Source organism: Wyeomyia smithii, chromosome 3 (genome assembly GCF_029784165.1).
Source record: "Wyeomyia smithii strain HCP4-BCI-WySm-NY-G18 chromosome 3, ASM2978416v1, whole genome shotgun sequence".
In the NCBI taxonomy this organism is placed as follows: domain Eukaryota; kingdom Metazoa; phylum Arthropoda; class Insecta; order Diptera; family Culicidae; genus Wyeomyia; species Wyeomyia smithii.
This window is the reverse complement of record NC_073696.1, coordinates 46,673,863-46,745,951: the sequence shown is the minus strand read 5'-3', so window position 1 is coordinate 46,745,951 and position 72,089 is coordinate 46,673,863. Positions and strand designations below refer to the sequence as shown.

At 37.2% G+C, this 72,089-nt stretch overlaps 1 protein-coding gene across 1 annotated transcript; it reads right to left on the bottom strand.

The window, feature by feature from the left end:
- Positions 1-12,448: 12,448 nt before the first annotated feature.
- LOC129728265 (uncharacterized) lies at positions 12,449-70,843 on the bottom strand. The gene is made up of 13 exons (XM_055686693.1): positions 70,671-70,843; positions 70,202-70,546; positions 62,285-62,691; positions 36,129-36,237; positions 34,978-35,152; positions 21,760-21,768; positions 21,598-21,683; positions 21,413-21,533; positions 21,082-21,218; positions 13,550-13,784; positions 13,447-13,494; positions 13,139-13,391; positions 12,449-13,079 (listed from the first exon to the last, which is right to left on the bottom strand). Exons 1-13 carry the CDS (start codon positions 70,677-70,679, stop codon positions 12,620-12,622), a joined length of 2,394 nt encoding a protein of 797 aa, XP_055542668.1. The 5' UTR covers positions 70,680-70,843; the 3' UTR covers positions 12,449-12,619.
- Positions 70,844-72,089: the final 1,246 nt, after the last annotated feature.

Sequence of the window (72,089 nt, the reverse complement as noted above, 5' to 3'; positions counted from 1 at the left end):
GCCCCCAGACATTGCATTTCCTTTTTTTCATGCGTTGACATACTATATGCCTAATCAATTGTTTTTTGACATGTAGGTGGTGCTGCATTGTTTTGCTTTGATTACCGACGTATAGAGGTAGATTTATACAGATCTGTTTTGTTTTTGCGGTTGAGGATAGAGGGAAAACGAACTAATTATTTACTAAAATGTTTTGTAAATATACAGAGGATTATTTGTTCATGCGAATGAGTCACTTAACACATATTTTTAGAGGTTCGGGTTTATGTTTCGGAGAACATTGGACTTTGTTCGCGAAGGTTCTATTTGACAATGCTCAGCTTTCAGTTTAGGTGTAATGGAAATATATCGTGTGGTAAAACCTCTTAAGGGTAGCTGTCTGAAGATTAATTTGCTGACAATTTTGTCAAACTGATGGATAAATAAAAGCGTATAGCTAAATTATTGAGAGCCTAAACTCCATGTATTCATTCACCTATAACCACAAAAAATAAAATAGTAAAATTGCTATATGAATAATCTAAAACTTTAACTGATAAAATTCAATTTTATCTAAAAAGTCGGTAAATCACAACAGCTTCAGCTCTTCGTAGCTCTCAAAACTCCTATAATATAATCAATTGTCGACCCACAACATCTAACAGGTGTATCCAAGGGTCTTACTTTCCTACATAAATTTCCCATCTCACGTAACATTCAATTAAATCCCAAATTTCATGTTGCTGCTCACTAAGACGTCGTAGACAAATTACGTAACGCTAAAAACCTAGATTTCAGACCCCCTCCCCCTCTTATGTAACGATAAGTAACATTCGATATGACTCCCCCCCTAACATTACGTAACCCTGGACAACCTGTTCCCCCCTCCAAATTTGCAATTTTGAGGAAACATCACAGTTACGTAACGATCTCAACTACCCCCCCCCTCTCCCCTATGTAACAATAAGTAACACAGACTTAAACCCCCTTCCCCCTCCCCTTCATGCGTTACGTAATTTTGGGTACGACGCCTAAGAGGGTAATATGTTTTCATGAACAGAGTATTGTTGCTGGTAACAACTACGAAATTGTGTAGCTGTTTCTGCTATGCCATGATATTTATATAAGCCTTTATGGTCTTTATGGACTGTGGTTCGTCTCACTCTCACCCTTTTGGAATGTTCAATACTATGAATGTTTCAATTCATTTCACTAACTTTCATGAACTTTCACTTAAAAATGACTACAAACTCTTTTGGTAGCGCTAGTAGTTATGCAAAATAACATTGAAATTTAATATTTTATATGCTTCGTCTCAAACATACATTATATAGATCCTACAATCCACATACACGTTCAATGTAGCCTTAAATGATTAGATGCGCTGTAAATTGCGTAAATGTCTAACTGGTGCGTTTTGTACAGTTCTCCTTTACTACTACTGAACGGATTTTGAACGTTAATGTTTCGATTAAAAGAGTAAGGTTGCCCAAACTTGTGATATAATAATTGACATATTTTTTCAAGAGTAAATAAATAAAAAGTTGAGTTGAAAATCAATCATTATACAACTAATCACGAGCTAGCTTTCTGTTCGCGATGTTTATTTTAGACGCATGTTGTAAGTGGCCCCCTTTTTTCAAGTTACGTCATTTCTCCAGTTTCGTAAGACGTATAGATTTTATTCCAAAGTCCAATTATCATCTAAAATTGTCGTTAACATGCATAAAGGTGAGAACAGAAAATATCATTCACAGACGGTTGACGTTGTAATTAGAAAATTTTTAGGTTCGAATCCATTCCGAATTAAAAGTAATTTTCGTCATATTCTATTCGAAATTCGACTTGAAAATTTCCATTTTTTTAACCTTCTTTATATGGTTTTAAATTTCTAGGTCTCTTTTTTCGTTTAACATGAATGCCTTTCTATGAATGAGATTTCTTTCATTTAGAAAATTATAGAAATCTGCGTCCGATAACAATGGTAGAAAAGTTGTTGAAAATAAAATATATATATGGGTCATTCCATACCAAGTGACCACGAAAAAGCACAAACTTGGACACGACCATCACAGATTTTGCTCAAAGTTGGGAGAATTATTCATCTACTGTCACTTTGGAAAAATCCCAAATTCGGTGTCGATTGAAATACCCCCCGCTCTGTGGGACCCCTCTGTTTATTGCCAAGTCATTTTGCAAAGATTACAACTTTTTTCGAAGTTTACAACTTTTTTCGTAAAAATGTTATATCTCGAGATTGGCTCATATTACTTCAAGATGATAGTTGTTTCTTATGTGAAATTTTCCAAGGAACACGATGAAATTATCAAATATAAAACCAAAATGGCTGCATTGACCGAAAAATGTAAATTTAATTTTCAAATACAAAAATAGTTTATCTGGCAACACTTCCGGTCAAAGCTTATATTTTTTCTGGATTCCTTGGTTTATTTTCTTCAAAAATCATCCATCAGTATTTTTCGGATATCTTACGTCTATGAATTGTAAGAAAAAGAAAAAAGAGATTTTGAACAAAAATGCGTGACTTTGCAATAAACAGGGGGGTCCCACAGAGCGGGGGGTATTCCAATCGATACCAAAATTGGGATTTTTCCAAAGAGACAGTAGATGAATAATCCCCCCAACTTTGAGCAAAATCTGTGATATATATATATATATATATATATATATATATATATATATATATATATATATATTTATATATATATATATATAAATATATATATATATATATATATATATATATATATATATATATTTATATATATATATATATATATATATATATATATATATATATATATATATATATATATTTATATATATATATATATATATATATATATATATATATATATATATATATATATATATATATATATATATATTTATATATATATATATATATATATATATATATATATATATATATATATATATATATATATATATATATATATATATATATATATATATATATATATATATATATATATATATATATATATATATATATAGGTATACATTCAAAATAAAGAACCGTTGGGATATTTTTGTATCTAAATGATTGAAAGCGGTGAAAAAAAGAGAAAATCACTTTGGTTAGTTTATATTGTTAGAATCCTCGAGCACCAAGGGGTCAAACGGTTTCTAGAAAAGTTGTATTTTGATCAATTCTTATTTTTTTTATTGATCTATTTCTTTTGAATTTGTCATACTTCTTCAAAACCAGCACGTCATTTTAAAGAAAATAGAGCTGTAATTTTAGGGTTTGCAATCCCGGGAACGATTTCCCGGGAATTGCCTTTCCCGGGTTTCCCGGATCCCGGGAAAAGGAATATTGATTCCCGGGATCCCGGGATTCCCGAGCTCCTCGTAACAATTTCCATACAATATTGCAATAAAACTAAATATCGTATCAAAACACGAAACTTACGTCGTAGAAGTGTAGAGCAGCTTCATAGTGTGCATTATACGAAGCAAATATTTGCTTGAAACGACGATCAAAATTTGTTTGCCGTGTAATATCAAATTATTTGCTCAATTTATTTGTCAAAAATATATGCTGTCTTATTCAGTAAACGATAAATTAAGAAATATTTTCTTCGTCGAAAAAAGACATATTTCGCTAGTGAGTTTACTACTAAGCGGATAGTTGCGTGATTTTTTCTTTGTTTATTGACAAAAAATTTTGAAACCTGTAAATTGATATAAAAAAAAGAAACCCGTAAAACAATGCGACCAGAAATAAAAAAATTAATAAAACTCAGTCAGTTTACACTGACTTGGGTCGTGGTCGCGATTTCACATTATTTACGAAGGCATTCAAATGCTATAAAATCTGACTGCCAAACACTCAGCTTTATCTTCAACAAGCTAAAAGTATTGGACTCTTCAGTTTCTAATGAAATGTAGCAAGAGCTGGAATCGGTGATTTAGAAGTATTTTTAAAATCAGACACCAGCGGTGATTCAGCGATCTTAAGCAAAGTTTTACAGAAGGGAACTACATTATTTGGGCCTAACGAAAAATTGTCAGCGGATCTGAGGCGATTGATAGACGATTGTTAATGAATTTCTGGAGTGAACTTGAATAAATATTGTTCTTCAATTGATAATTAAATTGTAAACGATAGTTTGAAACTTATATTGTTAAACTTTATTTGAAATCTCATTTTCGCTAAAGATTTTTTTCCTTTCCCCCGGAATTCCCGGGAAATGCAATTTTTCATTCCCGTTTCCCGGGAAATCTATTCTCGGGAATATTTCAAACCCTATTTAATTTATTAAAAAAATTAAAAATGACAGGAGGGTTGTGTGCAAAGCCACGACCGCAAGGTTGAAGTAGAATACTTTCACAAGAAAGCTAACCCGGCTGCTTGCGTGTCAGTCATTTTTCTAGTAAATAAACGTTGACAAATCAGACCAATCGAATTTTTCGCTTCAACAAGGATTGACCATTTTCAATAATATAGTAAGTTGCTTGTCATGGTTGGGGCTTGACAATTTTTAAATTTTGAGATGAAATTTTTTCGGATGTCGTGCTCATGACTGAAGGAAAAGATAATTCAGTACGTTCTGAGACACGGAAATAATGTAAAATTTATAACTTTTACAAAGTTAAAAATGTAAATCAACTCAAGAGAAAACATTAACGCTTTATTCATCAAGTTTTTATTTCATCCTGAAAAGGACAATTTGTTGTTCATTTTAGTATCGGATAAGATGCCGATCACCTACGTATAAAGTATTCGTTGTGATAAAATAAACAGTGAAAAGCTGATTTAACACTCAAAACTAAACGGCTCACGTGTTGTCAAAATGAGTCAACTTTTCATTGAATGCATTTACTAGTGCCCACTATCGCACAGAGACTGCATTTCACTAAAGTTCCTCACTGCATCAGCCGATATCGTTCGCTATCCATAGCCATGCCACAGTTGTGGCCGCTATACGCTACCATTGGTATTTACTAACCCTGCATCAGCTGGCCCAGCTGCTATCGTTGCTGGAATCCGCTGCAACTAGTGCGCTATCCATTGCTACGCCACAGCTGTGGCCGCTTTCCGCCATCGCTGGTATCCACTGCACTGCTAGTGCTGCTGCTAAGGGGGGACGACTGCTGTTGTCGCTGTCTAGAACTATTATGAGCGGCTTCGGCTGAAACAGGCTCTTATATAGGCCAAATAGCATGTTTACAATTGCAAGGTATATAATTCTGTCGAGCGTGCTTGGGAAGCAATCATATAACGACCAATCAGAGGTCGAATTTTTCGTTTTGACAAGACTTGACTATTTTCAATAGTACAATAGTGTGAATAAAAAAATTACAATTATATTCTTTTGGGAAGAATCTTAGAAGATTTTCCAATCTATTGCTGCAAGAACGAAAGAAATCCATCGAAAACTAACCGATTTATTAGCATTTGAAATTGGACATATTTTTCACTTTTTTCGGTTTTAGATTTTCATTTCACATCCCTATGTAGCCGAACTTCCTGAGAGAAGTATTCTACTTCAAAAAATTGTGGTCATCTTGGATCTCGCCGCCATCTTGGATTTTATCAGAAAAATGTGTTTTTCAGTATGCAACCATTGGTTTTAAAATTGACAGCATCATTGAAATGCTGAGAAAACATGCTTAAGGATACATTCAAAAATTTAGGTAAGCATCGAGTTTAGTTTGTTATTTAGATCACTTTTGGAAATCGAGCTTCGAACAGTTCAACCCATGATCAATAAAAGGATTCTGAAATGCTCAAAATACAACTTTTCCAAAAATCGTTTGACCCCTTGATGCTCAATTATTTAGACACAAAAACGTCCTTTTTTAAAAAAATCTCGTGTCACCATTGGGACGGTTTCAGTGGAAATTCCTAATATACGAACACTTAAATCCATTACGGTAATATATTAAATAGCAATCAAATTTATTCTAAAGCTTTCAAAACCAAATTACGTTGCTAATTCTCAATATTTTGTTCCATTTTACTAAGACGCAAATTATGAAATTTACTATATTTGATAAAAATCGGTGGATAGTTTAAAAGTAAGGAATTCAAATAACGTAATACGATTTACCTCTCAGCCACCAATATCATATCATTGTTTGTATGTAATAACTGATTGCTCAGTTCGTGGGACACATTAAGTATACTTCTTCCATGAGAATCTCAACATATGCCTTCACATCGCGATACAACCCGAACGCTTGTCAATCTTCTCAAGTATCGCCGCCAGTAAATTATGATGGATTCATAGAAAGAAAGAGTTGGTAGTGGTAGTGTCGATCGCGGTTCGTAGATTTCCTGACCACCGACATGACCCTAGGTCAGTGACAAGCAACCATTTCGATACTTTTGATGGATGGTTCGAAGAGGTTGGTTAGTTTTTATAACAGGGTAGTATAACCTCACACGTGCACTTAGGCATAGGTAAATCGAGATTAATCACCATTTCTGATGAATATTGAACAACTGTATCGTAACACCGAAAGGTTACCTCCAAATATTTGTTGCCTCGACCGATTTGCAGTAGGTCATCATTCAGGCAGAGCGAGCCGAGGGGTGGTATTGTTTTGACTGCAAATTGATGCGCATCATGGCTTTTGCTTTTCTCGTGAACTTTGACGATTGAGATTCACTGCTGACACTCACTCATCAGCAAGGCAATTTAATTAATTGACTTCTTTTGCTCGCAATGGTAGTCGATTTTACCCAGTTATCCGAAACTAAGAAAGGTAACGAGATTGATTTTTCTACTGATTCTAGTTGATTTCAAAATAGTAAATTTTTTGATCTCGGATTCACGACAGTTTTTTTAAAGACGCCAAAATTGAGCGCTTTTGGGAAACAATTACTACCAAAACACAACTTGTTGTATCGCTAGGAACAGGCTTCTGCATGTCGAATGTGATCAATGATCACTACTCGCTAATATGAACAATTTGACCTTTACGATAGACAAAGCGACTATCAATTAGCATCACTTACATCCGTAGAGGTATGCATTGCCAATTGCCGAAGTCAGTTTTGCATATGAAGCCCGATAGCAGCATCCAAACAACAAACAATCGCAATTCGATATAGGTAGCAGGGCAACGAACGGCAATAAAATGTAAGCACCGATTGACTTGTACAAATTATACTGAACACTCCTAGAAATATCCGTACATGAAAAACGCGCTCATGAATAACTGTATTCCATAAACATAAACCAATTTGCTTTTCGGATTATTCCGTTACAAGAACCTTTGACGGTGAACGAAACGTTTCCGCCAGTACATAATCCGAAAGGGTTTTGTCCCATGAATTAGCGATTGCCGGTTACCTTCCTCTGTCGATGTCTTCCGTTCGTGACCCATCGACTGTAGGCTGTGAAATCATTAACTTTAAGCGCGTCCTGCATTTGAGCATCGCTACAGAATGGCTTTCGGGCATTGTGTTTGAAATTTTCGTGAAAGGAACTCTCCGCTAATAATCCAATCACTTTGGAAACCTTCGAGGCGAAGCCAATGCCACGATTGACGATTTTAATTGAATGCATTTGCAAAATTTGGAGCAGGCTTTGTTCAGAAAATTGACAAGGTATGCTCTAATGTATTGGATCAATTTAGACCATTTCTATGGTGCATAGGTTTTCATGTCACATTTTCACCATTAATATCACTTGACTTTCAAGGAAAAAAAAATTTTAACTAAAACTTCTCTATGAACTGTACCTACGTGAAATCCATTATTATACAACAGGCAAAATTAGGTGGTGAAGTCTCAGAAGAAAGCTGTCCCGATCATAATTCAATGCTGTTTTAGCTGATACAAAAACTGGCATTTCGCATTCCACCAATAATTACACGCTAAAAGCAAATATTTGGCACAAAAAATATTCCTGCATAAAATTTAAAGGTTATAGAAGTATTTTACTAAAAAATGTACTGTATTTTTTTGAATATTTGATTTGATTTTTCAAAGCTTTTTCAATAATAGTAATAATAAATAAATCTCAATACGACTTTCTGAGCATCATCAGGTGAAGTTGTTGGATGTAACCGGTAAATATTGGAAATACCTTTTCGTTAAATAGTGGAGCAATCTCCCGTATGAAAAATTGTTCCGATCATGATAAAACACCCTAGTAGAAATCAGTTGATCCTTGAAATCATAACTTCTAAGAGCCCTTTAACTGCTTTTCAATGTTTGTGAATATGTGAAAAATTTACAGCTAGGTACAAGCAAACTATAAGAAATTTCAGCATAATTTAGTGGTACAATTGTTGTTTTTTTTAAATTCTGTATTTAAATCGATAGAAAGATCGAAAATGGAATTTGGAAAATCAAAAAACAAGCCAAAAATCAATTTGAGTTTGAATTGTTATTCTTTTTATCAATCAATCAACTGCTTCTAGAGTTATGAAAACTAATATAAATTGGTCTAATGTCTAGTCTAGAAGAGTGTGTAGCCGCAAAGTTAAAGAGCCCGTTTTGCCAAGCGAGTGGTAATAGGTACGAACCTCAGTAGAACCAAGCTCTCCAAGGCTCTCCACACAAAACTTCCCTCAGGCTCCCTCCAATCTACCTGCTTTGACCGTTCCTTCACGCGAAACTACAGAAAAAATGAGAATCACTACGCCTCAGGCATTGTCGATTTTTGGCAGGAGAGTCTATATGCATGGAAGGGTAACAGTATAAATATTTGTCACTTATCACGGTGATCATCATCTTCTTTTCCGTAACTGTCGTTAGATATGCAGAGGTAAACTCGGTCTCTGGCAACAACAACTGTAAGATATTCCTTTTTCCTTCCTTAACCGACCGTAAGGACGTAGCCGGCGCTGTTAACGATATATACAAAGCGGAAGCTGAGACTGAATTCTTGTACCTTGAAGACAGTAAACTAATCCCAAATTAGAAATCTTACACTGGTTTTCTGTATGCTTTCTCAGCCTCGGCACACAAGATATTAAAAACTGAAATAATTTTGAAATAAATTAAAATCAAAATATTGGAATATTATATGTCAAAACCGATAATTAAAAAGAAAGAGGAGACCAGAAATGAAAATAAAATAAGAAAAATAGTTGAATATTGTTATGTACCGTGCTGGATCGAAATCCGTACACTTAAGCACATGATAATCTTCAACGGTCAATATAAAATCAAGAAATTACATATTGCTTTTAACTGACATGTTAACTTATAGGTCTACTTATATTTTATCACTATTTTCAAGCGAAATGATTTAAACTACTCTGAAACTCGAAAAAATCATGTTTGAATAGAACATGTTTTGAATCGAAATCCGTACGCAGTTTTTCGTCTGAATCGAAATCCGTACACTTTTGATTCGAAATCCGCACGCACGCGATATAGACTGGATTAAAGACCGTACAGCAGTGAATCAAAATCCGTACAGATATAGAGTACGTAAATGAATTTTATTTTTCAATTTATCTTTAAATTTACGAATAAATATATTATATTTATTTATTATTTGTTTATTTGAGCATGTAGAGTAAGAATTACTTCTTATAAAATTCTACACTAAGCAAAAAAAAATTGTGGCGGTCGATTGGTTCCTAAAGTTTTACACGATTTTCTAATTTTTATATCAGCTGAAATAGTGCAGCTTTCTGTGCAAAACATGTTTTTAAAAAATGTTTATCGTTGTCCTTCAAATTTTGAATGAAGAATAAAAAACTGCTCGAAATGCCCTAAATTTCGAGCAATTTTTTATTTTTCGTCTAAAAATCGAAGGAAAACGATAAACTTTTTTTGAAAATCAAGTTTTGCTCAGAAAATGCGGCTTTCTTTTAATGATATTTAGGAACTGGAATAGCTTTAGGTCCCAATTGAATGATTCGACATAAAAAACATAAATTTTTTCTTAACTACCAGCTGCAAGACGCCTTCTTCCAGGCCCAGATTTAAGAAGGGGGCAAATGCCCCGGGCCCCCCGATTGCTATACCCCACTTCATGATCCAAATCTTCCTCTCCAGCAGTGAAGGTTGGTGGAACTCCTTTTGATTGAGATTCGTAGCCATAAGTTACGGCTCTTTAATCGTAGTCACTAGAACGCCGGAACCTCTCGAAGCTTCCCGGTGCGACTTTCCCTCGCGCACTTCTGTCACAGCTCTTTCGGGATTGTTTGCCGTATATTTATGCTTGTTTTCTTCCATAAAATGCTGAAAACAAGGATGAAAGTTCAACAAAATATGCATGATACACTCGCTGTACGGATTTAGATTCAAGCGATTAACAAGGATCAAGATCCGTACGGCACAGTTTTTGATGAATAAATACAATTTGCACTATTCACCAGACAATACACAGCTCGAATATGACAAAGACTTACCTTTTCAATCGATTTCAAAAAGATTCACAGAGTAATACACTTATATCCCACTTGAAAAACGTTTTTATCTGAAGAACGTTTCCTTAGTGAAATCTCTAACGATGCGACGAAATGACAACTGAAACCGATACACGATTGATTTTTTATTTTTAATGTTTTTATTTCATGGCCTACTGGCGCATAGTTCAATTTAACAGAAAGCCAATAGTTCAACGGACATGTACATGTAACTTTTATATGAGTTTTCATTTTTGTAATGCTTAAAACTGAAGAAAAACATCAAGGTGTACGGATTTCGATACTGTACGGGTTTCGATCCAGCACGGTATGAGACACGACAGCAAACGTAGAGTTTTGACAGCTTGTCTTATGGTAATGTATTCAACCTCGAAATACATTACCATACGACAAGCAGTCGTAATTCTCCCTTAAACTCAATTTGATGATATGAAGCGGTAAATTTAGTAACAATTCTTTGTCTTTTTTTTCTCTTTTTTTAAATGTAAAATATTTATGAGTCACTTTAATTATGCGTCAATCCATTCCAAGTGGAAATTGTTCATATGAGGTCATTATGCAAAAATCCCCGCTTTGGTGCCGATTGGGTCGTTACGTGAAATCTTCACGTTCTATTAATTATAGTATCTTTGCCGACAGAAATCTTTAATTTTATTTAATTATGGCTACAAACGTTCAGAAAAAAACTGGAACATTTTGAACGAAAAAAGTTATTCAAGGACTCCAGAAAAAATATCAGTTGGAAACGGCAGAGTTTGCGAGATACAACTTATAGCATTTGAAAAACTAAATTGCATTTTTTGAAAAATGAGTATATTTTGATTTCCAATTTTTTAAACAAAATATTCTTTTTTTTTGTTCACACAACATTTATTTGAAACGTAAACAAAATAATGTACCAGTTTATTTTTGGATGTTATATATTTGTGGCCATAATTAAAAAAAAAAAATAAGATTTTTGACGAAAAATGGTCTCACGGAGCGAGGCACACTGTTTTCACACTGTTTCGGCAAAGTTGTAACACATTCTATAAGAATCAACTTTGTCGAATACACTATACTTCTACTATACTTTATAAACTTATTTAAATGGACTTTTGTGGAGTTTTATATGAATTAATTTTTTTCAATATAACATTTAATAGTAATTTTCCACAATTTTTCAATGTTCTAACAACATTAGTTTGAAGGAAGTTTATTTTAGCTCACATATCTTTTTGGTTATTGGCGATTTTATAAAACAATGCACTAATTTATTAACCAAATGGTTGAATAGCTATAATTTTTCTTTTTTGCCGGTTTGAGCTTTTTAATGCTCTTTTTTCAGTGTAATCAGTGTATCGAACTTTGATAAAGACACTACGACTCCAAAATCAATTTTTTGAGTAAATAGTAATCAGTGTTAAATAGTGCATCATTTTAGTAAAATTGTCAATGGCCAAAGAAATATATGAGATAACAATGAGCTTCCTTCGAAGAAATTGTTTGTTTTGTTGAAGCAAACAAAATTATAGAAAATTGAAAATTTGTAGAAAATTAATATAAAAAGTTAAATTGAAAACAAGTGGTTTTTAGGAGTAACCTATGAAAAATTCTACAAAAGCCCATTTAAATAGGCAAATAGAAGTTTGATGTCTTCAGCAAAGATGTTTCTTTCAAAATGTGCTAAAACTTTGCCGAACAAAGTGGATTTTTATCTTCCGAAATGAGAGAAGTAAAATGCGTTTCTAACTGTTAAATGGATTAATCACAAAATTGGAACTTCTATAATCAATGCTCTTCAATTTAGCTGCGTTTTGCGAGCACACTTTTGCTTTAGCGATTCGGAATCTAAACGGCATCTAAGGCGCATCTGAAAGCTTTTCGTCTTCAAAAACAAAAGCTCACTCATGCAATACACCACCCGCAGCCAAGCAAAGTGTTAGGTCGTTAAATGTTAACTCACCACAGTTCTCGTTCATTCATAATCGCTCGCTCAGATCAATGGACCCGTGAATCTCACCTCAACTCAACCGAGGTGTCAATTAGTTTCTCAGTCAAGTTCGGTGTGATTGAAGCAGGAAAAAGCCGTTTGTTTTTTTATTTCGTTTCTTCACACTGTTTAATTTATTAGGTGCTCCGCCAGTTTACTCCACCTCAGATTTATTTACACTTTAAGCGGGTTTAGTCAACGATTTGCTGTTTTGCTATTAATTACATCGTTAAGCAGGTTTTTTCTGTTTTGATAATAATTGTAAAACTGCTAAATTGCCTAATATTTATAACCCGATTGTGGACTGAACGAGCCGCTCCCTGATGGGCGGCCTGATGCTGGTCGTGCTCCAGCGAGCGGCCCTCCTGAAGGGTAGCCAGCACTCGGTCCCGCACCAGCATGTCCCGATCCTGGATATCCTCCGGCTGGTCCAGCACCACCTCCGGCACCGCCCCCGTGGCCACCAGCGCTACCGCCGCCTGCTGCAGCTGCGCTTGCATGGGCTGCAGCATGAGCTTCTTGTGCTTTCAGAATCTCCTCCGGAATTGGTGGTGGAGTTGGCAGATGATCACCCTGTGGCTGGAAACCATTCTCATCGGCAACGTAGGTTAGCGTAATAACCTGTCCTTCAGGAGATGTGTATGAGTAGGATCCTTGCACGGATTGAATTTCGTTTTCCGATCCCTTGTTTTTGACCTCGCCTTGCTCTTGAGCCTTGATTCCGTTGGCAGATTCATAGCTGATAGAGAAAACAAGAGATGATCATAAGCTGAATGATGAACGGTTAAGATGACGTACCTAAATTTGTAACTTCCATCTCCATTGTTTTCGTTTTCATACGAAATGATAGCTATAGGTGGGCCAGCTGGAGCTGCAGGTGCAGCTGGGGCTCCACCACCAAATCCACCAGAAGAAGCTCCACCACCGAAGGATGATGGTGCGCCCCCTCCGAAACCTCCAGCAGGAGGACCGTAGCTGGTAGCCGGACGTGCTGGTGCTGGTGCTCCAGCACCAGGTCGGCCTCCGAATCCTCCTGATCCACCCGCCGGCGCTGCAATTCAAAATTTTGTTTAATTTTGGCTTACTTTATAATTAAACATACTTACCACCAGCTCCAGGCCGTCCACCAAATCCTCCTGGTCCACCCGCAGGTGCTGTAATTCAAAGTTTCGTTAAATGTTAGTGTACTTTATAACCGAGTTAATTTACCACCAGCTCCAGGCCGTCCACCGAATCCGCCGGCACCTGCACCACCGCCATGTCCACCAAATCCGCCAGCACCTGCACCGCCGCCAGGTCCACCGGAAGGTCTGGCTCCGAAGCCTCCAGGAGCTGGTGCGGTCAGTCCTGGGCCTCCGCCTGCCGAGGCAGCGCTTGGTGGCGGCAGGTAGTTATTGTCTAACCTGGCACAAGAGCAAGCCGCGACTAGAGTTGCAAATACGATCTGCGCGAAAGAACGGTGAATAAAAATTTGCTCTTGAATAGCTCTTTGTGATGTCTGCGATGGCACAAAAGAACACAGATATTGGTCATGATGACATCTTTTTTAACGGTTGCAAATTTAACGGTAGCGAGCTTCAGAGAATGCTTTTATTTATTTCACAGAATCTGTTTTGATAGGAAGAATTTTCAAACAACGAAACAGTTCTACAAGCTAAGGTAAATTTGAATAGTCACAACGAAGGTGCAACAAATTTGCAAATTAAAATATAACGAGGCCTTTAATTCAATGTTTGCTCAATAACAACACAAAACAGTACCAGCATGAGTACGCTTTGGTTTGACATTGAACTACGTTGCTGGTCACTTGAAAGAAGACATTCTTCACGCTTTTCCTTTATTCGCACGTTCGCTTCTTCTATCAATCAAGTGCCGTCGCGCCGTGCCGGCGTAGCGCCACGGGTCGGAATTTACGGTACCAACCAAATTGAATCACGATCTCCCATTAGGATGGATGCACCCAGCCGAACCGACTCCACGCCTTGCGAGTTAACTCAGAACGGAACGTGCTCTAGGCAGATCAAACTCGAAAACTTTGCTCAACATCGGTTCGGTTTTCCCGTACACAAGCAGCTGACGGGTGAACGACAAAAAGGCATATGTGTGCTGGCCTGTATCATACCTGCAGCCCTCGAGCGACGACTTCAGGTGACTTCGGGTCCAAGATGCATTCGATGCGCCTGTTTTCGAAAGATTCCGAACATAATTATTCGTATGTTTTGACATTTATCCGACCTGCAAGTGCAGCTCGACATCTAAAAGCGTTTTCGTGCAGCAGCGATTGGCCTTTCCTACCCGTCCGCGTGGCGGCGTCGCTTGGGCGGAAAATTGGAACAAAACCAACAGGTGCGATCGACATGACCGGGGCCGAACTTTGGCATGATTTTCCCACACTGTCTGGGCGCGGGCATTATGTCATTATCATGTGTTACAAAATTCTGAGCCACTTTGCGTTGACGTTAAATTTTGTGGAACGATCGGTAATTGCTTACACATTCCTGATTGCTGTATGATTCTGCAAAATACACTCACGGTGCTCCTACAGACCGTTATTATAAAAAATGCACCAAAGAATCTGAGTACACCATTCGATTCTTTATGACGTCCAGAATCTCTGGTCAAAATTTCAAAATCATCGTACGGTCCAATTTTTAGTAATGCCCTTTTGAAGGTTGCAAAGTACAAAAAAGTGATATAAAATCGACGGAATACTTAATGTAAAGCATGTTTTTCAACCTCCATTTTATGAAATAACATCCAAAATAGTTTCTACATATTTCAAGGGTTATATTTCGAGACATTAACACTTGGGTTGTTTAGCTATTTACGGATTTCCGATTTTTATATATCATCTGAAAGAGTGTGATTTTATGAGCAAAACGTGATTTTTAAAAACTTTATATCATTATCCCTCGATTTTTAAGTGAAGAATAAAAATTCGCTCTAAATCGCTACAATGACAGTTGGTATTTGGACGAACTGTCGTTGTAGCGATTTCGAGCAGATCTCGAGCAGTTTTAATTCGTGATTTAAAAAGCGAAGGACAACGATAGAAAAGTTTTTTAAATCACGTTTTACTTAAAAAATGCAGCTCTTTCAGATGATTCAAAAAACTGATATAGCCAAACAGCCCAATTGGTGAAAAGATTTATTTGAAAAGCCCACAGTGCACAGTGGTCTAAACTCGAAAAATCGTGATCGTTCGAGATTTGACTGTGAAAAACTGATTTCATGTACTCAATGTCTTCAGCAAAATTGTTTCATAGAAGCCCTTACTTCTGGCGTTTTTAGTTTTTCGATCAATCCACCTTACAGTTAGATAAAAGAAATATTTTTTCTAATTTTCAATATACCAGATTACTTCCTTCAGCAAAGTTGTGGAAAATTTTAAAAGAAAAACAATTGCTGAATACTGCGATGTCCTCGCTGTACGTTGGAGATGACAAAATAGAGTTTTTTGAGGAACACCTCTCCTTAAAATCAGTTTTTTGTCTATAATTTTGTCTGTAATGGTCGAAACAATCCAATATGTTCCAAGATTTTATTCATTCAACTAAGATTTTCTCAAGCATCTTAAGAATTTATTGTTTTGACGATCATAGAAAAAATTATAGACAAAAAAATTGTTTTCAAAGAGGGTTGTTCTACATAAAACTCTATTTCGTCGTCTCCAACGTACAGATAGCACATCGCAGTATTCAGCTGTATGTCTAACTGCATTTTTCACATTTCAAAACATTGCCAATTTTCATATTCATCATGCAGTTTTTGGGTCGACATGTGAGAACTGCGAAAAGGTTGGAAAAATTTAAATACTTCAACATATCAACGAGTTCGAGACGTTCAAAATCAATTTACATTTGTTCGAAAAAAATAATTGACATGCCAAGAAACAACAAACCAATCGGATAGGGGCTATTATTAAACCACGGGGTCATGCTTTGATCAGTTACTATACCCCACATACCACCGGATTACCGTGGTTGTTCGTGATTTTTTGGTCAACTCCCTCACCCCTCAGCGTCTTTCGCGTGGTCTTCCCGTTAAATCAACAGCATGTTTGTAATTGAATCTATAAGAGTAATTTCTGATAAAATATAATAGAAAAAGGTTTGGTTGAAATTCTAGAAACGCATTTCCAATCAGATTGATCTTTTTCATAATATCGAATAGAGTTGATTAAGTGATTTACTGCCTATAATCGCATACCAGTCCCATATGGATTTTAATTGTTTTTGAGTTAATCAAAATCAAAATTTTGTCAGGTGTGCCACAGGGATCATTTATTGGACCAATGCTTTTCTAAATGTTCATCGATGATTTTCCTAGTAACTATCTTGAAAAACTCGATGGCAGACTCATTAACGATGATTCGTCACGAATTCTCGCCTGATCTGATAGTACTCTTTTACCAATTAATTTTTAACAAAACCAGGTGTTGCTATTCTCCCGAACTCGTAATATTACCCATCTCTCTGCAATCAATTAAGATAACGATGTTCTAACGTATCTATTCTTGGCTTCATGGGTCTTGATAACCGGTTTACACTTCATCGGATAACATGCGATATCGCCTATTTTGATATCAAGTGCCATACACCAAACATCCCGTGAAAATTAGATGTGTAGATTCTGATGTCGAGATCAGATGATATCCGTTATTGCGTGAACAAGGCATGATTGAGAGAGTCACATAAGTAGTCAGTGTGCATTAATTTTCAATGGATTTAGGGGTTCTAAGGGACCGTCCACATTCTACGCGGACACAAAAATCCCCATCCGTTCCCTCGTGAACAAGCATGGAAATTATTTAAACCGTTTTCCCCTTTTTTGTCCACGTTTATATTTTTTTACAAAGAAAAATTAAAAAATGGTTATTTCTGTGGTTTAGTAGTTTAGTGATAAAACAAAAACGAAATTATAAATATAGAAATAATACGATAATGAAGAGAATTCTATCAAAATTCAGCCTAAGGGCATCTTCAGCGGTGGTCTATTTTTGAAACAACTTTATACTAGATTTACACCAGCGAAACCTGAATAGAACTAGCTAATATAGACCAATTTTTCGATCTCCGCACCGGTGTTGTATATCTTGTTATTTTAAACCGCTGACACCTGTCACACTGTCAACAATTTAATACCCTATGCTATCAGTTTATGAGACTTGTTAAAATAAGAAGCACTCAATATTTAACAAACGGAAATTTAATATACTACTGATTAAAAAAACAAACGGAAATTCGATAATTTTTACGCACATTAAACGAATACTTTGGCAAGACACTTTATATCCACGAGACTTTATGTATTTGACCCGAGCGTCAGTGACATTTCTCAGGATGGATTGGTATGATCGAAAAATTTCTGCAACAAGTAGGGCTTCGGAAGATAGCGAAAAATATTTGATCGCGTAGATGTTCATCTTCCGTTTTCGTCTCATCAATCTTTCAGAATCAAACTTGCTTTTTTTTTGTTTTGAGGATATTGAAACAAGCCTGCATTTTGAACGTTTTCAGTTCAGTGTCTTCGAGGAACATATTTCTGGCCTCTCAAGGTCTTCTCTAGTCCCACTACAATTAAGGCGATTAACAAATAGCCAACATATTTGTTATCCTGGTGGTTGATGGTTGCAAACCAAGTGGTTGAACCTACGGTTATGGTCTTCCAGAATTCCCTCTTTTGCTGGCCGGTTTCCTTGAAGCAAAAATCGACAAACCTGTTCATTTTATTCTTCAGAAAAGCCACAAAAATGAATTGTGAATTGTCATAAATATCTTTGTTTTATTTATTCCTCAACACTCGCAAAACGCTCATATGAAAAAAAGAGCTAAAAATGAGGTATTCAATTAAAATATGACATTTCATCCACCTATTGGTAGCGTCTAAAAGATTTTAGAACGATCTATTTCTTGTTCCAAAAAGTGACAAAAATAGACCAAAATGTATACCAGTTTCAAATTTTTTCAATTTAGATCTGGTATAAAACAAAATTTACACCACCGGTGCAGCAGTGAATTTGAGTTTGTTCCAAAAAAATAGATCAAAACAACGAACTGGACCACCGCTGAAGATGCCCTAAGAGGACAGAGAAACGCACCAGAAGAACGAATAAGGGCAAAGTAAACGCCTTAATAATTCTATTATACTTCGAATGATTGAATTGAGCTTGAGCTTGATTGATCACCACCGGTTGCCACTTCGTTACTGACCAGGATCGACCATAATTGCACATGGAATTTTATCAATTATTGCTTGGGAGTTTTAGCTATTCGATGTGCATCTCCAATGATCCCTGCATGCTGATCAGTACCGACGCCTGCCGGTCCAGAACGTAGATCAAAAAAGGAAGAAAAGGAAAGTTAGTTCGATACTTGTTGCTACTAGAGAGCCGGATATACTCCTGCATAATCCACAAGCATCACGGGTAGGGAGGAGATTTGTGTTGGTGTTGTTAGTCGTATTCCTTTTTCGAAATTTCACCGTATGTAGTATCACGATTCTAATTCTATCGACTGCGAGAGAGCGACAACGCGCGAGTTTGTCTACCCGAAAAACCCAATCTCAGAGACGTACAAATGTTATTTCATTACGAGAACGGAGTGAAGGGTATGTGTGTATCGCGGTTCTATCGATGCAAGAGAAAAGTTATTTCAGAAGCATATAAATGTTCTCTATCTCTAGGTGATTCTAGGGAGTGGTGATGGTGGTGATGAGGAGTCTGAGAATTAACCCATGCTTAAGTCCTTTGATAATTAAAAATGGCCTGCTTCTAACAAGATTCGAACTCACGACCATCTGCTTATTATGGCAGACTCTGTAACCTTGTGGCTACCAGCTTCCTTCTCCGAATGATTGAAATGAAAAGCCAGAAAAACAACAATAGATTTCAATATCCACTCGAAAAGGAATTTTATTAAAAAATATTGTAAACCGCTTGGAGAAACCAAATAAGACGCCAACAACAAAAACGGGTCAAATATGCCAGGAAGTTTTTATTAGAAGTTGGAAATTTCTTTTTAGAAGGTAGAAGGGAATAAACAAAACAAATACGCCAAGATTTACCTAAAATGCACGAAAATGCTCCGAATAATTGATTGAAATCTTGAAAAAAAAATTAGTTTCAATTTCAGGAAGATCTAAAAAACAAGGAAGGTATTTCTTACTTCTTATTTAACCTTAAACTCTTGAAAGGTTCTCAACGTCTGCTCGACATGTCTAAAGAACCTTTACAAAAAAAAAAAAAAAAAAACAAAAACAAAGAGGACAAATTTATCATGAATATAGCTGACAACGACTCTGAAACCAGAATATCTGTAGAAATTTTATTACTGACCAGAATATTTTTTTGGCAGATTTCCATTTTGGCATCAAGGATTAGCGCGAGTTGAAACGCATAGTATTTTGTGATATGAATAACTAGCAATAATGAGCTAACCGAAACTATTTAGCGATTTCGTTATTCTTGCTTAGGAATTTCAACATGTGACTAATACACAATTACACGCAGCATCAAAATAGGAGATCCGTATATTCGAGGAACAACATTTCTAAATTTTTGTTTGTTCATTGATTTATATCAAAATATTTTGAAATTATTTGTAGATATTAACTGTTCCAATAGAAGATGTTCTTGTGAAAATTATAGTGGAAATAATTAACATCGAAGATTTCATTTTAAATCTCCAAGAAAACTATCAATTTTAAGATCCCTCATTCCCATTGAACATGTTTGGGTTCATTGTGTACATTATAAAAGCAAAGCACGTTGTACAAGTTGAAACCTTATTTTCAATATTTTGATAAAGAAATCTCGATATAACTTTGGATTTCGTGTGAATTTTTAAACGGGGTTTCGTGGGACGAAACTTGACAGTGATTGGCATTGTTTGCCGTCAAAAACTAAAAAAAATTTAAAATAAAATTTAACAGAACTTCCAATCTGATAAGACCAAAACTAAAATTTGAAAGTGTAGCATCGAATCGTTTATTCATGAGGTTTGAATTAATTACATGTTAGAATGTGTAAATATTTAGCAACACACAAATCACTGAGCAAGTTCGAATCGATGCAATAACGTGCCGCAAGCATACTTTTGAACTAATAACTGTAAAACAAGACTTTCTCCCGTATCAAAAACACCTTATTAGATGTGAAAAAAGGGGTTTTGTACAAAATTAAACTAAGCTCTATAATCTAAACATTAGTTACAGCCAGAAAAAAAATCAGGTGAATTCCTCATTAATCGAAAATGTGGGTTGTTTTGTGAGCAAATGTTTAGGTCAATTTTTCATTCTTCTCATAGAATCGAAAACAGATTTCAACACAGAACATCACAGATTATGCAGACAAAAACGGTTGCAGAGCTTCTACTATCTAGTACGTAGGTAGTATCAAGCAAAACAAAGAAACACTGTTTTAATCGGAATCAATGAAGCACGACTGCGCACTGCAACAAACGACAGGATGCTGCTGCTGCACGTGCAACATTTCCATTCAACGGCGCTCCACACTTTACATTCTCAACGATTTCGTGCATCTTTTCCATCGACGCTAACCATTGTAGAGTAGAAATTTCACAATTGGATTCATCTTTTCACCAGCGAAAACAATGTTGCACATGAAGAATTTTGATCGATCACGATTTCATAGTTCAGTGGGGGTGACAATGATATTGCACACCGTTTTTGACAGTCTTTAACTGATATTTACAAACTTGTTCATTTCGAACATCACTTACAATCTTCATCCTGGACGAATGAAACGCTATCACTGTATCGCTTATCACAAACAACAGTCCTACGATCACTAAAAAACTAGTGTTGCTCCCTCGACAGGATCTGTCCACTATAGTCCGCTTGAAACAGGACGATGACACTTAGTTGCACAAAAGAAGGCACTATTCGAAATGTACTTCTTCGTGTATAAAGGTTTGCTTTATATAGCATCTTCTGAGGTTCTGGCACTCGCCGCTCATTTATTGAATTGTTGCTGTGTTTTTTCGTGTACCTCGTGGTCCTGTGCCTTCTACTGTGTGCCAGCAGGTCGATCCTCGTGCTGCCCCTTCCCACCTCGGGATCGCTGTTGCTCGCTGCCATCACTGCCAAGTTTGGCTGTAATCGAATTGATATCACTTTGCCCCCAGGTAGGTACAGCCAGCGATCCGTTGCATAGCATAGCGCAAGCCGAAACCTGCAGGTTGAATCTTCTCACGTAGCGGCGAGCGAGCGTGCGCATGGTTGATCCTCCCAGTCACCCCTGCTAGCTGTCGGTTGTTGTTGATGTGATGAGCAGCAGCAAGTGAATAGTGAGTGAATGCCGGACTTCGGTTCGTAGCCTGATCTAGGGACAGGGTTGTTTGAAATTAAATTTAATAAGATGCGAGTGTTGATTTTACCAAAATTTTCATTGTACTCACCAATTGACCCTGAAAAGATAATTATGTTTTGATGTGCGTAAAAGGATAATCATGTGTAAAATTGACTCCCAACTTTTAAATAATTGAAAATGCAAGTTTTTCTTCATAAATTATCGATTAATAATCATTATGATGTTAACATATCGATGAATAACAAAAACCAGAATTAAGGCTTTAATATTTCTTTATTGAAAAAGAAAAAAAGAGTAAGAACCGGCGCACTGTTTGAAAAAAAAAGCCGAAATTTTGCTGTCAAATAATTTTGTGTCAAATTGACGCAGACTATCTTATTAGGGTTAAAATATAATTTTAAAATGTGAATTTTTATTTACTTTTGACTATTCCTATACTTTTATCTCAAATAATTGTATGTATCGTTGAAAATTGCGAAAAGAAATCCAGATTCAAGTTTTTCATATTTATTACAGGTTACTGAAGCGAATGACCACCGGTTAAAACCTCAATGAAAATAAATAAATTAAATAAATAAATACTAACAGCTTATTATCGCCCGAAATAAAGGTTTGGAATGTTAGTTTTTGGTTATTACTGTATACATTCACCTATTAAATATATTAAAGCTACATCTGCCACGTTACATCCCTGCCCGAATCAACGCGCAGTCAGTTTCGCGCTCATTTCTCACCATAGCAAATCATTTTCGGATCCCCATTCACGCTCAGGTACTGTCACTTTTGGAACAAACTGCACTGAAATTGAAACTTATTAACTAACATTACCTACTATTACGAGAGAAGAAGAGAAACCATCTGTAGCATAACGACGATACACCGGGAGAACTTTGCGTTTACTATTTTGTCGATCGCAATAAGGCCTAGTGCATCAATTCTGTAAGTTTCGGTAGATACACACAAGCGACTGCTGTTTTTTTTTCTCCGAGTCATAACGAGCTCACGGATGTTTCGTGCTGGGTCTGGGATATTCGAAGTTTATGACGGCCAAGTTCTCGACGATCACGATACTCGGAAGGGGATGCGATCTAACTTTTGTTTGGGCTTTGCGAGACAGTTCATTATAATATTTGACGTTATCTGCGATCAATCTCGATTTCGCTGCAAACTGCGACTGCGGGCGGTGATTGCAAGGAAGAAACAATCGACTCCTTTCATTAGATGAAATAGAGTTAATAGGTATACCTACAATAGAGATAAACATTTGGATAATAGCTTTGTCAAGCATGCCTAGCTAGTTTATTGCCAACGCAAGGAATGTGTGCTGATTTCGTTTGAAGACTAAAAGGAATTTAACCTTAGCTTTGAAGCAATGTAGTGGAAGAAGGGCCCAATTGCAGTGCATTTCCATTTTCTGATTTCATTGGCTTGCTTGGCCTAGTGATCCACATATTTGAAATGATTGGCTCAATTATATTGAAGGTGAATTCTCAGTGGATTGCATTTTTTAACTTGCATTACCTTGATTTATCTAAAATACAGTAAAAATAACAAATGTTTTGTGCAGTTCCGTGTACATTTTTTCCTGACCACTTTCTCTCTCTTTTTAAACTACATTCGACAATATCCCTTTTATTAAGCTTGTTTGATTCTCACAATAATCAGCCATATACTTTATTCTAGTTCATCTTATAATGTCATACTATTTTATCCTTTGCCAAACCATTATATTACATCGTAGGGTAGAGAACATATTCTAAGCAGCTTAACTTGGTTTCAGATTGTAAAACCGAGTTAGCCAACTTTAAAAATAATCATATAAAGTCCTAGTCAGTGCGTCTTGAACTGTCCTACAGGTCAGACTTGTTTTCGGTTGCTTGTGGACTGGTCTTTGACTGCATATAGCTTCAAAGTTTGTATTTTGTCAGTGTGTCTTTTAAAGACTACCTGAGTTATTTCCCATCAGTCTTTCTCAAGACTACCTACTTTTGAATTTAACATTTGTTTTTACTTTTTTCGAATCACCTGAAATGGCAGGACGGAAAAAGAAACCTCGCATCGCTGCGGGGAGGAAAAGAGAGGCATTTCTTTCTGACACTTCGAGTGTCTGTAGTGACAATCCTTTTGATATTTTGCCTGAGCAAGAAGCTGGTGAAAGTTATTAGTAATGAAACTATACAAAACGTAAATTCTTTTAAAAAGGAGAAAGTTCCACCTATTGTGGTAACTATTTCTTCTGAATTCAATATTTTCAAAAAGGAACTTTCAACGTTTGTTTCTGACGTTAAAGTTACCTATCAAATTGGTCGCAGAGGCGAATGCCGCTTATTAGCCGACTCTATAAAGGGTCGTAATCGTCTTATTCAGTATTTAACTGAAAAGATGTATAAATTTTTTACATATGACACTAAGAGCGCCAAGCCGTTCAAGGTCGTATTGAAAGGTCTCACCAACGATCAAACCGTTGATGAGATCAAACTTACTTTAACAGAATTACTTGGCATAGCCCCTACCCAAGTAATTCTAATAAAACAAAAATCACGAGGCGAAAACAGTCAGCGAACTGGAATTTCCCTTGTTAATTATTTAATACATTTTAACCGCAGTGAGGTTAAAAATTTGAAATTTTTGGACAAAGCACATGCTATTTATAATGTGCGAGTGAAATGGGAATTGTATCGAAAGTTTGGCGGAGGTGAAAAGCATATCACCCAATGCCGTACTTGCTAACGTTATGGCCATGGTTCAAAATTCTGTAACATGGACCAAAAATGTCTTAATTGTGGAGACTCTTCTCACAAAAAGGACACATGTCCTGTGAAAGAGAGTAAAAATTTTCGCTGTGCGAATTGTAACGGCAACCATATGTAAAATTTTTACCAATGCCCAGTCCGTTTAGCAATTGTTAAGGCAAGGCAAGGTAAACAAAATTCAATTTCTCAATTAAAACCAACTTCAAAACAAAATTCTCCAAGCGTACCAATAACGCCCACTTCTTCCACCCCTCTGCATACTTGTTTAACATATGCACAGGTTACAGGTAGTTCGAACATTCTACCGCCTAATGTTGGTAGTTCGAAAATGACCGTTTATATGGGTAAGCAAAACAGCTAGAAAATAATTGTACACCTATTACCCCAGCTAATATTACTACCGAAAATATTTTTTCTAATGTCAACTGCCTGGAGCCTATTACGGCAGGTAAACTTTCTTTTCTGCAACAAGCAATGTTTGATCTTATGAACGCCATGTTGCAGGCAAAATCAATGTTTGAAGCCATTCAAATAGGTACAAATTTTACAATTGAAATTGTTTCTAATTTAAAATTAAGCAATGATTTTTAATAAACCGATCAAAATTTTAAATTGGAATGCTCGCTCATTGAAGGCCAATGAGAATGAGCTTTTCAATTTTTATACAGTAAATAATGTGCATATTGCAATTATTACTGAAACATTTTTGAAACCTAACATGAAATTAAAATATAATCCCAATTACGTGGTTCATAGATATGATAGGATTCAGGGTTCCGGCGGTGGAGTTGCAATTGTTATTCATCACCGAATCAATCCTCGTGCTCTTCCCCATCTTGAGACGAAAGTTATTGAAACTTTGGGAATTGAAGATCAAACTGAACTTGGGATTTTATTTATTGTCGCAGCATATTTACCATTCCAATGCACACGCGAGCACAAAAATTATTTTAAAGGTGATTTACAAAAACTCACCAGAAATCGTTCGAAATTTTTTATAATCGGCGATTTTAACGCTAAACATCGATCATGGAATAATTCTCAAAGTAATTCCAATGGCAAAATTTTATTCAATGATTGTTCTTCAGGATACTATTCTATTTTGTCTCCGAATAGTCCTACATGCTTTTCTTCTGTAAGAAACCCTTCAACAATTGATTTGGTGCTAACAGATCAAAGTAATGTATGTAGTGATTTGATCACACATGCTGACTTTGATTCTGACCATCTTCCAATAACTTTTTCTTTATCACATGAATCAGTTTTAAACCCTATGAGCTCTGTTTTTAATTATAACAAGGCTAATTGGGAAAGATACAAAACTCATATTGAGAGAAATTTCAATAATGAGCTTGTTTTGCAAAACGAAGTGAATATTGATTCCGCTTTGGAAGCATTAAAATGTGCAATTGTTGATGCCAGGAATTATTCTGTTCCAAAGGCTCAAGTGAAATTTGATTCACCAATAATTGACGAAAATCTTCAACTTCTAATTCGTTTGAAAAATGTCCGCAAATGCAATTTCAACGTTCTCGTGACCCTGTTTTTAAAACTATTTATAAAGACTTACAGAAAGAGATTAAACATAGATTTACTAAAATTGAAACCATATTCAAAACCGTTTTGGAAGCTGTCGAAGATTCTTAAGGAACCTTCAAAGCCTATTCCAGTTTTAAAAGATGGTGAACGTTTTATTGTATCCAATGAACAAAAGGCTCAAAGACTTGCTCAGCAGTTTGAGAGTGTTCATAACTCAAATTTGAATTTTGTGAGTCCAATTGAAAATGAAGTCACACGTCAATTTGATTTAATTTCTTCCCAGAATTTTTTACCTGCAGAAATAGTTGAAACTAACTTGAATGAGATTAAATCAATTATTAAAAATTTCAAAAATATGAAAGCACCTGGTGACGATGGAATCTTTAATATATTAATCAAACATCTCCCTGAGAGCACAATGGAATTTTTAGTGAAAATTTTCAATTGCTGCTTCAAAATTTCATATTTTCCCAAATTATGGAAAAATGCAAAAATTACTCCAATTTTAAAGCCGGATAAGAATCCAGCTGAAGTTTCAAGTTATCGACCAATCAGTTATCTTTCTTCAATAAGTTAACTGTTTGAGAGAATTATTCTTAACAGAATGATGTCACACATCAACGAAAATTCAATTTTTGCAGATGAACAGTTTGGATTTCGCCATGGGCATTGCACAACTCATCAATTGCTCAGAGTTACTTATATGATACGAGCTAACAAATCTGAAGGTTATTCCACTGGAGCTGCTCTTTTAGGCATAGAAAAAGCATTCGACAGTGTTTGGCATAAAGGTTTGATTGCGAAATTGCAAACTTTAAATTTTCCAGTTTTCCTAATCAAAGTTTTGAAAAATTATCTTACTGATCGAACTCTGCAGGTTGTCTATCAGAATTCAAAATCTGATAGATTTCCTGTCAGAGCAGGTGTGCCTCAAGGTTCTGTCTTGGGCCCAGTCCTGTACAACATATTCACTTCAGATCTTCCTGATTTGCCTCCAGGATGCACAAAGTCATTGTTCTGCGATGACACAAGCATTTCCGTAAAAGGAAAAAGTCTTCGTGTCATATGCAGTCGATTGCAGAAAAGTTTAGATATTTTTTCTTCCTTCTTGCAAAAGTGGAAAATCTCTCCCAATGCTTCTAAAACTCAAATGATAAATTTTCCGCATAAGACTGGGGCTTCTTTCCTCAAGCCAAACAATAATCACGTTGTCAAGATGAATGGGGTTATTTTAAGTTGGTCTGACAAGGTTAAGTACTTGGGACTAATTTACGATAAAAAACTTATTTTCAAAGAGCACATTGAGAGTATACAAGCCAAGTGCATCAAATTTACGAGATGTTTATATCCTCTCATTAATCGAATTTCCAAACTTTGTTTAAAGAATAAACTTTTGATTTACAAACAAATATTTAGACCAGCAATGCTTTATGCTGTTCCGATCTGGTCAAGTTGTTGTTAAACAGGGAAGAAAACGCTCCAAAGGATTCAGAATAACGACGAATGATAAGTCCTAATTGCGAAAGCAAACAAATCCTAACAATTAAAATTACAAATTTCTAACAGTGTTGAGAAGTCACCATTTGTGATTGGACACACATACTCATCATTTACTAATATTTATCATAAAGACTTAAGCTACTAACAAATCCCCCCCCGCGGTTGGCGTCCGACCCCACGCAAAACTTAAATTTGTCACTCATATTTAAGTACTGTTGAATATAACTCACAGTTAAAAAGTATAGAAAAACTCAAACAAAGAACGTACACAACGAGAACAGCTGATCGACTAAACAAAGGTAAATTGTGAGTGAACACGTGCTGTAGAGACGCTGTAACGGTCGAAACTGGATGCAGCGACCTCTGTATCTGTACTTCAAATTTGAAACACGATATTGATCATGGGTAACTTATACTAGTTTACAAAGCTTCGAAATAAAAAAAACGAGCATCGCCAAAATAAACGAAAAATGTGATTTTGGAGCATAAAAGTTGTTTGGTAAAAATTGATTTAAACGAATTTTGAGTTCAGATCAGAACTTGGGCGATGTAGATTTCGATTCTTGGATTGTAGGATAATTTTAGTCAATAAAAAAATTAGCCAACAAGAATTATTCAGGTGGATATTACCCCTTAAGTTCTTTTGTTATTTGCAATTCGCTATTCTATAATATTTTTCTTGTTATTTATCGTAGTTCATTTGAACGTTTTTTCGCGATCGATTTCACTCAATATAATTTGTGAATAACTAGTATGCTAGGCATACAGACACGAGGCATAATGGATACGAGGCATACTGCCACAAGGCATAACGGACACGAGTCCTTGTGTCCATTCGGCCTCGCGTCCATATGCCTAGTGTCCGTATGCCTGCTATCCATTATGCCTAGCGTACTATGCCTCGCGTCTGTATGCCTAACGGGGTGTCATCAGTCTCTATAGATACAATAATAATGACCCATCATCTTATCCGGAATTTTCTATCCACAGATTATGAGAAGACGTGAGATCAACCGTATTCGGATTCAATTAGTTGTAGGTGGAACAAATTCATCCCTTAAATGTGCATTTTCCATCCAACACAGCTCTACAGTGAACCGAGTTTGCTGCTGCTGCTGTTTCGAAATTAAATATGTAGTAGCCCAAATGCAGACAAAAGTCGTTTGTTATCGATCCTACCATTATAGGCATCTGTTAGTACCTATTCATCGAAAATCGCACTCTTTCGCTCTATTTCACACCCAATTTGCTCCAATAGGTTGTAAATACATCTAGTTGTTTAACGGAGAACTTGCTTTGCACTACACTGCCGTTTGTTCCGAAAAGTTGCATCAATTCGTCGCACGAACCATTTGCCAAAGAGCGCATCGGCTGAACTTAAACGAACCGCAGAAAAAAAAAAACATTTGCATCTCGTGAATTGGCCAACTTCCAGTCGGTTGCTCTGGTGTTGTTTTAAATGGTGTTCACCTATTGGCGATCAATTTTGAGGGAGAAGAAACGCTTCACCTCATTGCTGATGGTTTGCGGATGATCGGATCGGATCCTAAAACCGATTGACTGCAGGCGGAATGAAATGATCCATTGCGCGCCGGCCCGGACTGGAACGACTAACGTTGTTAGGAATTAGCATTAGCAGTCGGCGTAACCGATTCGGGGTGGGCTTCACGGATGGGATGGCGGTTTTTGGATTGAACAAATGACGCGAAACAAGGGTGGAATTTATGCTCTCACCGAGCAGAACCTTGCAGCGTGGAGAACGGATTAATCGTGATATTTTATGAGTTTATTTCGCTAGTACTTGATTCGGAGCTGCGGGCGCTTTTATGGTTGACGCAATGCTCTTCTCGTGGTTTCAACGTAATTTAACCTGCTTTGTCAGCTTTCACTGAAGAGTTTTTTTAGCATTCAATAAATATTCTAGGTTCTGTTAGAAATCACAGAATGGCTTCCAACGCTTGCTTCCCACATTCGTCGGATGAAAAGGAGTATCTCACGCAGTAATAAGCTGGTAAACCATACAAATACCGCTCTACGATTTGGCCAACTATCCAAATTTATGTTATTTGATTAAAACAACGTTTATGTCATTACGGTTAACGAATCCGTAGTGCAAATTGGCTCGCTGATGTCTATCTCGCAGTGAAATCATTATCCAATGATGTGTCTGATCGCCAGCTCAAATAGCACCAGTTAAGCAAACATAATGGATGATGATGTCGTACAACCAAGCCCGCAGCGGGATTACAACGTTGTTGCAGTGATTTATTTAATTACCCCTAGAACTCGGTTTCGACCTGAACAGTCTATCTGGCGCGACGCTGGAAGACGACTCATATCACCTTTCACGGAGGGTTCGCTTGTTGTAGGACTCGACCGTATGCAGTCCACGTAAGGAATTATAACCTTCGGAATTAGATTGTCGTTTTTTTCATATATATGGCGTAGCATAAACTGACCCAATCATGCCGCAACGTACGAATGACCTACGTGCTTCTGAAGATGCTCTCTACCATCACTCATCTAGCGATAAATACCACAAAAACTTACTAGATTTGGCTGTTTTCAATTACCATAATTTTTAGCCTCTTGAGAATAAGTTTTCGCAGCAAGGTCGCACGACAACCTTTCGATTGGAGCCCCATTGAACGGCTTTGTTGCGATGTGCAATTTGCTAAATTTGGTTTATCTTGTGGTTATATCTTGTTGTCACGCAACAGTTATCTTTTCATTTCGGTTCATGTCGAATTTAAAATTATTGGAGTAATTTTTGTTGATATTACTTACTAATAATCAAATAAAAGACAATAGCAACCCCCTTACCACAAATTGTTGGAAAAATGTTATATTTTTTCCAGTTATGCTGTATCTGTTGCATAAATGTATAATCATACTCTTTTCGTATTTCGGTCGACAAACACAAATACGACAAAAATTTTTTACGTCTTGAGCATACGTTTGTGCACGTGTTAATTAGAGATTTCGAATAACTATCTGCCAAATTACCATTACTTTGTGTAAATAGGAACAAACTTAATAATTGATTTGGTTCGAACTTTTGCCTGCGTTGTGAAATGTAACGGAGTATGATACAGCGAGATTGAAAAAAAAAAAACAGGTGCATTCCATAAGCTCAAATCGGAAAAAAAATATGAAAGATTATAGCTATTCTACCATTTCATATAAATGTTGGTGCCCTTAGCCGTTACCAAAGCGCGTAACTTACATGAGAATTCGCATTGTAATTGCTCGCCGGGTTCGTCGCATCAACGTTATGTTTACGAGAAAACTCATTTAGGTCTCCGAAACAATATTAGTAGCTAGGTACACCAAATTTCATAGGAATTGTAAAAGACTAAATAGCTATAATCTTCTTCTGGTTTGAGCCTCAGGAGTGTACCTGTGTTGACCAGTAGTGTAATAAAATATAAGGGAGAATTTCCAGCTCAAATAAGGCCGTTCCTAAGTCACGTGGTTATATTTTGATAAATTATTTTGTGTTTGATCAATTATCCTAAATTAGCCATATAACTATCAAATATAATTCTGGTGACGAATCCGACGCGAGGGAAATTTAGTTTACGTACTGATTTTTTATCAATAAAGAATTTTGCCTTAGACGCAATTTTAGTAGTGAAACCCGGCTCTACTCAATCTCTCAGCTCCCGGTTCTCTAAATCTTGATTTATACTTGATATAAAAAACTACTGATTAAGTTGGTGTGTTCGTTCTATTTTTACAACCTTCTGATAACAGGGTTTACCGATGAGTTACGTATATTCAATTCCAAAAGGGCCAGAGTAAAAATGATGAATTTTGGTACAAAACCAGCGCGTTGGATTGGTATCATATTCTTAGTGATAAACTTTTAACATTGTTATGTAGCTAGAAAAAAAATCTCGAAAAAAAGTTCACAGTGAAAATGACAAAATACTCAAACGTTTGTAACTTTTAGTAGTACATATCGTCAGTTGAATTGAATACTGGCACAACTCAAAATTCATAGTTTCGAGAAAAACGCGTTTGAAAGTTTGTGTCAAAAATTTCTTTTTTCATTTTCAACTTGTTCGGATCTATCATTTGCATGTAATAAGCAAGTTATAAAAGTTGTAACCTCATTTTTCGGTCTTTTTAGGGATTTTTCAACTGACGATATTGTCAACTTCAATGTGTGAAAAAATAAGATTTTTAAAAATGGTACTTTTTGAAATGTATAACATTTTGTGACAATTTAGAAAATTTAGCACAGAAAAAAATTTAAGGTGTATATTTTAAGTTTAGTAAAGCGGGCAATGTATGCAGTTTGCGAGGATGCGTAAATGAACGGGAATAGAAGGTGTCCCCGTCTGGACGAGGGAAATTTTTTTCTAAGCCTAAAGTTACACCTTCTATTCCCGTTCATTTTCGCATCCTCGCAAACTGCATACATTGCCCGCTTTACTAAACTTAAAATGTAAGTCATATGACTAAATATGAAATTAGTTCGTAAAGTTAAGGTGTATATATTTTTTATAGAACAGCAATTTTAATACCTACAACTTTGCTGAAGACACCATTGCAATCAAACATGCCGTTTTTCTGAAATAGAAATTTTTATTTATCAGTCACCATTTTGTATAGGTCCGAGTCTACATGAAGAACTGATATCATAAGCTGACCTTTATATTAAAACCTAATTTAATCCACCTAGCAATCAGACCCAGTCTTTCTCATTCAAACTTATTTGTAAAAATAGATTTACATGGACGCTCCAATCCAATAAAAGTATATTCACTCTTTGGGTTCTAAAATATTGATGTTGTAGTTGAAGTATAAAATATGAAATTTGACGAAATGTTAGTGCTTAAGAAATAGCGAAATAAAAGACTAAAATAAATGATGATAAATGACTCTTCATTTCGAACAATTTAATCACGAGCGATACCGGGAACGTTCAAATAGTACGATATCACATTTAAATCATGTTGAGGCCATATATATTGATCAAAGCAGTTGAATAGTCTTTGAATTTCTTTTCTTTCCAAAACTTTTGAACAGCATAACAAATTGTTATGAAGTTTGTTATTTGTAAGTTTGAGAGATGACTAGTTTGTATGACACTAGTTATGTTCAAATAAGTCGTGTAATACTTGAGATAATAGACTTTCGCTGTTTTAACAATTTTATACATAACGGTTGCTTAAGTTTGATTACATTCAAATGAAAAGGGAACGTATAGGGTAGCCAAACTTTGAAACCACTTGTTCAATCATAATTCATCAGTTAACCCTTAACTAGCCCGTTCATCTGATATCAATACAGTTCAAATCGGTTGTGTAGTTTCTGAAATAATGAAGCTTCGTGATTTTCACATTTCGATACATTACAGACGAAGTCAAAGTCCGATTACAGTTAAATTCAATAGGGTGTTATGAGGCAGTTGGACCTTTCATTTGACACTAATTTAGTGGAAATCGGTTCAACCATCTCTGAGAAAAGTGAGTGAGTTTAAGTAGTCTTGTAAATATTTTACTTTTCATAGCTTACTTACTTACTTCAGCAGCCTAGTGCCGGAGTGGCTCGTGCCGTATCAAGAATTTTCCTCCATTCTACTCGGTCCTGGGCTACTCGACGCCAATTTCCTAGACGTCTCGATACTCGCAGATCCGCTTCAACCTGGTCAAAGCCATCTAGCACGTTGGGCCCCTCTATTCCTGGTGCCGGTGGGGTCCTTGAAGAGAACCGATTCTACCGCGCAGTCATCCGGCATCCTCACGACATGCCCGGCCCATCGTAGCCTCCCGACCTTCGTCAGGTGTGCAATGGGAATCTCTCCAAGTAGTGTCTGTAGCTCGTGGTTCATACGCCTACGCCACTCTCCGCTTTCGGTTTGTACTCCACCAAATATTGTCCGCAACACTTTCCGTTCGAATACGGCCAGTGCGCGTATGTCCTCTGTGAGCAGCGTCACGGTTTCGAGTCCATAGAGAACTACGGGTCTAATTAGGGTTTTGTACATCGTCAGTTTCGTGCGGCGGCGTATGATCCTGGATCGAAGCGTCCTGCGAAGGGCAAAGTAGGCTCGATTTCCAGCTTGAATACGTCGTTGGACCTCCTTACTTGTGTTATTGTCGGCGATTACCAGAGATCCCAAGTATACGAACTCCTCTACCACTTCGAGTTCGTCGCCGTTCATGACCACCGTCCGTGGGAGGCGAATGTTAGTTTCTTTCGAGCCTCTTCCTATCATATACTTGGTTTTCGACGCATTTATTTCTAGTCCAACTCTTCTAGCTTCCACTTTTAGTCTGGCGTAGATTACCTCCGCCGTCGCTGAGTTTCTTGTAATAATGTCCAGGTCGTCTGCGAAGCCTATGAGTTGACTACTTTTGCTGAAAATCGTGCCTCTCGTTTCGATGCCCGCCCGTCGGATTACACCCTCAAGGGCGATGTTGAACAGTGTGCAGGATAATCCATCTCCTTGTCTCAACCCTCTGCGCGCTTCGAAGTGGTTCGAGAGTGTCCCGACACGCACACGTAACACATCACTCGGTCTAAGGTAGCTTTGATAAGTCGTGTAAGTTTATCCGGAAAACCGTAGTCGTGCATTATTTGCCATAGCTGGTCTCGATCGACTGTATCATACGCTGCCTTGAAGTCCACGAAAACATGATGTGTGGTCACGTTGTACTCCCGGCATTTCTGAAGGATCTGCCGGAGAGTGAAAATTTGATCCGTAGTAGCTTGTGTGAAGCCCGCTTGATACTGCCCTACGAATTCTTTCGCTAAAGGAGATAGACGGCGGAGTAGGATCTGGGAGAGGACTTTGTAGGCAGCGTTGATCAGCGTAATGCCGCGGTAGTTGCTGCATTGTAGCCGATCGCCTTTTTTATAGATGGGGCATACAACTCCTTCCATCCATTCTTCCGGTAGTCTCTCTTCCTCCCAAATCCTAGAGATTACCCAGTGGAGTGCCGTTGCTAGAGCCTCTTTTCCATGTTAATAGAGCTCTGCCGGGAGCCTGTCCTTGCCGGCGGCTCTGTTGTTCTTAAGTGACCCAATTTCCCGTTCGATCTCCAGGATATCAGGAACTGGGACACTACTGTCGTATGTAGGCACTCCAAGGATAACTTCCCTTCCGCCTCCTTCCGTTGCTTCGCTATTGAGGTGCTCATCGAAAAACTGCTGCCACCTATCAACCACCTCGCGCTCGCTTGTAATCAGGTTCCCCTCCACGTCCCTACACATATCTGGACTCGGTGTGTAGCCTTTACGGGATTGGTTCACTTTTTCAAAAAACTTGCGTGTATCGTTAGCCCGAAACAGTTGCTCCAGCTCTTCACGATCTCTGTCCTCCTGCTGGCGCTTCTTCCTCCGCAGAATCGTGGTCAACTCATTTCGTGCTCGTCGGTATTTGGCCGCGTTCTCTCTTGTGGCGATGCTTAGATAATTTTTCCAAGCTCTTTTCTTCCCCTCCATCGCTTGCTGGCATTCCCCGTCAAACCAGTCATTTTGTCGGCTCGACGATACCACACCTAGTGCCGCGGATGCGGCCTCTCCAATGGCCGAGCGTAGCTTCCCCCATCCATCGTCGAGAGTCGAAGCACATAGCTCTTCCGTAGAAGGTAGTGCCTCCTCAAGGAAGCGCGCGTAATTCTCTTCAGCCTGCGGGTTGGTCAACTGCCGGATGTTTGGCCGGGGAGGACGGTTCTGACGTGTGTGAAATACCGTGGATAGTTTTGAGCGCACATGTACTGCTACTAGGTGGTGGTCTGAGTCGATATCCGCACCCCGGAGGGAGCGTATGTTTGTAATGTTTGAGAAAAATCGGCCATCAATGAGAACGTGGTCAATTTGATTTGTTGTACGGTGGTCAGGTGATCCCCAGGTGGCTTTGTGGATATCTTTGCGTGGAAAGAAGGTGCTTCTAATCTCTAGGCGTCGGGAAGCTGCGAAGTTGATGCATCGTTGGCCGTTGTCGTTCGTGTCGCTGTGTAGGCTGTAAGGCCCTATCACCGGTCTATACATCGCTTCCATACCAACCTGGGCGTTCTTATCCCCGATGATGATTTTGATGTCCCGTGACGAGCAGCCGTCGTGTGTTGCCTCCAACTGCGCGTTGAAGAAACGACCTTTAATCCTCAACAGACACATCCTCTCGTTGATCGCCTTCCAATTGATCACGCGATCCTGCATTCTGCCTATTACACAAAACCCGTTCCCAGCTCGTTGGTTTTTCCACCGCTCTGGTAGAACTGGGCCTTGCCTCCACGGACTTTCCACACTTTCTCACCTTTGCGACAGATCTCCTGCAGAGCCACGATGCCGAATTTGCGGGGTTCTAGCTGCTCGAGCAGCACCCTGTCTCCGCCCACAAAATTTAGCGACTTGCAGTTCCAGGTACCGAGTTTCCACTCGTGGTCCGTTTTTCGTTGCCTAGGTCCATACCGAATGTTCCGAGTAATATTTTCTTGAATATTCGTAGTGTAATTGTTTAGGTAGGTTGCCTTACTAGGGCTACGCTACCGAGTTTCGTGATGGGGCTGCCATCTTAGGTGTAGCGTTCGAGACAACACGTTTCTTTATTCAGCCGCCCGCTCCGGGTCAGACGCTGCTATGAGCCGCCCCTAACCTGGGGAACAGACGCTCAGAAAGGCTGAGCTTTCCTCCGAGGAGGTCAGCCCACCTCTTCCTTCCCTGTCAGCATACGACCAAGGTCCCACCACGGGTTGGTTACCACTCGTATCCCGGCTGGTACCACGGGGAGGTAGGGATAGGAGTTGCTGGGCAGGATACTATGGACCACAATGGGGTCTATTTTATGCCAACTAGTACGGTTTGTACTGCAGGTACGCTCTGCCCAGCCGTTCACCAGCCAACTTTTCATAGCTGGATTTCACATTTTTAAACATAACAGGCAAAGTAATAGTCCGATTGCAAAAAAAATCAATTGGGTATTATGGGGCAACTAGACCTTCCGTTTGACACCGATTTTATGAAAATCGGTCCAGCCATCTCTGAGAAACATGAGTGAGATTAAATAGTCTCGAGAACACGTTTCTTTCCATAACTTTTGAACCACTTGTTCAATCTTAATGAAATTCAAAAGTTAAGGGCTTTTTAGGTAGCCCGTTCATTTGAAATTAATTTTGTTCAAATCGGTTGCGTAATTTCTGAGATATTGATGTTTCGTGATTTTTACATTTTGATACATAACCTCTAAACTAGAAATCCGACTACAATAAAATTCAATATAGTTCTATGGGGCAAACATACCTTACATTTGCAATTAATTTCATTGAAATCGGTCCAGGCATCTCTGAGAAAATCGAGTGAGATTGGGAGAGCGTTACACACACACATACACACACATACAGAAAATGCTCAGCTCGTCGAACTGAGTCGAGTGATATACGACATTCGGCCCTTTTGAGCACTTTTATACCTTTAGTTTTTTCAGTGATTGCTATACCTTTCCAGGAGAAAGGCAAGAAGGAACAACTGTAAAAAGTTTCAGCGAAATCGGAAACAGTCGATCGATTTAAGAAGTTGACTCAATGATACTTGTGTGTTTGCTATTGATCAGCAGAAAGTTAGGTTACCTGCACACTGCTGCACACTGAATATGAATTAGGGTATTTTTTCCATTATTCATCTTATTAAACCGATATTCACGAATGGATTAAACACCAAATTTTCACGGAATCTATGAACAATTAAACAAAATACCCCTCCATGCTTCTATGGAATCACCCAGTATTGGAAATTTAGTAGACTCAGCTAGATTTATCCAAATTTTTTTTAAAACAAATCATTTTTCACAACGCTTCCATATTCATCTCAAAACTTAAATCACTGCTCAATTATTCATCTCACGACGCACAGTGGTTCGAATTGTATGGCAAGGGTGGTCATAAATCATTTTTTCACAGTATTGCTCTTGAAAACTGCTGAAATCGACAGAATTAGATGTTTTCCTACGTGGTCCCCGTGGCTCTGTGGTTAGCGATGTCAGTCGGTTAGCTCTCTCACACGGTTGTGATATCGGGTTCGATTCCCGATCGAGTCGAGGATCTTTTCGAGCTAGAAATTTTCTCGACTCAGCACTGGGGCACGGTGTATCGTTGTACTTATCCTACACATACAAAATGTGCCAAAAACAATATCGATAACGAATTCTCTCAACTAATCTAGTTGATCGAGACCGCTATTAGCCCTGAGGCTAAGCGTGCGATATTATTGTTCAGATGTTTTTCAACTATAACAAACTTTACTGGGACTGTCTTCATCCAACTTGTTTCAATTTTCTGGCATTGCCTTGCCATTATTATGCATGCATAATAGTGCGCCAATCGAATATAAAGAAAAGTTTGACAATTGAATTTCAAAATACGGCAGCTTTCAAAATTTTGCCTTCTCGAAAAAAGTCATTATGCAAATTTAAGCATAATCTGGTTTCGTGAACCCTCAAAGCGGTCAAAGTTTGATTTTTCTTCTTCTACGTCATTCTTCTGGAATAACTTAAAACAAATTTGATATTTTCTCGGGAACCTCCCGTATTTCAACACCAAATATCAAAATTGGCATATACACAAATGTTTAAGAACTAATTTGTAAATTTGAGCTGAATCTACCACAACCCTTCTAAGAAACTATGTAAAAAGTATGAAATTCAAACGAAAAAGTAACCATCCTCAGCCGCTTGTCATCGACTAAGATGCAAATATATGCAGCTGTAACCATTAAAAAATCTTTTCTAGTTCCTAAATCTTTCGTTTGGTGGTAATTTGGTGATAGTATCTCGCGCGGAACACATTTAATAGTTTACATGAATTTAAGTATGAGTGGTGCTCTCTGACTTTATTATTACGTTCCCTGTTACAACTAATTATGATTACAGTTTAGCACATACCAAACCAAACAACACCGCAATAGCAAAACAAACCTGTTTTCTGAAGGCTCATGATGAAGTTAAACAGATGAAGCAATTGAATTTGTTCTACAGCGGATATGTACACAATGTGAAAAAACACGCCCCTAAAGTTGATTTTTCAAGTGTCAAACACCTTACCTTATCTCGTACTCAAAAGTAAACTGTTCATAAAATAGGCAAGCAAAAACAGCTTTTCTGTATTCTCAGGTTTATAACCGATCCATTAAATCAATAATAACCAGAAAACAAAAAAAACTTTTTTTCTATTTTTGGCCTATGGGCCAGTTTCGGATTTTTATTTTTAGTATTTAGACAGGTGTCATGAGAAATGAACTTTTGTGCGGTCCCCAAATTGTGGGGGCCTGTAGGCCTCAGAAGGCTTGAAAAATAATATTTAAAAATTTCAGGCCAATCGGGCAACATTTGCATTTTTTTTTGTTCTTTATAACTTATTTGACACGGCACAAATACAATTTAATGTTTAACGGCGCCAATTATATCTGGTAGCTTACTTTCTAAAGTATCTTAATAACTAAAAGCAAATTTTTTATCCTCGCTGCCGACTACGAGCTGAAACTAAATGTAACTTAAAGCTATAATATTTTGCATTAAAAGCACGGGTTTACTGTATGATGGTTTTCATTGCCATAGGTAAGCACATGTTCCGCTGCTGGGCCAAGATATTACGGACTGGCATATTGGGTTGTCTCCCTCGGGCCTTGAGAGTATCGTGCGGGTCTGATTGCTGTTTCCGGATCCGGGGTCTTAACGTGTTCTTGTCGTTAGGCTGGATGCAGGCGTAAGGGGGTAGGACTAAACTTGGGCGTGGATGGATTTCAGGAAAACGTATATAAGGGACATGTAGAATTGGTCACGGCTTGCCAAGACATCACGAACAGGAACAGCCGACTGCCTACCTTCGGCCTGCAGGGAAGCTATTAATTTAGACCTGGCGTCACGGTGTACAGGGCATGACCAAACAACGTGCTCTATGTCGTGATAACCTTCACCACAGGCACAGATACCACTTTCCCCGAGCCCAACACGACGGAGATGCGCGTCAAATCTATAGTGATTGGACATAAGCCGGGACATCACGCAAATGAAATCCCGACCTACATCCAACCCCTTGAACCACGGGTTCGTCGACACCTTGGGGATTATGGAATGTAACCACCTTCCCAGTTCCCCTCTGGTCCAAGCATTTTGCCAACTGATGATCGTTTTCTGACGTACAAATGAAAAAAATTCTCTAAAGGCAATTGGTCTTTCATAAATTCCACCGTTTGTTGCGCCCACCTTAGCCAAAGAGTCCGCTTTCTCATTGCCCGGTATCGAGCAGTGAGAAGGGACCCACGCTAAGGTAATCTGATACGATTTTTCGGATAAAGCACTCAGATGTTCCCGTATTTTCCCCAGGAAATACGGAGAGTGCTTAACATCTTTCATCGATCGGAGAGCCTCAATGGAGCTGAGACTGTCCGTAAAGAAGAAATAATGGTCCGTGGGCATTTTTTCGATAATCCCTAGGGTGTACTGAATTGCAGCCAATTCTGCGACGTAAACAGAAGCAGGATTATCAAGCTTATGGGATACGGTTAAATTGTTATTGAAAATACCGAAGCCAGTGGACCCATCAAGAAGTGATCCGTCAGTGTAGAACATATTGTCGCAGTTGATGTTTCGATATTTATTGGAAAAATTTTTGGGGATCTGCTGCACGCGTAAATGATCCGGGATTCCACGAGTTTCTTCTATCATATACATTTGCATTTTGATTGAACTAGTTTTTGCTAACTCGGTTGTCTAAGCGTGTCTGAGTAGTTCGAAAATAATGCTGAAAATTGCTGGAACATAGTTGTAGGTGGAGTACTACTTTGCAGTTAAAACACATTATACATTTTAACTAGAGGCAAATACTCATTCCTATTGTTTCTATTGGAAGTATGTGGTCGTTCTAAAAAGGACTATTGTTTCTATATTTCACGAAGGTGTAAATTATTCGAATTGTGCCTTTTTTTATTCGAGAGCAGAACACCTCTCTAACCTCGGATAAAACCTTGTACGATTTCTCCCCACCAATTCCAACACGTCTGCAACAAAACACTCCATTACCACCGCCAGATCGACAAATATTCCAGCACCAACGCGCATAATTTCCATTACGTAGTAGACGATTAATGCGATCTGCCGCGAATTGAAGCCCAGCACGCAACGAAACTTTGTATTTCCCTCTACTATGCCTCCTTTGCCACGCAGGTCTGTAGCTACCTAATGGGCTAGGGGGGGGTCTCTGCCCTTCCACGCATTTGTGTTGCCCCTAGCGATTTTTTTTTTCTAATTCGTATGAATAAAACGAATACTTCAACTATTCACATATTCTAGATTAGCTTTTGTATATTTAAGCTAAATGTATTACTTTGAAATTGCTTCCTAACAAAAAAACGTCACTGAAATTTCTGTGCCCCACCACGCAGAACAGAGTAGCTACGGCTCTGTTGCCAGGCCCAAATAATGTAACTTGCACACAGTGTTGCAAAGCTCACTCGCTCCAGCTGCTTGGCGGGCCCTCCTGAGTGCGTATTATCAGCTATACACACAGTGGAGTTTACTCCAAGCAACCCATGCACACGCTGGATTTCTATTTCATTTGCTCCGCGCGCACGTGGAGCATCATAGCAGCCACTCCGACCGCCTCGCACTCCGACGTGAGCTGCAGGCATATGCATCGCTCCGGAGCTCTTCGCGGAGCGACACACAGCTTGTGTTTGCTGCGATTAGTTTTTCTTTTCGCGAATGAAATTGCAATCGAAACTGGTGGGATAGGACTTAATAGTAATGTTCCCCATGATAAAATACATTTATGACAATAAAATCAAGGATTGAACGGGAATATTTTTTTATTCACAAAACTATATAGATACCACGTTATAAGAAGCAGAAGATGCTGGGTTTTTGCTTTTACTTTTAATAGTCTGTTATGTAATCTTAGCACACTTCCCGCGGCGAAAAATAAGTATCTACCTCGATAAACGAAATTCAAACTTTGACCAACTAGTTACAAACCTTATTTACACAAGCTGTATAGCGTGGTTAACAGTTTTTATTTCAAAATAAGAAGCACAAATGGTACCTAAACTCTGATCAAAGTTTAAATGTCAGGTGATGTCAGTGATGAATGGGTTGATGCAAATAATAAAAAATGCAGTTTGAGCAAAAAAACATTTTTCGAAAGGTGAGTCTCTTCACTTGTTGGGGAGGTTATAACGGAATTTAGTTTCAATACTATCTATTTCCCCCTGAAAATTAAAAATGCAAATACATGTCTGTAAGTGACAAGTTTCAGCCAAATCAAAAATAACAATTTTAAAAAACTAATAAATTGGGCCATATTAAAGGAATTTCTCATATATAGTGGTGATTCGCTAGGCCGTCACCCAACCAAAAAGCACTTTAATATCAGAAGTCAACATCATTCAAATGCATGTAAGGGGCCCGAGAAATGAAAAAAAAATAACTAAAATATACTTATATTATTTATTGTTGTGAAAAATTTGTAAACATGTTTAGTTATTACGCTTAATTCATTCAGTATTGATAAATTTGTTTCTCAGTGCTACTAGCTGGACATTTCATGCAGATCATCTCTGGCATAATCAATCGCGTAATTTAAATAGTATATGTTATACATCTACAACATTTGTGTGTAATTCACAGGTTTATTGTTAGATTGTTAGAATGTGCGTTCAAGGCACTTTATTATAAATTGAAACTAGCAAGTGGTCTTTAAAATGCGTCTGATAGGATCGACTGATTTATTCCAACTGACCGATATAAATTTGGGTTCATTCTGTGCCGAACACGCATCAGTATCGGACGTGTGGTCCGTGATCGCTCCGATAGAATATAAAACAAAAGACGTGTGAACAAGTGTTGGCATTGTTTGCCTGGTCGAGTGAAATAAATCCGGGTTCAAGGTCGCGCCTTTGTGCAACTGTTTCGCATCGTGACTACCAGCTGGTGCGTAAGCCGATTTGGCTGCTGGCTGAATTGTGCTACAGCAGTGGACGAGACACAAAAGAGGAAAAAGAAGAAGCCATCAGTTGACAGTGAGTTGTATCGCTGTGTGGAGTGATCTCACACCTGGCTCGCTGCTGGTGGCTGTTTGGTGCTGCTGTATTGGTGCTGCTGGCTGTAACGGCTGCAACTTCGAACGATCGGACAACCAACCTTACTGGAAGGGAGAAGTAAAAAGGTACGTGCTCTTGTCGGCGCTAGTGCGCTAGACTTAGCGGGATGGATGTAGATCCCTCGCCTCCCGCGCCACCATCCCCGAACCCCTCTGACCCTGACCCTTCTGTTACCCCCTCCCCTGTTCATTCTTCAGTCCCCCCTCGCCCCAGGCTTTACCCAGACGGAGCCCAGGGCAGCTATACAGTCTGTTTTCGGCCAAAGGCAGGACCGAAATCGAAACAGTTGAACCTCTTGCAGATTTCTAAAGACCTGACGAAGGAGTACAAGGGCGTGACCGAAATTTCCAAGGTCCGGCCTAACAAGCTCCGTGTCGTGGTCAGTAACCTGAAAGAGGGCAACGATATAGCTTGCTCTGAGCTCTTCACACGCGAGTATCGCGTTTCATACCCGCACGAGACGTGGAGATCGACGGTGTCATAACCGATTCGAGTCTGTCCGTCGAGTGTATACTGGCAAGTGCCAAAGGGTGCTTTAAAAACAAAACCTGTCCCGATGTAAAGGTTCTCGACTGCAAGCAATTGCGGTCAGCATCGATCATCGGTGGCAAAACAGTATACACCCCGTCAGACTCGTTTCGAGTTACGTTCGCCGGGTCAGCGCTACCAAGCCACGTCTCGATCCACCGGGTTCGTCTCCCTGTGCGATTATATGTGCCTCGCGTAATGAACTGCCTGAATTGTAAGCAGTTAGGCCACACCGCCGCCTACTGCTGCAATAAGGCACGTTGTGGCAAGTGTGGGGAGAATCATGCGGATGATTCCTGCAGTAAAAATGCTGAAAAATGCATTCACTGTGGGGAGAGTCAGCATGAGCTCTCGACATGTGCGGTGTACATGCAGCGCAGGGATAAAATAAAGAGGTCTCACAAAGAGCGTTCGAAGCGTTCTTACGCTGAGATGCTGAAGAAGACCGTTACCGCTTCTCCCATTACATCAAACCCTTATGATCTGTTGTCCTCTGATGAAACCGATTCTGACGATTCACCAGCGGGAACATCTTACGCCAATCCTGGGGAGTCTAGAAAGAGGAAAAATATTTCCTCTCCTAAACTTCCCAGAAAAGGTCCTAAGATTTCTCAAAGTGAAATGAAAGTTACAAACAAACCAAACAGTGCTGCGGAAAAACCGAAGCAAACTCCTCCTGGGCTTGCAAATTCAAAGTCCCAGAAGGAGTTCCCAGCACTGTCAGGAACATCTAAAACCCCAGTTGTTCCTTTTGCACTCCCAGTTGATAAAACAAACTCTGGGTTAGTGAAATTTTCTGACATTGTGGACTGGATTTTTGAAAATTTCAATGTACCCGATCCAATTAAAATTTTTCTTACAGCATTCCTCCCAACAGTTAGATCATTTTTGAAGCAGTTGACTGCCCAATGGCCCCTCCTTGCAGCGATTGTATCTTTCGATGCCTAATTCAACTGCGTATATGAAGGATTCTATCTCTGTCTTACAGTGGAATTGTAGAAGTATTTTACCAAAAATTGATTCGTTTAAAGTTTTGATAAATAAAAACAAATGCGATGCATTTTCCCTTTGTGAAACTTGGCTTACTTCCAATATTGATCTCAACTTCCATGATTTTAATATTATTCGCCTTGATTGAGACACCCCATATGGAGGAGTACTTTTAGGGATTAAAAAGTGCTATTCTTTGTCGCATGGCAAATGACAATACAAGGTAAAGAGCTTTGTATTGCCTCAATATATATTCCTCCCAGAGCACAGGTTGGGCAACGGCTGCTCTTTGATTTAATAGAACTTCTTCCCTCGCTACGTTTGATTTTGGGAGACTTCAACTCTCATGGCGTGGCTTGGGGTTCCCCTTACAATGATAACCGCTCCTTTTTAATCTGTAACCTTTGCGATGACTTCGACATGACTATTTTAAACAACGGCGAAATGACACGTATCCCGAAACCTCCAGCGCGCCCAAGCGCTTTGGATCTATCCTTATCTTCGACGTCGCTACGGTTTGATTGCACATGGAAGGTAATCCTCGATCCTCACGGTAGCGACCATTTGCCTATTCTTATTTCAATTAATAACGGGTCAACTCGCATGCGACCAGTTGACATTCCGTATGACCTCACACGGAATGTCGATTGGAAGTTATACGAGGAAATGATTTCAAAAGCGGTCGATTCGATTCAACATCATCCACCACTTGAAGAATACAACCTCCTCGCGGGCTTGATTCTCGACGCCGCGTTGCAAGCCCAAACGAAGAAATATCCTGGCGTAACGATTAAAGAACGGCCTCCCACTCCGTGGTGGGACCAAGAGTGCTCCGATGTCTACACGCAAAGATCCGAAGCGTTTTTGGCCTACCAGAAGGGAGGTATACCTGGCGACTATTTACGGTATTCGGAGCTTGATACCAAGCTTAAAAGTTTGGCTCAAGCAAAGAAACGCGGGTATTGGCGTCGGTTCGTGAACGAGACGTCGAGGGAGACATCGATGAGCACTCTTTGAAACACAGCCCGAAGAATGCGGAATCGCGTAACGGTCAACAAAAGCGAGGAGTCTTCAAGTCGGTGGATATTTGATTTTGCCAGGAAAGTATGTCCGGACTCTGTTCCTGAGCAAAATATTGTTCGCGATGCGTCTCCGGGCCACGACGCGATAGAATCACCTTTTACGATGGCAGAATTTTCAGTTGCCCTCCTGTCCTGTAACAATAACGCGCCTGGGTTAGATAGAATCAAATTCAACTTGTTGAAGAATCTACCCGGCAATGCCAAGAGGCGCTTGTTGAACTTGTTCAAAAAGTTCCTGGTGCAAAACATTGTACCGCAGGATTGGAGGCAAGTGAAGGTGATCGCCATCCAAAAACCAGGGAAACCAGCTTCTGATCACAACTCTTATAGGCCGATTGCAATGCTATCCTGTATCCGGAAATTGATGGAAAAAATGATACTCCGTCGTTTAGACCATTGGGTCGAATCAAATGGTCTACTATCAGATACTCAATTTGGCTTCCGCCGTGCCAAAGGGACGAATGATTGTCTTGCGTTGCTTCCAACAGATATTCAGCTGGCGTATGCTCGCAAAAAACAAATGGCGTCTGCGTTCTTGGACATTAAGGGGGCTTTTGATTCCGTTTCTATTGACATTCTTTCGGGTAAACTTCACCGACAAGGATTTTCTCCAATTTTGAACAATTTTTTGTACAATTCGTTGTCCGAAAAGCACATGCATTTTACGCACGGCGATTTGGCAACTTTTCGCATTAGCTACATGGGTCTTCCCCAGGGCTCATGTTTAAGCCCCCTTCTTGACAACTTTTATGTAAATGACATCGACGAATGTCTGGCAAATTCATGCACGATAAGACAACTTGCAGTCGACAGTGTAATCTCTGTTACGGGAGCCAAAGCTGCCGATTTCAAGGACCATTGCAAGATACCTTGGACAATTTGTCTGCTTGGGCTTTACAGCTAGGTATCGAATTCTCTCCGGAGAAGACTGAGATAGTAGTTTTTTCTAGGAAGCATGAACCTGCTCAGCTTCAAACACAATTAATGGGTAAAACGATTTCTCAGGTTTTGGTACACAAATATCTTGGTGTCTGGTTCGACTCTAAAGGCACCTGGGGCTGTCACGTGAGGTATCTGATGAAAAAATGTCAACAACGAGTGAATTTTCTTCGTACAATAACCGGACAATGGTGGGGAGCCCATCCAGGAGACCTTATAAGGCTTTACCAAACAACGATATTGTCTGTTATTGAATACGGGTGTTTCTGCTTCCGCTCCGCAGCAAACACACATTTGATCAAACTGGAGCGAATACAATATCGTTGTTTGCGTATCGCCTTAGGTTGCATGCAGTCGACCCATACGATGAGTTTGGAGGTCTTAGCTGGAGTACTACCATTGAAAAACCGCTTCTGGACCCTGTCTTCTCGTATTCTTATCAAATGTGAGGTCTTGAACCGTCCCGTGATTGAAAATTTTGAAAGGTTAATCGAACTTAATTCTCAAACCCGTTTTATGACATTGTATTTCAATCACATGTCCCAAAATATTAACCCTTCTTCGAATATTCCAAATCGTGTCGACTTATCAAATACTTCTGATTCTACTGTGTTTTTCGATACATCCATGATAGAAGAAACTCGTGGAATCCCGGATCATTTACGCGTGCAGCAGATCCCTAATTTTTTTTTCCAATAAATATCGAAACATCAACTGCGACAATATGTACTACACTGACGGATCACTTCTTGATGGGTCCACTGGCTTCGGTATCTTCAATAACAATTTAACCGTGTCCCATAAGCTCGATAATCCTGCTTCTGTTTACGTCGCAGAATTAGCTGCAATTCTGTACACCCTAGGGATTATCGAAAAAATGCCCACGGACCATTATTTCATCTTTACGGACAGTCTCAGTTCCATTGAGGCTCTCCGATCGATGAAAGATGTTAAGCACTCTCCGTATTTCAAGGGGAAAATACGGGAACATCCGAGTGCTTTATCCGAAAAATCGTATCAGATTACCTTAGCGTGGATCCCTTCTCACTGCTCGATACCGGGCAATGAGAAAGCGGACTCTTTGGCTAAGGTGGGCGCAACAAACGGTGATATTTATGAAAGACCAATTGCCTTTAATGAATTTTTCGCATTTGTACGTCAGAGTACGATCATCAGTTGGCAAAATTCTTGGACCAAGGGGGAACTGGGAAGGTGGTTACATTCTATAAACCCCAAGGTATCGACGAACCCGTGGTTCAAGGGGTTGGATGTAGGTCGGGATTTCATTTGTGTGATGTCCCGGCTTATGTCCAATCAATATAGATTTGACGCGCATCTCCGTCGTGTTGGGCTCGGGGAGAGTGGTATCTGTGCCTGTGGTGAGGGTTATCACGACATAGAGCATGTGGTTTGGTCTTGCCCTGAACACCGTGACGCCAGGTCTAGATTAATAGCTTCCCTGCAGGCCGAAGGTAGGCAGCCGGCTGTTCCTGTTCGTGATGTCTTGGCGAGCCGTGACCTATCCTACATGTCCCTTATATACGTTTTCCTGAAATCCATCCACGCCCCAGTTTAGTCCTACCCCCTTCCGCCTGCATCCAGCCTAACGACAAGAACACGTTAAGACCCCGGATCCGGAAACAGCAATCAGACCCGCACGATACTCTCAAGGCCCGAGGGAGACAACCCAATATGCCAGTCCGTAATATCTTGGCCCAGCAGCGGAACAAATTTAATATGCTGCTTACCTATGGCAATAAAAACAATCAAACAGCAAACCTGTGCTTTTAATGCAAAATATTCTAGCTTTAAGTTAGATTTAGTTTCAGCTCGTAGTCGGCAGCGAGGATAAAAAATTTGCTTTTAGTTATTAAGATACTTTAAAAAGTAAGCTACCAGATATAATTGGCGCCGTTAAACATTGAATTGTATTTGTGCCGTGTCAAATAAACTATAGATGAAGAAAAAAAAAATGCCGTTGAGAGCGACAACAGAATTAGAATTCATAACAACCTTTAATCAATTCATCTCTTGCTGCGATCTTTTCGTCGTTCGATTTTTTTGTTTCGTTCACCATGCCCACTCGTTTTCGTAGCATCCTCCGATTCATTATTTTCCAATGCCAACAAACAAACATGCAACATTATCCGCACATTTGCTCACTATTAGGTTTTGAACTAGTTCAGGCTGTATAATTTGAAAACGGCAATGTGAGGCTCTCCTCCTGAACTGCCTTAGAGGGCAGAAGTCACCGTGGTGCTTTATTTGACAGCCGGGTAACTCGGTGCGATCGCTACTTGCGTTTAATGTACTGCCGATGTTGTTTTTTCAATCGTGGCGCTGTTGTCGGGAGCGGACAGCATGGGAGGTACTTGGGGTGGCGCGCGCGAGCTGGTAGCAGATGATGATGATCCTCGTCGTGGTGTCCGGTCATCGTTTGAGCCAGTGATTCTGCTGTTTCTCCTGAAGTGAGAGGTGTCAGCATCTGTTACTACCACCAGGCTCAGCCAGTACACCTGGCAGGTCGACATCGCCGTGTGGGGAATCCTTGATTTATAATGCACTCAAGCGTGTGATGAGTAAATTTTAAGACCGCAATTCAGACTAGAACGATAGCTGAGGCTGCCTTGGTGTGCAATCGGCTTGTAATGCTTTAACCCTTATAGCAAGGTTCACAAGATTCGGTACCCACGGCTATGCTAATAACGTCATGTATGCCAATTTAAATTTATATACTTTTGCAAATATGCCGCACTAATTTGACCATGTTGAAATTTAATGTTTCGCTCCAGCTGACATAACCGAGAATGAAGCTATTAGAGCACGTCGTTTGGAATGTGTGTTGGCTAATATGAATTTTTGCTTCCTTGACTCAAGAACAAACGAAATGCAGAGCAGGTCGCTGAAAGAACCAGAAGGATACCGGGTCTGAAAGTGTATTCCCTACCGGCACCGACAGCGTCATTTGTCCAACTCGCATGACGGTAATTTGCGACTGTACCACTGAAATCAATTAGTTAATGAAGAGGATTACTTGACAGCTGCAGCGACGTGACCCATTTGGCCATCGAAGCAAAAATCATTTGGCAAATAGTACAAAATTCTCGACTCAGCAGAACTAATTGGCCGGTCTTGAAAACTCTCATTGAACAGTTCATTTTTTATGGTTTGTCAGTTCAGACTTCAGAGGAAGCGTTTAGCTTCAATTATAATATGAACGTTTGATGATCGAGAAAATTGATTCCAGAATCGATTTTAAGGCTGCTGCCACGTAATGAACATTGAGCTCTTTAAACTTGTTAAAGTTGCTATGCAAATCGAATTCAGTTTCACCATGACAAGCGGATCTTAATGTGTTTGCGTTAATAGCAGGTACCAACTCAAAGCCTATTGGGATGGCTCCATCTGGGTTAATATATACTTCACGGTAATCAAACCTATTTTGGGGGTGCAAGCATTTACCAAACTGATGGTAAAACGATATCAATATTCGAAAATGATGCTGAAAAGTCATCATCTTGATTGGAACCGCTTCGAAACTGCACTTCATCTGTCGTTTCGTCTTCTGAAGATGAACATTTCAGAATGCCACCCACAGCCATTGTTATCGTATGGAAAAAAAACCTGTGCCAACAAGCTGAGTGAAGGGATGGAGTGTAAGTTTCGAAGCCATAGCCAAGGCAATGACTGCTGATAATTTTTTTTTACTCCAAAAATCCCACGGCCAAATGGATTTTTACTCGAACACCGTCGATTGAATTTCTGCCACAATTATGGTGCGCCCGCATGCTAATTTTTTTCTTGTTTTATTGCCCATTATCTGACTAACTCGATTCGACATAATGAAAAATGAAGACGATTCATTCTCGCTATTCTCATAGCGAGTGATGACGGGCCGCATACCTTGCCGCTGGTGGAGTTAAACGGAGGCTGACAGCAGCTGCTACCATCATCTCTCGTAAAGCACTGAGATCGCTCAGACAGTGGCTGCTGCACGATTCGTGACTTCTCTCATTGAATTTCTGCACCGAAGCAGCTGGTCTGGGGTGTAAAATTGCATTTTAGCTATTACATTTTGGATCGATTTTGATCAACCGTACTTATGAGCGTGATGATCAGATTAGTCATGAGATCTATCACGATTAGCGATACATATGGCAGATCACTGGAATCTTCTGCTTGCCGGCAGTCAAACGTGATCAACCGGAACTTAATGGACGGTACATTGAAATGTACATTGGTTCTATAAGGGTTAGTTTGCATATGTAAACAGTGAGGTCATGATCGTCATGGATTCGACCGATCGTGAATTGGGTTTGAAACTAATGTTTGAGCAATTTTTCTTTGTTTTAATCAATGCGGGGTCAATTTGAATATAAATTTTTAAGTCATATCCCTTTTTGATCGATAACTATAAGCAGCGATCTTTGGAGAGTTTAAAGAAATTTGGTGGGTGTGTAGGCCTCACTAAACTGGGCAACTATCTAGAATTACATCCAGAATGATCTGATGTTTTTAACCTTTAGATCATGAACCAATATACCTAAACAATAATAACAAGAATTTGATAAAAGTGGACACCTTTAAAAAATAATCTGAATTTTTATTTGAACATATTGCAAAAATTGAACGTGTGAATTAAGAAAATTCATTTTTTGAACAGCATTGTCCATTATCTCTATGTCGATATATAGATTTATCAAAAAATGGTTTGAAAACTTCAATCTTTTTCAATATTAGTCTAAATAAATTTTTGAAAATAAGTTTGCAAAGTTTAATAGCTTAGTGGGGCCTACACACCCACTGAGGCCTATTGAGATACACGAAGGTGCTGTCAGGTCCCCAGCCGGGTTGGTGCGAAATTCATCAAAGAAAAAATATGTAAAGTAATCGCCCCATTATTCATCTCAACAGCTTGGTGCACCTATATTCATCTTATTTCTCTCATTTGTCCAATTTACCGTCAAATTTCTACAAATTTTTGAAAGTATATCTATTTGCTTCTCGATTTTCTCAAGTGGCTGAAAGTTTTACGTAGAAAATATGGTAAAATTTGACGATACATTGATCAAAAAGGCGTGATAGATGAATATAGGTACTGAGATGAATATAAGAGCGGTTACCCTAATATTCTTCCAATAAATAATAATTAAACTTTATATTTAAAGAACCGCTCATATATTCATCTTTACACCTATATTCATCTGATCGCTTTTATTTGTTCGATTTATCGTCGAGTTTTACTATTTTTCCAAAGTAAAACTTCCGACCACTTGACTAAATCAAGAGATCAAAATTATTTTCACTTCAAAAAAGTAAAAATAAAAAGAAAAACAGTAGAATTTGCCGGTAACTTTGACAAATAAAAGCGATGAAATGAATATTAACGGTTCTCCTACATAAAGTTTTATTTTAGCAACGATTTTTTTCTCTTGAATGTGCTTCGTAGCACTGCTTCTCTTAAAACAAAAAGAGCTTTTTCTTGCCTGCAAGTTGTTTCTGCTGAAGATTTTAAACATTATCCACAGTTTGACAGTAATAATCCTACCGTGCAGCAATGAGAATATACAGATGAGGAAAAAGAAGACATATGTCAGTGTTAGTAGCGAAACAAAGGCAAAAACCTAAATTTATCCACCTAGCGGTCAGACCCAGCCTTTCTCATTCAAACTTTTATTTGTTTAAATAGATTTACATGAACGCTTCAATCCAATAAATGTATATTCACTCTTTAGGTTCTAAAATATTGATGTTGTAATCTATACATATAAAAATGCAGTCCGGTCTGTCTGTCTGTCTGTCTGATCCATATAGGCTCGAAATCTACCGAACCGATCGACATAAAAATTTGTATGTGGGGGTTTTTGGTGCCGATAAAGGTTCCTATGTTAGTTTGAGACCCCTCCCTCTTCTGGAAGGGAGGGGTCCTATATAAATGGAACATAAATTTTTGCACAACTAAAGAACAAACCAAGCAAATGAAACCGAATTCGGCATGTAGAAGTTTTGAAGGGTAACAAATATGTCCATAATAGTTGGACGCCCCTCTCTTTTTTGGAAGAGAGGGGTTACATACAAATGAAACACAAATTTCTGCACATTTCGAGAACTAATCAACTAAATGGAACCAAATTTGGCAGGTAAATGTTTTTAGTGGTATAAAATATGTCCATAATGTTTTGACACCCCTCCCTCTTTTGGAAGGGAGGGGTACCATAAAAATGAAACACAAATTTCTGCACATCTCGAGAACTAACCGAGTGAATGGAACCAAATTTAGCATGTGAGTGTTTTAAGGGGTATCAAATACGCCCATAATGGTTCGACATCCCTCCCTTTTCTGGAAGGCAGGGGTTCCATACAAATGAAACACAAATTTATACTCATTTCGAGAGTTAACCAACTAAATGGAACCAACTTTGGCATGTGCATGTTTTTAGAGTTAACAAATACGTGCAAAGCACAGCTCAAGAACCAATCAAGAAAATACAACCAAAGTAGGTATGTGAATGTTTTTAGAGGTAACAAATATGTCCATAATTGCTCGACTTCTGGAAGCACATGTTTCTGCACAAATTTCTGCACATCTCGCGAACTAATCAACTAAATGGAACCATATTTGGCAGGTGAATGTTTTTAGTGGTAACAAGTATGTTCCATAATCGACCTCAGGCAACATTTCGGATTGTAACATGGCAACGTCCGGTTTCTGGAAAACAGCCAAAAATGGCCTATTTCCACCCAAGATAATAATATCCGAATCTAGAATGATACACAGGAGCTCAAATCGACCACAGATACCATTTTGAATTCTAAGATGGTGACTTCCGGTGTCTGGCAAACAGCCGAAGATGACCAAATACCATTCAATATGAATGTTTTCGTAACCAGAATTACGCCCAGATGACAGAAAGTGACCAAATACCACTCAATATGAGTATTTCCGACGCCATAATGTTGCAAGACGCTAAAAATTGACCTAAGACACCATTATGTATTGAGCAAAATCATTTCAAATCGTCTGGAAATACGCGAAAATTTAATCGACCATTTTTGATTTGAATGAAACTTTGCACACGTATTTGGCTTAGCAAACTGAGCATTTTTCACAGGTGGAGAGATTCTTTACACCCATGAGTAAAATTATAAAAGAGCGTATGTCTTTTGGTATAGGTGGTTGTATAGAAAAACTGTCTGAGAATGAGTGGTAGGGAATTAAAAATGCACCATAAAAAAAAATACACTGTACGAAAAAATTTTTTTTTGACCAACAAAAATTAAAAATAAACATTAAATTTCAATTTAAAAAAAAAACGAGTTGAATTTTTTTTATTTTTTTTTCGAAAAAACTTGACGTTGATACGCAACTTTTAAAAAAAAGTCTAGGATGGAGAAATGAAAAATAATTTTTTTATGGTAGATTAGTTTTTTTATGAAAATTCTAATTTAAACATTTTTCAAAACATTTGTATTCTGATGATTTTAAAAGATGCAGAGAGTCATTGTGAATCAAAATGCTCTTGGTAGTAAACATTCTAAAGGCATTGGTATTCGAGTTATTTTTAATTTAAGCTCGAAAAATTATAATTATTCAGGAAAATACACGTTTTTCTTAATTTGTCCATGGTTCTCCAACAAAAACCATACGTTCATTGGAATGCTTGATCAAAAATATACAATTCATTCTTTGACAACAAAACGATTGGGCGAACGGTACTCAAGAAAAGAGTTAAATGTTCTAAGTGATATAAATATATATATATATATATATATATATATATATATATATATATATATATATATATATATATATATATATATATATATATATATATATATATATATATATATATATATATATATATATATATAAATCAAATATTTATTTTCGAGTTTTATTATCTTAGGAACATATTTTTTAATGACATAGATACTTTACAGAACTAGTTTCACCTTATATTTTATATACATGATAAGTAAATGATTCGTCATCTTTTGAAAACAGCTTCGTTTGTATCTTATTTTCTGAAATCGTAACAAAAGAGTAATACTTTTGTGTGGCAGCTATTATTATAGTTTTTTTTGAAAATATTGCTCCATTCTGTTACCCCTTGTTCATATTCTTCATATGATACCCAACTAAATGACATTTTTGATAAATTTTTTATTACATCTTTGATTAGACCAATCATACAATTCTTTTGCGCTTGTAATGGGATGTTCATGTTCTTTAGCTAAACTTGCATTTCCTTCCATTCGTTTTAATATGCCACCAATTGCATCGCATGGGCCTTTAACATGAGAAGTCGCATAAAAATGCTACTCTGCATCGACGTTATATTTTGTTTCAAACTTGCAAAGACTTGCAAAGTTTTTTCTATTTTTATATTGTGAGGCAGCTCCATCAGACATTAATATCGCTTTTTTTCAACTCTATTGTTGTTTTCAAAAAACTCATGATTTGGCAATGAACACCTGAACCGCAACAGTATCATGATGAAGTACTTCCGATATTATGATGAAGCTGATATTCCTAAGTGTCCCAGATTCTGAATAGTAAACAACGAAGGGATGAATGGTGGCTTGACTATCATTCCAATAACTACACGAATCACAAATTGATAAAGACGTATTAAAATGAGCTTGACTGTTCAATATTTTTATTTTGCAATAACGTTTTCGTTTAATTTGCGTAAGCTTTGTGAGCACCGATGATCAGGAAAGGGTTTACAGCATTTGGGCTTGGTGTATTCCATTTTCACTTTATTCATCTTCACAAAATGCAAACTGTTACTAACACATCTGGAGTAGTGCAATCGTATTTATATACGAAAACAGATATTATAGGTAGCCCAGTAGTTATTGGTTGCGTACTTTACAAACAGTTATTATTGGAAAACAAGTAGGTAGTGTTGCACGACAAACATATTTTTTATAAAACATTCGGCAAGGGGGAACGTGTAGGCAGGCTAAGGTTTAGCGCTTGAGTTATTTATCCAATCGTTTTGTTGTCAAAGAATGAATTGTATATTTTTGATCAAGCATTCCAATGAACGTATGGTTTTTGCTGGAGAACCATGGACAAATTGAGAAAAACGTTTATTTTCCGAAATATTAATAACTTTTCGAGCTTAAATTAAAAATAACTCGAAAACCGATGCCTCTAGAATGTTTACTACCAAGAGCTTTTTAATCCAAAATGACTCTCTGCATCTTTAAAAAATAACAGAATACACATATTTTGAAAAATGTTTAAATTAGAATTTTTATAAAAAAATTAATCTACCAAAAAAAAAAATATTTTTCATTTCTCTATCCTGGACTTTTTTTAAAAAGTTACGTATTAACGTCAAGTTTCTTAAAAAAAAAATAAAAAAAAATTCAACTCTTTTTTTTTAAATTGAAAATTAATGTTTATTTTTAATTTTTTTTTGGTCAAAAAAATTTTTTTTTGTACAGTGTATATTTTTCTTATGGTGCATTTTTAATTCCCTACAACTCATTCTCAGACAATTTTTCTATACAACCAACGGTTTCTGGGCTACAATGTTTCGAATAAACCCAATGCCAAAAGGCATACGCCCTTTTAGAATGTAACCCCTGGGTGTAAAAAATCTCTCCATCTGTGAAAAATGCTCAGTTTGCTAAGCCAAATACGTGTGCAAAGTTTCATTCAAATCAAAAATGGTCGATATTCGACCATCGGTCATTTGGCGCGATCTTGCTCTATTGTAGGATGGCAACTTCTGGTTTCTGGAAAACAACCAAAAATGGCCGATTTCCGTCCAACATGAGTATCTCCAGATCTAAAATGATACACAGCAGCTGAAATCGATCACAGACCTCATCTTGGATTCTAGGTTGGCGACTTCCGGTTCCTGGGAAACAGCCGAAAATGATCGAAAAATCTTCATCCAGAATGACGCTCAAAGGCCAGAAATCATCTTAAATACCATTTTGAAATCCAAGATGGCGACTTCCGGTTTGTGAAAAACAGCCTAAAATAACCAAATACCATCCAATATGAGTATCTCTGGAACCAGAATGATGCAATGAGCTAACAATTGACCTCAAGCATCATTTTGAATTGCGAAATGGCAACTTCTAGGAAACAGTCGAAAATGACCGAATAATACTCAATATGAATATTTCCGTAATCAAGATGATGCATAGAAACCAAACATTGACCCTGGACACCATTATGAATTTAAAGACGACCACTTTTAGTTTCTGGAAAACAACCAAAATAACTAAATACCTCACAATAAGGGTATTTCCGGTGTCAGATTGATGCCAGAAAATCTGCCGAAAACGACCGAATACCACCATAAATGAATATACTCAGAAATAAGGCGATGTACAGAAGCCAAAAGTCGAGGATGCTGTCATTTCGATAAAACCAATCATTTCTAACGATTTATAATTTGACTTTGATCATATCCTATGGCCGATTCGTCGTGCATTTGCAGACTTTAAACACATCGCAAGGAATCAATGAATTTCGAACGTTCAAATAGTACGATACCACATTAAAATTTTGTTGAGGCCACATATATTGATCAAAGCAGGTATAGTTTTAAATAGTCTTTGAATTTCTTTTCTTTTCATAACTTTTGAGCCACATATAAAATTGCTATGAAATTTGTTATTTGTAAGTTTGAGAGATGAATGACACTAGTTATGTCCAAATAAGTCATGTAATCTTTGAGATAACAGACTTTCGTTGTTTTATTAACAATTTCATACATAACGGTTGTTTAAGTTCGATAATAATCAAATGAAATGGGAACATATTGGGCAGCCAAACTTTGAAACCCCGTGTTCAATCATAATTCATTAGTTAACTCTTTAATAGCCCGTTCATCTGATAATAATATTGATCAAATGGGCTGTGTAGTTTCTGAGATAATGAAGTTTCGTTATTTTCACATTTCGGTACATTACAGACGAAGTTACATTCCGATTACAGTAAAATTCAATAGGATGTTATGAGGCAGCTAGACTTAATAATTGACACTAATTTTGTGGAAATCGGGTCAGCCATCTCTGAGAAAAGTGAGTGAGTTCAAGTAGTCCTCGGAATATGTTCCTTTTCATAGCAAGATTTCACATTTTCAAACATAACAGGGAAAGTAATAATCCTATTGCAAAACAAATCAATAGGGTCTTATGGGGTAACTAGACCTTCCATTTGACACTGATTTTATGAAAATCGGTCCAGCCTTCTCTGAGAAACATGAGTGAGATTAAACAGCCTTCAGAACACGTTTCTTATTATAACTTTTGAACCACGAATCCAATCATCACAAAATTCAAAAGTTAAGGGTTTTCAAGGTAGCCCGTTCATTTGAATTCAATTTTGTTCAAATCGGTTGTGTAGTTTTTGAGATAATGATGTTTCATGATTTTTACATTTTGATATATAACCTCCAAACTAATAATCCGATTACAAAAAAATTGAATAGGGTCTCATGGGACAACAAGACCTTTCATTTGCAATTAATTTCATGAAAATCGGTCCAGCCATCTCTGAGAAAAGTGAGTGAGAATAAAATTCTGCACATACACACACACGCACACACACACACATACAGAAAATGCTCATCTCGTCGAGCTGAGTCGAGTGATATATGCCATTCGGCCCTTTGGAGCACTTTTATACTTTCGGTTTTGCAAGTGATTGCTATACCTTTCTAGGAGAAAGGCAAAAACACGTGCTCTTGGGTAGTGACGCAGACCACCGTCGACGAGCGAATGCCATTTGAAATTTTCCAACTGTGCAGGACGGCATTTTCAGCCGAAAATTATCAAAACTTGTAAAAAATCTTGAAAAATCCACAGGACATTGTTTTTCCACATTGTTTTTGGAGTCCACTTCATCAATGTTAAAAAAACAAAGCCTTTGGAACCTGAGATTTAAACCATTCTCCGTACCTATTTAGATTCCATTGACTGTGCAGTATCTACGTTGTGCTATATATTCTGATGGCTTTGTAAGAAGTGTGGAGCTTTCGTTGATCTGTTAGTGCGAGTGAAGCTTTTGCGGTGGGCCGACTTAAAAAGCACGCCTTATTGGTATGCAATAATCGTGTATTCTGGCTGAAGTGTCGTTCACATACCACGTGGCCAACTTAAGGGGTGTAGTGGGTAAGTAAATGTTCACGCTTGTTCTCAGGAAAGGGAAAGGTGTAGTGATAATGTCCAGATGGACACGAAATTTTTATCTAGTCATATTTATCTATGGAAGAACTTTTAGTTGAACTTAGAATCTGTATCTACTTTGCCATTTTCTTTCATTTAGAAGTGATCTTCAATCATTAGGGTGAATTTGAATTTTTTTGGCCTTTTCATTTCGTTAGAATAACTTTATAATTTACTTCCAAGATTATAAATTTTTTTAGTTATTGTTTTCCTGTATTTTAAATTAATTTGAAATTCCTAATTTGTTAATTTTGTTTATTTAGCGGATTTTTTTTTGCGTATTTTCAAATATTTTTTTTTTTCATTTTGATTCTCTTGTAACTAAGAAGTATTTTTCAGCCTGTTTTTACTAAATTTAGATCCACAGATGATTTTTATGCACTTTAAATTAAGTTTGATGTAAATTATTCTTGAATTTGGTATTTTAATCGCTTCTTTAACTTATTTATTACTAATTTGAGATCAATTTTTAAATGTTTTTCTGGTTCTAGAGGCGTTTCTCTGCTCATTCGAATGTTTTTTTTTCCAATTTGGAATTAATTCCAAATTTAGTTTACTCTTGTCCGCTTTTTAACGATTTCTACCACTTTTCCGGTTAGTTCTGTTCTTGGAACAGCTTTCAGCTAGATTTAATCTATTTTTGTTTTGACTTTCATTGTAGTTTAGGCAGAGTTGTGACCGTTTTGTTTTGTCTGTTCTTTCGGACACTTTTGGTCATGGTTAAACATGCATTTATATTTTTCGTAAATGTTTCAAATGGTCCAGCTGAGTTTGCGTTTTAGGAAATTTTTTTAGAGACGTGTAAAAGTTTTTAGAGGTTATTTGGAAAGAACTCATTTCGTGTTCATTTATTTTGGGTTATTTTGGTCTATAATGACGATTTTTCAGTCCATGTGGGATGGACGGCCCCTAACCTCGTCGCCATTTTCAATTTCTGTCATTTCTTGTAGCGTAGCTCCATCACACTCGAAGATAATTATATAACGAATACCACTGTGTATCATGAAGCGATACATGTTAAATATGTACAAAAACAAAAGATTAATATGAAAACAATACAGAAATATCAAACACATTAAGGGGTTATATACCTTTTGAATTTTCAAAAAATCGAAAAATTATTTATTGCATTATTTTAAAATACAACTTCTTGAGAACACCCTGTATATAACAAATGGAAACAATGGTTATATAGGTCAGGTTTGATAACGTGGTTGTTGAATGAGATAAAAAATGTCAAAAAACAGCTGAGAATGTCGAAGCATGAAGCAGGGCAAAATGTCAAAATTGTTCGAAAGTGTCCCAAAATATCGAAGTGCTCAAATATATTTGAAGGAACTTGAAAAATCTTAGAATTTATAAAAAAGTTTTCAAATATATTGGCGTTAACCATACCATGAAATCAATAATGTTAGGAAATGTACAATACAAATGTTAACAAAAAGTTAAAACAAAAACTCTGAATTAAACCAGAAGTGTCGAGAAAAGATCATAATATTATAAAAGTTGTCAAAAATATTCAAAAAGTGCAATGAGACCAAAATGCTAACGATAATAAGGAATTCTCCAAAACGTGCAAATCGTCTTGAACGATAATACAACCTATCGATAATATAACCAATCGATAATATAACCGATCGAGAAAGAACGGTTAAGTTTCAAATGTAACTGAAAGAGAATTCCACAGAGAGTGGTGTAATTATTTTTGAAATGTCAAAATGGTTAAATGTACTAAAAAGGATCAACAAAGTTATGAAAGGAAAAATCTGCGCGAAATTGTCGAAAATGTTATAAGCAGTCATTAATGTCAAAAAATTTAAACATGTTCGAAAATGCAAAAAAGTTAGAAAAGAGAGAGAAAATATCAAATATCGCCAAAAACGGAAGTTACATTAAGGAAAGAAAAAACTGCGAAACATAGTCAAAAAAATCGAAAATGATCATGAATGTCAAAAATCTCATAAATGTCAAAATAGGAACGACATACAAAAAATGTTGAAAACGGTTTAAAATATTATTACAAAACCTGATGATCTCTAATGTTTTAATATAGCTCAAGATCTAAACGAAAGACAAAGCTTCAATATTGAGCGTTTCCAGTCCCAGATAGATAATTAAAAATAAACCTTGAAAGTTGAGTTCAAAAATATCAATTTCAGCATTTCGTAGAATACTCTTTGAATATAACATCGCCAAACCAATTTTCACCGTGAACTTGACGAAGCCTAAATTATAATGATTCTAGAAGATTCAGATAGACATTTTAAATCAAGATTTCCTTCTTGCATCCCTTTTCAAGTTATTTTGATTATTTTTTTCTAATTTCAACTTAAAAAAAAATAATTAAATTCCAGTGGCACAATATGATATTAACAGAAATTTTAAATCTTCAAGCTATTGACGACTAACTTCCTAAATGCATCCGTTTTTCAAATATCTCAAAATTAAGTTAGCTCCATTGGAATATATGATCAATTATTCATTATTTGACAGCAAATTTTTTGAATTAGTAGTTCAAAGTGCAATGTTTTGAATATTGTTCAATCGGTATTCTGAACGGTGCTGGCGAGAAGTAGGTTGGAATATGGTAGTTGCTCATAACTGCATGACTTCTTCGAATTGCAATCAAAACACCAAGAGTGATGATAAATGAATGCTTGAGAAGAAGAACAAGTCACGACTCCAAATAACCATGATGCTGAAGGCGTGAAATAATGAATTGAATTACAATAATTAAGCAAAACTAATCATATAGAAAAAAAACTGGCATTCCAACCAATTTTGAATCTTCCATGACAGGATATAAACCATCATTATTACATCATTCATTGAAGATTTCGGATATTTTCTTTCTAAATACGAGTCTAACATTTTTCGGCGAATTATCCATGTAATTCAATGCTTGCTTGCCTACTAGAATCTACCGTCCCTAAATCTAAATCAGTGGTAATTTTGCAAATTAGAGGTATTTATTTACACTGAGAAGAAATCTGCTCATCAGCTGCTGCAGATTCCAGCAGTTAACATTCCACACATGAGCGGCCACTTGGCCGTTGAACTATCATTATCATAAAACAGCAGCAGAGCCGCGAAATCCACACTGCGTCGTTTTTCGTTGCTGCCATCCTCGAAGGTATCTGCGGAGATTCAAACAAACTATCGTCGAAGAAGGGGAAACAGGTTGTAGGGAAGCCGGTGTACGAAGTCGGGGGAGGGGGTGTTGCAATAGGTCACGCATTCAATCGATCCATCCTGTGCAGAAGAAGAAGAAGAAACAAAACAAATATCACATCTTCCAACACAACATCAACGCAAACGCAGGCAATACAAGCGACGAACCCCCGTAGCATGTATATCGTATGTATGCATTATATTCAGCGCAAGTTGATCGAATCTCTGATATTTCAATCACCATAAACATCATTTTTTGCGCCTCTCTTTTTAAATTTATGCAAAACGGAACTTGTCTTGTGTGAGCGAGCGGCTGCGGCGGCTAGAATCACTGACTGGAAATGCATCGCATAGGTAGCGTCAAAACTGAAAAACTGCTTCCAATACAAACAGTTACATTGTTTTCTAATCGAACTGACTAATTTGACATCGAACACACGAGATGATGAACAGACGCTCTCTCAGCGGGTTCGAAAAGTCCGGAAAGAATCGACGAAGCCAAAATCAATTAGCATATTAATAGCTTGGCAGCGCACGGCGCGATTCGATCTTTGCCTGCATGCTGCGCCTCAGTGGATGTAGGTGGGTGTGCTTTTCAGTTCGCGCAGCATGTTGAACTTGGATCCGATCGAGCGGAGTCGTGGTGCGTATCATGTTCTGATGTACTATTCACTATTGTACGTCTCTATGTCTTTTAAAAGATTTCACAATAAACATTTTTAACATTTTGCGTGTAGATTGATTGGATTTAGAATACATACCTAATCGGAATGGTAACTGTTGAAGTTTGTGCCCAATTATTGTGCACTATCCGAATCTGTTATAACCTTGATTTGATCCAAACGGTTGCTGACTGTAGGCTTGACTGAACTTCTGGGAAACTGGTTGCGTGGCGGCGATCAGTGCCAGAGATTTCTGAATTGCTTCCGGGATGGGTGGCGGGGTAGGCAGGTGTGCTCCTTCAGCGCGAAAACCATTTTCGTCTGCGATGTAGGTGACCGTGATTAGCTGCCCCTCGGGAGACGTGTACGAGTACGAGCCTTGCACGGCTTGGGCTTCCAAATCTTTCAGGCCAGGGTTCTTTAGATAGCCTTGCGCTTGCTGCTGCTGACCGTCCCCCGTTGTATACCCGAACGAGTAGGATCCATCGTAGGAAACATCGTTGTTGTACGAGGTGATGGGAACAAAGGGTCTCGCGCCCCCGGGGTAGGATTGCTGCAAGTAAGAGTTTGTTATACTAGGTTTGAAAATGAAATTTTTCAAAATAATCGGTGCAGGAAACTCCACGCTTTGCTTATTTAATAGAAAATTTTATTTTGATTTTTTTTTATTCTCGCTTATTTTCCGTCGGTCTAGGTCCGCCACTGTTGTTGTGCCAATCACCGACGCCCGGAGAGGCGACTCCACCCAGGACCCTAACCTACGACCCGTTGATTAACGGACCGGCGCCAACGGCTTCACTTTCTCATGCGATGGTAGGCGTGATCCAAGAGATTTTGTGCCTCAGAAAATCTCCTGGTGTCGGCTAAGATTGAATCTAGATTTGATTATAAAACACTGTTCAATTATCCAAACCATTCGTTGATTTGAAAGTACATATCTAAGAGATTCTTAAAAGATCCTGCAATGATTTTCAAATATTTTTTTCGAATATTAAAATATTCTATATCTATATATGTTTTGAATTAAAAAAAAAAAAACAAATCCGTTTTGTATGGTAACCTTATATCAGAGCTGATCGCCTTAAAGACCCCACGAAAGAATATGGATTTGTTTATTTTCGACGAAGATACATTCCTGCAATTTTGAGCACGATTGAGTCCCTAAATTTTTATCCGGTTTTAATGTATCAGCTGAAAGAGTGCAATTTTCTGAGCATAATGTGATTTAAAAAAAATATTTATCGTTGTCCTTTTATTTTCAAATAAAGAATAAAAAACTGCTTCAATTGATCGACTCCGAATCATTTAAAAATAATTTAGAATTATATTGGAATCATTCTAGAATCGGTTCAGAATTAACTGTTTTAGAATTATTTTTAAATCATTGTAGAATTATTTCGGAATCTCTTTGGAATCATTTCAGAATCAGTTAAGAATTGTTCTGGAATCATTTAAGAATAATTTTGGAATCATTTTTGAATCTTTTCAAAACCATTTGAGAATCTTTTTAGAATCATTTTAGAAACACAATGGAATCGTTTTAGAATCAATTTCATAAAATAGGATTACATTGGAATCTTTCTAGAATCATTTCAGAATCATTTCAGAAATATTTCTGAATAATTATGGAATCATTTCAGACTTTTTTTAGTCTTAGAATCATTTCAGGATAATTTTGAAACCGTAAGAGCTTCAGACAATGTCAATATCTCCACAACGGCGCATATTGCATTTTGTGGATAGGTGATTCTTATGTGAAATTTTCTGCTGAACACATTGGTGGTATCAAATTAAAAAATTGGGGGTGTTTTGAGATAAATGCAATTTTAGTTTTCAAACGCAAAAATATCAATGCTGGCAACACTGAACGCTAGGTTCGATTGGAAATTTAAAAACTTTTAAAAAGAGTCTCTAATGTTGTCTAAAGCTCTTACGGTCTCTGAGATATGACGTTTTCACTAAACATGGAAAATGATATTTTATCAAAATATAGAAAAATGGAAGGCTCCGCAATTGGACGGGGGTTGTCCGGTAGACCCAAAACTTTTGATTTTCAGTTTCGATCTGAAACAAGTCATTATATTCATTTTGAAGCAAATCGAACAGTGTCGTTGCATTTGCTTGATTACTTGGTATGGAATGACCCATATGTAACAACTTTGTAAAAGAAAGTTTTTCTGTCAAATATTTCTTTCCAGCTCTGGATCCAAATTTCCCTCTAAATTTGGTTTCTGGACCATCATGGATGCCAGAATGGTTCTAAATAATTTCTTAAATATTCGTGATGATTCTAAAATGATTTTAAAATTAACCTTAAATATTTCTAGTATTATTCTGAAATAATTTCAAAACGATCCTGAAATGATTCTAAGACTAAAAAAGTCTGAAATGATTCCATAATTATTCTAAAATATTTCTGAAATGCTTCTGTAATGATTCCAACATAATCCTATTTTATGAAATTGATTCTAAAACGATTCCATTGTGTTTCTAAAATGATTCTAAAATGATTCTCAAATGGTTTTGAAAAGATTCAAAAATAATTCTTAAATGATTCTAGAGCAATTCTTAACTGATTCTGAAATGATTCCAAAAAGATTCCGAACTAATTCTATAATGATTTAAGAATGATTCTTAAATAAATCTAAACTGATTCTTGAATGATTCCAATATAATTCTAAATTATTTAAAAATGATTTGAAATCTTTTTTTATTGCTTTATTAAGGTGGCTTTCAGCCACAGGCTGGTTCGCCACCAGGTTTGGAATCGATTCTATTATGTTTTTAAATGATTCTGGAATAATTCCAAAATGACTCTGAAATGATTCTTGAATTATTCTCAAATGTCTCTAAAATGATTCAGAAATTATTCTATGATGATTCTAAGATGATTCCAAAATAATTCTAAATTTATTCTTAAATGATTCTAAAAGGGTTCTGAAATGATTCTGGATTTTTTCTCAATTAATTCTATTCTATTTTAATGAGTCTAAAATAATTCTAAATTGACTCCAAAATTATTATAAAATAATTCTAAAATGATTCTGAAATGATTCTTAAATAATTTTCTAAAGTGATTCAAAACTAAGTGGAGAATGATTACAAAATAATTCTAAAATGATTTTAAAATGATTCTGAAAACATTCTAAAATGATTCCAGAATGATTCCAATACAATCCTTTTTTTAGATTTATTTTGAAACGGTTCGATAAGGTTTTTAAATGATTCTAAAGTATTTCTCAAATCTTTCTGAAACGATTCTAAAATGATTCCGAAATGATTCTCAAATAATTTCAAAATGGTTCTAAAACAATTCTAGAATGATTCGGGAAAAGTTCTAAAATAACTTTAAAATGATCCTTATATATTTCTAAAATGATTCTAAGATGATTCTTCAATAATTCCAAAATGATTTTAATATGATTCTGAGATGATTCTCAAATTATTCCTTAATGTTTCTAGTATCACACTGAAATGATTCTATGATGAGGCTAATTCTAAAATGATTCCAAAATGATTCTGAAACAATCCCCAAATAATTCTAGAAAAACTTCCAAATGTTTCTAAACTGACTGCAAAATAATTAAAAAAATGATTCTACAATGATACTAAAATGAATCTCAAATAATTCTAAAATGTTTATAAAAAGATTCTATTAGAATTAGATTGATTTCAAAACGATTTTATTATTTTTCTATAAAGGTTCTAAAATATTTCTTAAATGATTCTGAAAAGATTTTAAAATGATTCCAATATGTTTCAAAAATAATCCTAAAATGATTCTGTAAAGATTTCAAAATAATTCTAAAATTCAAATTATAAAGTGATTCTGGAATGGTTTCCAAATAATTTTAAAGTGATTCCGAAATAATTTTATAATGATTTTAGAATGATTCTTAATTAAATCTTTACTGATTCTTGAACAATTTTAAACTGATTTCAGAATGATTCCAATATAATTCTTATTTATTTTAAAATTATTCTAAATCGATTCTATTATATTTCTAAAATGATTCTGAAATAATTCCAAACTGATTATAAATTATTCTACAATGATTCTAAAATGATTTTAAAGAGATACTAGTAAGTTTCAAAAACGATTCTGAAATGATTCTAAAATTATTATAAAATGTCTTTAAAGTGAAATTATTCTAAAATGATTCCAAAATTAATTCAAAATGATTTCTATATAATTCCTTAAATGATTCGAATTTTAGAATAATTCCTAAATAATTCTTAAATGTTTCTAAAATGATTCCAAAATGGTTTCAAAATTGTTCTAAAATGCAGAAAACAACATCAACCATGTTCCTTTTAAAACTGTTCATTACAGGTAAAATCTATTAACGTATCAATATGTTTTGAAACCCCCATTTGTTACCTTTCTGAAACGATCAAAAACAATGAACAGGTTAAAAAATGACCGAGTTAAAAAAAATGTGATCTTAGTTCCAAAAACGGGGTTTCGACCATAACTTTAAATTTTAGGGATATTTGAAAAACCTAAAGTATTGGTGCAAGTAATACTCGACTTGAACTACAATTTTCATAAAATCACATCAGTTGTTCTTGTTTTTTTCATTTGTTGCACCGTGAAATAATTGTGAGATAGATGCAAAAAAATCTGCTCTACTTAAAAATTATAGTAAAACCCAACCAAATATCAATCGATTTTCTCAAAACCACTTTTATTTGATTGGCTATTGAATATACTTTCAAAGTGCTAGTGTTTTGATAGTATAAAGTGTAAGTAAATAAGTGGAAAGTTTCAAGTTAAGTTGAAAAATTGTGTGAAAAAATGTTAACAATTAGATTTAAACACAAATAGTTCAACATGTTTTGGTACCATTGGTACATATCTATATATATTTTGAAAGCTCTATTTTTCCTTTTTACATAACTGCTACAATATTGAAAATCGACTGAGAAATGACTTAGTTAAAAAAATGGAACCCGTTGAGGTCCAAAAAACGATATTTTGACCAAAACTTCAAATTTTAGGGGTGTTTGAAAAATTTCTAAAACAATATCGCACGCTTAGCCTTGGGGCTAATAGCGGTCTCGATCAACTAGATTAGTTGAGAGAATTCGTTATCGATATTGTTTTTTTGGCACATTTTGCATGTGTAGGATAAGTACAACGATACACCGTGCCCCAGTGCTGAGTCGAAAAAATTTCCAGCTCGAAAAGATCCTCGACTTGATCGGGAATCGAACCTGATATCACAACCGTGTGGGAGAGCTTGCCGACCGACATCGTTAACCACAGAGCCACGGGGACCACATTTGAAAAATTTCTAATATGAGCGAATGTTACACTCAACAAGACCTACAACCTACACTAGGTCACTTGAGAAGTTCTAAATCGCTGTAGCACAGTGTTTTAACTTTTAACCATTCCTGTGAGCTTTGTCAAAACACGTCAAGTTATCTCAAAAGCAAAGGCTTGGTGTTACATTCCGATTCGGAACTGGACCTTGTGTTTATTATACACAGACTTCGTAGTCAACTGTTTTGTGTACAGGACAATTGCGGGACTAGCGCTACGATCCTATTGACACTTAACGGCCTTCTCTCCCGAGCCGAGACTCGAACCTACGACGCCTGGCTTGTAAGGCCAGCATCGTACCTCGAGACCAACTGGAAGATTATACAACTTATGTCAACGTGTCGCATATTAATTACTCTCAGGGCTCGTCACTTCAACGTTGTGTTTGCGAGAATACTCAGTTAAGTCTCTAAAAAATAATGGTGGCTAGGGGCTCCAAAACTCACAGGAATGGTTCAAAAGCTATGATCTCTTCTTTTTTCCAGTTTGAGCTTTACGGCCACATCTGTGTTGAGTTAAACATAATGTCGGAACGACGAAGCAGGCGAGCAATTACTAATTACTACGCGACACTTTGACGCATTTTTCCAGTGGCCAGAGGCAACAAATTTTCATAGGAATGGTTGAAAAGCAATAATCCTTCAAGGACAACTATTTTGAGCTTTGGAGCAGTATTTTTTCAAAACGTATAACATTTGAACCGTTCAACCGACGTTGAATCATTTGGCATCAAATTGAAGTTATTTAATTGGTATGGCTCTTTCAAGAAAAGCTATCGAACGGCACTTTGAATGACGATAGCTATACGAAAATTATTATGCAAACTGTTTTTGTTGTTTAAATGGTTAAGGGCCAAAAAGATCCTATCGTTTAATATTATTTTTGATTCTTTGAAAAATTTTACATATAATTTTGAATTTTTGCGGAGGATATATTTTGGTTAGAAGATGGAATTTATTTCTATCTTTATAATTCATCATAACTACCATGCGTCTACTTCGAGGAAAGTTGCTGCAATGCAGTATACCAAGCTTTTTCTTTGAATTTTCAATTTCCAATAGCTTGCAACTTTTGAACCTTTTAAACGATTTCAAACCTTTCGGCATCAAAGTGAAGGTGATTAATAAGTCTTTCAAGAAAAAACATCGAGTGGCACTTTAAATTACAATATCTATACGAAAACTATCATACAAACCATTTCTTGCTGTTTTGGAGGGTTTAAGACCCGGAAGATCCCATCACTTGACTGTTTTTGGATTCCTTGAGAAATATAATGTAAACATTGAAATTTTTAAGGAGGTATATATTTTTATTTTGAGATAGATTTAATTTATATCTTTAATGTTCATCATAACCACCATGCGTCTCCATTGAAAAAAGCTACTGCAATGCAGTATCGCTATGCAAAACGAATTTTGTCGTTTCGGGTGGTTCAAGGTCCAGGAATTGATTGAGGAATTGCAACACAGTAACATTTCCCAATGGAGACGCGTGATGGTTATGACGGACATTGAAAACTAAAAAAAATTCTATCTCCAAAACGAAAATACAGATATCTCTAGTTTGATATTTCGTATAAAATTTCCTGTGGAATCCAAACAAAAAGCAAAAGATAGAGTCTCATTGGTCTCAAACCCCTTCAAAATGGCTTAAATCAATTCGTATAACAATTTCCGCACAGTTATTGTTATTTGAATTATAGTTTGTCAGTTTTACTTAAAAAGCTTATTATTGATGAAAGATTCGAAATCGGTTAGACGCCACAAAAGTCACAAATTTTTGAAAATGTAAAAGATTTTGAAAAACGTCGTTTTTTTGGGTAACTTTATGTCAAGCTGAAGGCCATATAAAAAATTACAAGTCTCAATTTTTTTATACAACTATAGCAATAGTATGTATGATCAGAGCAAACAAAATTAGAACCTTTTTTTTACATGGAACTGCTATGTAACTATAATAAAATGATTGGTGTCATATTTTTAAAATAAAGTGAAACTAGTTCAACATTAATTTCGAAATACTTTTGAATCTGTACGAAAATAATTTGAAAATTATTGATTTCTTTTTAAATTTAAATTCATTTTAAATTATGTCAGAATTTAGTTTTAATTGTTTTGTGAGAATCTTGCGGTTCTAACATGAATCATTTCATGGTCACTTTTATAATGTTAAGATTTATTTTTGGCGATTATTTAAAAAAAATTAAAGTTAGTTATTAGAGTTAGTGCGGAATGTTCATTGTTTTATTTGAAAAAAAAAAAATGAAAGTAGCTTTGGAACCGTACAAGAAATTTCCAAGCATCTTGTAAATATCATTTGTTAAATTCACACGCTTAGAATTCCATATGAAAACAAGACATTCATTTTTGTCAAAAAATGACCGTTAGAGAAGTTTTGAAGTCAGTTTTTGGAACGATTACAAAATCAGATTATTTTGCAATCAGTTAATTTTAAAACCATTTTGAACATTAAATTATCTAAGAATGATTTTGTAGTAATTTTAAATTTACTTCAGCATTGCTTTTGATTATTTTCATAAAACAGGCTCCGTAATCGTGATAACAAAGCTTGCATGAAAGCTTAATCATTCCTAGAATGATTAAACAAATTCAATTTTTGGATGTATCAAAAAAAAAAAAAAATTGGATAGCCGTTACTAGACTACTTCAGATATACTTGAATTCTTAAGTGAAATCATTTGATGGTTCCCTGAATAACAGCCACAAAAACTCACCTGCAACCGCTGGCTGAACTGCATCTGGGGTTGATGTTGATGCAGTGACACCGGGGGAGGAGGCGCTCTCAAGCTTTGCGACTGCCGAAATTGTTGAGCGATTCTTTGTTGCTGCTGCTGCTGTTGCTGATTATGCTGATGGTGCTGTTGCTGTGAATTGAATTGTTGCTGCTGCTGGTGATGTTGTTGGTGTTGATGGTGTTGCTGCTGCTGCTGTTGGTGCTGCTGCAGCGGTTGCACCTGCAGGTTCTGATTGAAAGGCACATTTTGGTTGAAACTTCTGGCACCGAATTGGTTCTGTGGCTTTGCGGCTGTACATGCGAGGAGCACCGATAATGCTATAAACTATTCAGTAATACGCGTCATTTTTTAAGCGAAAAATTGGAAAAAAAAACTATTTTAGTTAAAATTCGAATTAGATCCTACACATTTTTCTTCGAAATCGTCGATTTTCCGTTAACATAATTACCGAAATCATATTCACTAGATTAGCACACGACTGTTTTCCGATTGGGGGCACCTTTACTCATGAAATGTTGACCCTTTTCTACAACCCCGCGGGCAATTCGGTTTCAGCAATTCTGCTGAAGTGACTTATCACTGTGCTGCACCATTTGAACGCCGCAAACCGACTATCAACGGTTCTCCCGTCGGCACTTTTATTTATACCTCATATATACCAAACGGCAGTGCGGTGGCGAAAACTGGTGTAACATCAGTCCCAAGTGCGGTTCACTAATCACAATAACCTTAAAAAAGGGGCGCCTTCCCCCTGCATGAATATCATTACGACGAATCTTTTTATTGCGGTTGAGATCAATAAATCTGCAAATGATGCTGCTTCTGCAGCTCTCCAACACGCTCGCGGGTGGGCAATCATTCGGAGTTCACCAGTTCCAAGAACGCCAAAAACATGCACCATCGTGTCGAGCCTTTTCTCGTGCCTTCCCATCGCAATCACCTGGTTAACATGCCGAAAAAGATGCTAACATCAGTAGGTACCACGGACTCTTCGGGGGTAACATTCATTCAAAACATGTCCGGCCTCCAGTGATGTTGGAGAGCGGCGCGTGCGAGCTCACATGCCGAAAAAGATGCTAACATCAGTAGGTACCACGGACTCTTCGGGGGTAACATTCATTCAAAACATGTCCGGCCTCCAGTGATGTTGGAGAGCGGCGCGTGCGAGCTCACATGCCGAAAAAGATGCTAACATCAGTAGGTACCACGGACTCTTCGGGGGTAACATTCATTCAAAACATGTCCGGCCTCCAGTGATGATGGAGAGCGGCGCGTGCGTCCGTTGGACAACGAGAAACAAGATAGTGAGAATGCATGTTTTTTCTTCTTCTTTTTTTCCACGTGCGATGCCGCGTAAAATCATAAACAAGATCGTTTGCAGTCATCAGCTGGTGATCGGCGAGAAATGTTAAGTATCCAAAGGGTCATTCTACACACGCTGAAACTGTCAGTGGGATTAAGTTAGCATTTTGCAGCATTTAGCATTTCATTTTTATAAGAATAATGACTTTTATTTAATTAAAAGTTAGGCATGTGAATTTGTCAAAAGACAAGCAGAAGAATAGTACTTTCACATCTAGACTTCGCGTTAATCTGCTACCTTTTGAAGTCTTCTGGGGCATTTGACCCATCATTAACTGTGTCAATACCAAACAAATGTAGTGGCGACAACTGACAAAACCCAACGACCTGCTGACCAGTTAAGGTATAGCCCGTGGGTGTGAATGATTAGTACCAATCTTCTTCAATGTAAAACACTCAAAGAAATAAAAATTTTCCAATGCCAGTAATGTATGTTATTAACATCACGCGCAATTCATTTCCATACTAGGAGTTCACACTGCAGTAGCTTCTGCTAACGCAGCCA

Coding starts and splice junctions, on each gene's coding strand:
- LOC129728265 (XM_055686693.1), bottom strand. Junction 36,238..62,284: donor GGTTATAACAGATTCGGATA/GTGCACAATAAT, acceptor TGTGGTCCATAG/TATCCTGCCCAGCAACTCCT. Junction 13,392..13,446: donor TGGACGGCCTGGAGCTGGTG/GTAAGTATGTTT, acceptor TTTGAATTGCAG/CGCCGGCGGGTGGATCAGGA.